This window comes from Oncorhynchus mykiss, chromosome 8 (genome assembly GCF_013265735.2).
Source record: "Oncorhynchus mykiss isolate Arlee chromosome 8, USDA_OmykA_1.1, whole genome shotgun sequence".
Taxonomy (NCBI): Eukaryota; Metazoa; Chordata; class Actinopteri; order Salmoniformes; family Salmonidae; genus Oncorhynchus; species Oncorhynchus mykiss.
In genome coordinates this window covers 55,706,820-55,777,506 of record NC_048572.1, presented here as the reverse complement: position 1 = coordinate 55,777,506, position 70,687 = coordinate 55,706,820, and the positions used below count along the sequence as shown (strand labels likewise).

Here is a 70,687-nt window from a genome sequence, read left to right as displayed (position 1 = left end):
TCTCACAGCCCTTACTTCTGTCAAGACGTGCTTTAAGTGGTCCGTTTCCGCCCAGGGAGCTTTTGATCTCCTCAAGAATCGTTTTACATCCGCTCCTATCCTTGTTACACCTGACGTCTCTAGACAGTTCGTTGTCGAGGTTGACGCGTCAGAGGTGGGAGTGGGAGCCATCCTTTCTCAGCGCTCCCTCTCTGACGACAAGGTCCACCCATGCGCGTATTTTTCTCATCGCCTGTCGCCGTCGGAACGTAACTATGATGTGGGTAACCGCGAACTGCTCGCCATCCGGTTAGCCCTAGGCGAATGGCGACAGTGGTTGGAGGGGGCGACCGTTCCTTTTGTCGTTTGGACTGACCATAGGAACCTTGAGTACATCCGTTCTGCCAAACGACTTAATGCGCGTCAGGCGCGTTGGGCGCTGTTTTTCGCTCGTTTCGAGTTCGTGATTTCTTATCGTCCGGGCTCTAAGAACACCAAGCCTGATGCTTTGTCTCGTCTCTTCAGTTCTTCAGTAGCCTCCACTGATCCCGAGGGGATTCTCCCTGAGGGGCGTGTTGTCGGGTTGACTGTCTGGGGAATTGAGAGGCAGGTAAAGCAAGCACTCACTCAAACTCCGTCGCCGCGCGCTTGTCCTAGGAACCTTCTTTTCGTTCCCGTTCCTACTCGTCTGGCCGTTCTTCAGTGGGCTCACTCTGCCAAGTTAGCCGGCCACCCTGGCGTTCGGGGTACGCTTGCTTCCATTCGCCAGCGTTTCTGGTGGCCCACCCGGGAGCATGACACGCGTCGTTTCGTGGCTGCTTGTTCGGTCTGCGCGCAGACTAAGTCCGGTAACTCTCCTCCTGCCGGCCGTCTCAGGCCGCTTCCTATTCCCTCTCGACCGTGGTCTCACATCGCCTTAGATTTTGTCACCGGACTGCCTTCGTCAGCGGGGAAGACTGTTATTCTTACGGTTGTCGATAGGTTCTCTAAGGCGGCTCATTTCATTCCCCTTGCTAAGCTTCCTTCTGCTAAAGAGACGGCACAAATCATCATCGAGAATGTTTTCAGAATTCATGGCCTTCCGTCAGACGTCGTTTCGGACAGAGGTCCGCAATTCACGTCTCAATTTTGGAGGGAGTTTTGCCGTTTGATTGGGGCTTCCGTCAGTCTCTCTTCCGGCTTTCACCCCCAGTCTAACGGTCAAGCAGAACGGGCCAATCAGACTATTGGTCGCATCTTACGCAGTCTTTCTTTTCGCAACCCTGCGTCTTGGTCAGAACAGCTCCCCTGGGCAGAATACGCCCACAACTCGCTTCCTTCGTCTGCGACCGGGCTATCTCCTTTTCAGAGTAGCCTCGGGTACCAGCCTCCGTTGTTCTCATCTCAGTTCGCCGAGTCCAGCGTCCCCTCCGCTCAGGCTTTTGTCCAACGTTGCGAGCGCACCTGGAAGAGGGTCAGGTCTGCACTTTGCCGTTATAGGGCGCAGACTGTGAGAGCTGCTAATAAGCGTAGAACGAAGAGCCCTAGATATTGTCGCGGTCAGAGAGTTTGGCTCTCCACTCAGAACCTTCCCCTTAAGACGGCTTCTCGCAAGTTGACCCCGCGGTTCATTGGTCCATTCCGTATCTCTCAGGTCATTAATCCTGTCGCAGTGCGACTTCTTCTTCCGCGATATCTTCGTCGCGTCCACCCGGTCTTCCATGTCTCCTGTGTTAAGCCCGCTCTTCGCGCCCCCGCTCGTCTTCCCCCCCCCCCCCCCCATCCTTGTCGAGGGCGCACCTATCTACAGGGTCCGTAAAATCTTGGACATGCGTCCTCGGGGCCGTGGTCATCAGTACCTAGTTGACTGGGAGGGGTACGGTCCTGAGGAGAGGAGTTGGGTTCCCTCTCGGGACGTGCTGGACCGTGCGCTGATTGATGATTTCCTCCGTTGCCGCCAGGTTTCCTCCTCGAGTGCGCCAGGAGGCGCTCGGTGAGTGGGGGGGTACTGTCATGTACTGTCATGTTATCTTGTCTCTGTCCTTTCCCTTCACCCTGTCTCCCTCTGCTGGTCGTTGTTATGTTACCTTTTCTCCCCCTCTTTTCCCCAGCTGTGCCCTGTCTCCTCCTAACTACCTCGTCACCCCGTTCCCCACCTGTTCCCTTTTTCCCTCTGATTAGGTCCCTATATCTGTCTCTGTTTCTGCTCCTGTCCTTGTCGGATTCTTGTTTGTTTGTTTGTGTGTCTCATGCCTGAACCAGACTATCATCGTGTGTGCTGCAACCTTGTCCTGTCCTGTCGGAATCTACCTGTCCATCTGAGCCCACGTATGTTCGTCATTAAAGTACTCTGTTTGTTAATTCGCTTTTGGGTCCTCATTCACGCACCATAACAATTATAGTACCAGCAGTCCAGTTGATAAGGGGATTGTGGCGCTGGAGCCAAGAAGATCCCAATAACCCCGATTGGACCAGAATAGACCAGAATAGACCTCCTCTCCTTCTTATGTTCCCGTAGTCGAGATCAGTAGGCAGTTCCCGTCCTTAACCACCTCCGATAATCCATGAAGGAATGTGTCAAACAGGGATTCCGTGTTCCAAGCACTCCCGTCAGCCACCGAAACCTTTTTTTTTTACCTCAGTCACAAACTCCTCCAGGCTGAAACACACAGCAGATTGTTGTTCCCACACTGCCATAGCCCAGGCGAGAACCCTCCTGGACGTTAGCGCTATGAGATATGCTATCTTCGAGCGGTCCGAGGGGAAGGACGAGGGCTGCATCTCGAAGATGAGGGAGCACTGGGAGAGAAACGCCCGACAGGTTCCTGACCCTCCAACGAAGCATTTTGGAGGATGTAAGCAGGGTTCTCGGGAAGCCGAGGTGGCGGGGCTTCTGACTTTGCAACTCGGCCAGATAGTGATGAACACGCACCCACCTGTTCCCGTTACAATACCATAACATACATTTGTAGTTTGATTTGCTAACTCACATTTCTACCAAAACATATTTTCCTCTATTACAAATAGTTTTTAGATGTATCATTAGACTGTGAGAATAACTGATAACCATTTTAGTTTAAATATTTTGCATTGTATAGACTACTCTTGCACAGCAGGTGGTGCTAGTAATGCCGATGATAACGCTGACTAGCATTTTTCCACTCATTAGATTTGTTACAGAACACTCTGAGGACTTTCAAAGTGATTTAGAAATTATATAAGTTAAGGGCTAAAAGTTAAAACAACCACTCAATGTAGTGTGACAACTGTGAAACTAATAACAGGAAGGAGGTCTCCCCACCCAGGGAGGGGTGAAACCCTTAGGCTTGTAGTAGATTAGGAAACATGTTGCAGAATATGATAAGCAATGACCATTTGGAGAAGACTTGTACATAGCATTTGTTTATTGAGTTAATGCCAAATAATAGAAGGGGACATTTAACATGTGTGTGTGTGTGTTTCAAAGTAGATTAGAGAAATATTGACAATTATAGAATGGAACATGTCTGTGTGGATTTGCAGGAAACAATTTGGTCTATTACTCCGACATTATAGACTAGACTGTGCTCTGAGAAGGAAAGTAAGTCAGGCACTGGGAAACCACAGAGGTGTGCTGTTTTGAGCTTGACTTGTCAGTTGCAGACATGTAGATAGAGGAACCCGGTTAGACAGAAGGAGCTATCGAAGTTGAACATTGTGACAGAGTTAGATGAGAGGAGGGGCATTTATAAAGTGTATGTCATAAACAAATGTGTCAGGTATAAAAGGCTATGTGCATTGTATGATACTCAGAGCTCTCGTGAATAAAGAATCTGACTCTTGAAAGCTTGGTCTCCGTCTGCTTCATTTAAACCAGAACCTTACAAACTCTGGGTTGCAGACTGAGTAGATTAATTAAAGTTCCGTTTAAGAACATTGAGAACATAATTCTCTTAACACATAGTCAGCTATCGACTGGACAGCCAGTTATCTAGACAGGCCTACATTTGAGCTGTTGAAGTGAGATAGGTACAATGGAGGACAGAAGCCTTCCTCGTGTTGTGGTCATTACACTGTCTGTGCTGATCTACATTTCTGCTTTGGCAATAAATGCCATGGCAGGAGCTGGAAAGGGTGAGTGAGTTTATCATGTAACTTTGAACTCAGTGTGTAATAAAGTGCTATCATATGCTGCAACTATCTATGTGATGGCTTCTTCTAGTAAATGTTTGGGCAAGAAACCAAAAATGTTGGGCAATGATACCAATGTCATTATTCTGTTAATATGGTAATATTAAGTTATTACTTTGGAAGTAGAGGCACAAATGTAAAAGCAGAAGTCCCCCCAGCATGACATAAACTTAGGGAGGAAGTCCTGTGCTTCAGAAAACATAACTTACTGACACAGAAACATCTACTGTAGTTTCGCATCTGTTACAATGCACTTGTTTTGCTACACTTTCTCTCGTAGGACCATTCCATTGGAGTACAGGGAACATCTCCAGGAAGTATGAGACTGACATAACTCCGTCCGGATGGACCTTCTCCATCTGGGGGCTTATCTACACCTGGCTGGCCCTCATGGTCATGTATATCATCTCCTTGATCTACAGAGGGTATGGACACACAACTATTGGCCTGCCTATATCAGATAATCCAACCATGCAGCCATCCATCTGCCTACTATTCTATTGTATTTTACTGTCATCTATTCTATTACATATTTTAGGCCACCATCCTACTGTAGCTTCAACATGTAGACAATGAAGTGCAGTAATTCATTTATTAGAAATGAACATTGTATTATTATGTAGGTATTGAAACAGTTTTGATATTGGTAGCTACAGTAGAATGTGTGTTCTTCTGACACCAATGTTTTTCTTCTTCTATTCCTCAGGAGCTGGACCCTCTCTGTGCTACTGTGCGGTTTCTACCTGTCCTGGATAGTTAACATGGCCCTCAACATGACCTGGCTGCTCCTATGGGATCAAGAGTGCATAACAGTCTTTTAACACCTTAAACCAATGAGATCCAATGTCGTTATCAGCCATGGGTGAATCGTGTGCTGTTCCTGTTTCCTGACTAGCCTGATTTAAATTGATGGGTGGTTGCAAAATGGCAGCATCTCTCCACTTACTGTAACCGTGCAACACCGCCCACACTGTGGGCCTCTGCCAGTCCGTATAGAACATTGAGACAAGTTGAACCACATAGGCCTAGCATTTCCCACAACTCCTTTGCTTTTCAATGTTGTTACCACATAAGGTACAACATAATACCCATTGATATTCATCATATTGCTCTGGGTCTCTATCATGCTATGACAAATACCAGGCATGTAGATTGGCAGCTCAAAACACAGAGGTAACTTGTTGATCAAATAGAGTGGTCTTTTTTTTTTTTTTTTTACTGTTCCTGACAGGCAGGTGACTGCTGCATTGATTGTAATGGCGACCATTGCTGTCACCTACTACTCCGTGGGCTTCTTCTCCTGCTATGGGCTGAGTGTTTACGGAGCCTGGCTCAGCCAGAACCACCCCTGGGACCTCTGGTGCATTCGTTTGCTGGTGAGTTTAATTTGAGGGTTAATCGAGTTAGTTGTTCGATAATCTCACGCCAGCATCATGATTGTAGCCTGGTCCCAGATCTGCTTAAGCCAACTCCAGTCAGCGTATTGTTTTTCATAGGATTCGTGCACGCCATTTAATTGAATGGCAAAATGTACTGTATATTGAGAGGAGTTGGCTAAAGCACATTCAGATCTGAGGCCTGGCCATCCTAGTGCTTTTTACTTTACTGTAATTATATTGTGCTGTGGTTTCCCTAGTTATTTTAGGTAATCCACTTTCAGTTCCTCTATCCTTCATTTGTCCTCTCATGAGGAATCCCACAATTCTACAGTCATACTACAGGTATCATTTTCTTAACTCTTAGGTGCAAAATAGCATTGCGCTGTACAGCACGTGGACAACTATCGCCACTTTGATCAACTTCACTCTGGTGTTGGACCTCTCTGGAGTGGCAAGGAGCACTGCAGCCACCGTGTCTCTCTGCATCCTACTGGTGGAGGTGATCGGATGGTGAGCTCAGTTTAACAAAGTCTGTCGTATGAGAATCAGGCTCATCACTTTTTATATTACAGTTTTGGGCATATGATCCAATCTCACTTACTTTAGGCATATCTTTCATTTGTTCATTATCTAGATGTTACTAAAATTGGACTTCTCAGCACATTTGTGCACACAGCCACATACTCTCAATGTAATTGTAATGTGTTTTCATTGTAGATTTGGTATTGAGAACTTCCTGCTGGATCAGCATGTGAGGTACATCCTGACTATTTACCCTGTGGTGATCATTGCTCTGGTTGGAAACGTGACCAAGCACTACGGCCCTGCAGCACCAAGCGCTAACGCTATCTTCATGGGTGAGTAGTCGTCATCTCTCAGACTAGAGATCTATTACCAAGTGCAAAGTCAACGACACCTGGTATACTCAGTGTAAATGTAAATGATGTCTAATAATTCACTCTGTGTCTTCTGTCACTTCCAGTTGTGCTCTTGGTGATTTCCTGTGTGCTCCTCCTGGTGGTGCGAGTCTCCCTGGTGATCAGGAGAACCAGGAACCAGACCCTTCACCCGGAGGCTCTGACCTCACCCAGCAGCCTGTCCAAGAAGCAGAGGAAGATTCTCATGTAGACAACTGGTACACACTTACTTACTTACTTACTGACTTTATTGTCCCCATGGGGACATTTTGTTGTAGTGTCATATACACGTTTAAAGTGGCATTTAAATACAAAACAAAATTGACAATACAACTTTCATAACAGTTACATACCAATAAAACATTAAAAAAATATAAATAATAAAGACAAGCCTGCTGGCCTTACTGAGTCGATAGGAACATTAGCCCGAGCTATTTAGGAGGGATATCACACCTGGCACAAATGATTGTCTGGTTCTGTTTTTCCTGCTGAGGGGTGCCCTATACCTACAGGGGGTGGCTTGTGTCTAAAATGATTTTGTGAGCCTTGCGGAGGCCACTGACCTTAAAGATCTCATCCATGCCTGTCTGTTTGACTCCAAGTACCTTGCTTGCTGTGGTGATAATCCTTCTCAGCATATTTCTCTGGCTGACAGTGGCATTGCCAAACCAACAAACAATACAAAAAGTTCAAATACTCTCAATGAAAGATTGGTAAAACAGAGTCAGTATAGTACAGTCTACACCCCACTGTGATCTGTCTTATCACTGAAATGCCAAAGCCCAATTGCCTATAACATACAGTACATAGCACATATCTGCCTATTTTACACCATACACATTCATAATTCAGTTTGGACAAGAAGCAGTGGAAGATATTCATGTAAAAGAATGGTAGCCTGTTTCACACACCGCAATATGATGTCTACCAAAGTGTCAAAGCCTATACTGCCTTTAAAATGTTTTCCCCTTTACACTTTACATTCAGTATTCAAATATCTGTATTTATCCAATCACAACACTTCGCTCAGCTGATATAATACATATAACCCATCTCTGTATGCTAATCAATGCACTGAATCATGATCATGATCATACGATTCCAGTGTAAATAACACTATATATTTTAACATGATTAATTCTTACTATTATGCATAGATCTTATAAATAAAAACACATATTTTGCCTATAGTTGTCACTCCCTGACCTTAGAGATCCTTTATTCTCTATTTTGGTTAGGTCAGGGTGTGACTAGGGTGGGTAGTCTAGTTTTTTAAATTTCTATGTTGGCCTGGTATGGTTCCCAATCAGAGACAGCTGTCTATCGTTGTCTCTGATTGGGGATCATACTTAGGCAGCCTTTTCCCACTGTTTTTTTGTAGGATCTTGTTTTTTGTGTAGCTGCCTGTGAGCAGCCCAGAACGTCACATTTCATTTTCTTCTATATTGTTTGTGGTGAGTTTCATATTTATTAAACATGTGGAACTCTAAGTACGCTGCACCTTGGTCCATTCATTCAGACGATTGTGACAGAAGATCCCACCACCCACAGACCAAGCAGCGTACCCAGGAGGAGCAGGGAGTCAATAGAACAGTGCGAGGAGGGATACCGGAGAATGGAGTTGGCGAGGAGTATGCGGCAACGCAGGCATTTGGAAGAGCGTGTCACCAGTCCGGTGCAAACTGTGCCGGTCCCACGCATCAGGCCTCCAGGGTTCACAGTCCAGAGCCTCCGGCGAGGGTTCCCAGTCCAGAGCCTCCGGCGAAGGTTCCCAGTCCAGAGCCTCCAGCGAGGGTTCCCAGTCCAGAGCCTCCAGCAAGGGTTCGCAGTCCAGAGCCTCTGGCGACGGTTCGCAGTCCAGAGCCTCCGGTGACGGTTCCCAGTCCAGAGCCTCTGGCAAAGGTCCGCAGCCCGGAACCTCCAGCAACGGTTCGCAGTCCGGAGCCTCCAATGAGGATCCATGGCCAGGAGCCTCCAATGAGGATCCATGGCCCGGAGCCTCCAGTGATGATCCATGGCCCGGAGCCTCCAGTGATGATCCATGGCCCGGAGCCTCCAGTGACGATCCAGGGCCCAGAGCCTCCAGTGACGATCCACATTCCGGTTCCTCCGGCGACAATCTACGGTCCGAAGTCCCCGACGACGATCCACGGTCCGGAGCTTTCGGCGACGATATACGGTCCGGAGTCCCCGGCGATGATCTACGGTCCGGAGTTCCCGGTGACAATCCACGGTCCGGTTCCTCCGGCGACAATCCACGGTCCGGTTCCTCCGGCGACGATCCACGGTCCGGAGCTTCCGACGACGATCCACGGTCCGGAGCTTCCGACGACGATCCACGGTCCAGAGCTTCCGACGACGATCCCCGCACCAGAGTCGCCACCTAAGCTGGCGGATCCGCAAGCGGAGCGGGGTTTACGTCCCGCACCGGAGCCGCCACCGAGGCTAGATGTCCACCCGGACCCTCCCCTATAGAGTCAGGTTTTGCGGCTGGAGTCCGCACCTTTGGGGGGAGTACTGACCTTAGAGAGCCTTTTATTCTCTATTTTGGTTAGGTTAGGGTGTGACTAAGGTGGGTAGTCTAGTTTTTTCATTTCTATGTTGGCCTGGTATGGTTCCCAATCAGAGACAGCTGTCTATCGTTGTCTCTGATTGGGGATCATATTTAGACAGCCTTTTTTATTAATCATGTGGAACTCTAAGTACGCTGCGTCTTGGTCCATTAATTCAGACGATTGTGACAACAGTCTACTGTGCTGTATTTATAATGACATGTTCACTTATGAAAATCTATTAGTCTAGACACTGATGATGTTATTTTATTTATTCAACCTGGTAAATTGACTGAGAACACATTCTAATTTACAGCAATGACCCTGGGAATAGTTAACAGAGAGAAGAATGAACTAATTGAAAGCTGGGGATGATTAAGTGTCCATCGGGGTATGAGGGTGTCACGTGTGATCCCTCTCCAGCCTCTAGGTCACCAGGCTGCTCATTATGGTGCACACCTGTCACCATCATAATGCGCACCTGAGTGTCATCAAACTCACCTGGACTCCATCACTTCCCTGATTACCTTCCCTATATATGTCACTCCCTTTGGTTCCTTCCCCAAGCGTTATTGTTTCTGTTTCTGTGTCATGTCTGTGCGTTGTTCGTGTGTTCTTGGTTTGTATTATGTTACATTTATTTATTAAAACACTCACTCCTTGAACTTGCTTCCCGACTCTCAGCGCACATCGTTACAGAATGATGCCTCACCCAAGGGAATCATCAGGGAGTGTTTTTATTTAAGTATTATATTTATTTAATTAATATAATAATATGTGTGTATTTATTTATTTTTTATTTTTTTGGTGGGAATGACGTCAGGTCCGTGAGCCCCTACAGCCTCTCATGCCTCAGACAGTTCGCCAGGCTCCCCTGCCTCCGCCGGCTCGTCGGGCTTTCATGCCTTCGCCAGATAGCTAGGCTCCCCTGCTTCCACCAGCTCATCAGGCTCTCATGCGTCAGCCGGATCGACAGGCTCCCCTGCCTCAGCTGGTCAGGATCCCACGCATCAGCAGGGGTGACCGGTTCGCTCCTGATCCTCAAGATCGTCCCTTTAGTTGGCGTCCTGCGGCTGGAGCCAACCGCGTCGGGGAGGGGGTACTGTCTCGTGTGCTCCTCTCTGGCCTCTAGGTCACCAGGCTGCTGGTTATGGCGCACACCTGTCACCAACGTTACGCAGACCTTGGTTCATTCCTCTCCCTGGTAAAACTCACCTGGACTCCATCACTTCCCTGATTACCTTCCCTATACAGCTTAAGTCGGAAGTTTTCATACACCTTAGCCAAATACATTTAAACTCAGTTTTTCACAATTCCTGACATTTAATCCGATTATAAATTCCCTGTCTTAGGTCAGTTAGGATCACCACTTTATTTTAAGAATGTGAAACGTCTGAATAATAGTAGAGTGATTTATTTCAGCTTTTATTTCTTTCATCACATTCTCAGTGGGTCAGAAGTTTACATACATTCAATTAGTATTTGGTAGCATTGCCTTTAAATTGTTTAACTTGGGTCAAACGTTTCGGTTAGCCTTGCACAAGTTTCCCACAATAAGTTGGGTGAATTTTGGCCCATTCCTCCTGACAGAGCTGGTGTATCTCAGTCAGGTTTGTAGGCTTCCTTGCTCACACACGCTTTTTCAGTTCTGCCCACACATTTTCTATAGGATTGAGGTCAGGCATTTGTGATGGCCAGTCCAATACCTTGACTTTGCGGTCCTTAAGCCATTTTGCCACAACTTTGGAAGTATGGTTGGGGCCATTGTCTACTTGGAAGACCCATTTGCGACCAAGCTTTAACTTCGTGACTGATGTCTTGAGATGTTGCTTCAATATATCCACATCATTTTCCTACATCATGATGCCATCTATTTTGTGAATTGCACCAGTCCCTCCTGCAGTAAAGCACCCCCACAACATGATGCTGCCACCCCCGTGCTTCACGGTTAGGATGGTGTTCTTTGGCTTGCAAGCCTCCCCCTTTTACCTCCAAACATAATTATGTTTGGTCAATATGGCCAAACAGTTCTATTTCTGTTTCATCAGGCCAGAGGACATTACTCCAAAAAGTACGATCTTTGTCCCCATGTGCAGTTGCAAACCATAGTCTGGCTTTTTAATGGCTGTTTTGGAGCAGTGGCTTCTTCTTTGCTGAGCGGCCTTTCAGGTTATGTCGATGTTTTACTGTGGATATAGATACTTTTGTACCTGTTTCCTCCAGCATCTTCACAAGGTCCGCTGCTGTTCTGTTATTGATTTGCACTTTTCGCACAAAAGTATGTTCATCTTTAGGGGACAGAACACATCTTCTTCCTGGGCGGTGTGACGGCTGCGTGGTCCCATGGTGTTTATACTTGCGTACTATTGTTTGTACAGATGAGCGTGGTACCTCCAGGCGTTTTGAAATTGCTCCCAAGGATGAACCAGACTTATGGAGGTTACAATTTTTTTTCTGAGGTCTTGGCTGATTTCTTTTGATTTTTCCCATGATGTCAAGCAAAGAGGCACTGAGTTTAAAGGTAGGCCTTGAAAGACATCGACAGGTACACCTCCAATTGATTTGTGTATGAAAACTTCTGACCCACTGGAATTGTGATATAGTGAATTATAAGTGAAATAATCTGTCTGTAAACAATTGTTGGCAAAATGACTTGTGTCATGCACAAAGTAGATGTCCTAACCGACTTGCCAAAACTATAGTTTGTTTACAAGAAATTTGTGGAGTGGTTGAAAACGAGTTTTACTGACTACAACCTAAGTGTATGTAAACTTCCGACTTCAACTATATATGTCACTCCCTTTGCTTCCTTCCCCAGGCGTTATTGTTTCTGTGTCTTGGCTGTGCGTTCGTATTTTCTTTTTTTATATTATGTTACGTTTATTTATTAAAACACTCACTCCCTGAACTTTCTTCCCAACTCTCAGTGCACATCGTTACAGAGGGCCAAATGTAGAATTTAGCCAGGATACCGGGGTTAACACCCCTACTCTTACAATAAGTGCCATGGGATCTTTAGTGACCACAGAGAGTCAGGACACCTGTTTAACATGCCATCTGAAAGACATGCCCTAAACAGGGCAATGTCCCCAGTCACTGCCCTGGGTGTTTGGGATTTTTCCTTTTCTTTTGACCAGAGGAAAGAGAGCCTCCTACTGGCCTTCCAACACCACTTCCATCAACTTCAGGTCTCCCATATAGAGACTGACCTGGACCAACCCTGCATAACTTCAGGGATAAGTCAGAAGTGGGATGCAGGGTGGCATGCTGCTGGGATGGGTATGAGTGGAAATGTGGAATGCTTGTATAGACTTCTCCTGCACTGACGGTGGCGCTAATGCCTATGATTGACAGTGAACATGCAGACAAGCATGCCCTGAAGAAGATTATATTTACACTCATTACATTGTTTACCAAGCAAACCACACCATACTGTGGGGCCTTTTATCAACTATCGACTGGGTTAGCCAGTTATCTGGATACATTGTAGCAGATGTAGTTAGATATAATGCACGTGAGAAGCCTTCCTCGTATTGTGGTCATTGTACTGTGTGCTGATCTACAGGAAACTGACAAAATAATGGAAACACCAACATAAAGTGTCTTAATAGGGCGTTGGGCCACCACGAGCTGCCAGAACAGCTTCAATGCACTTTAACATAGAATCTACAAGTGTCTGGAACCCTATTGGAGAGATGGGACACCATTCTTCCATGAAAAATTCCATGTTTATGGTGGTGGAAAATGAGAAATTCCAAATATCTGTATTTATCCAATCCTAACACTCAGCTCAGCTGATATACATAACACTATCAGTGTTTATAATACATATAATATATTATTTATATTTATGCACTGAATGATCGTAAGATCATAATCATACAATCCCAGTGTAAATATTACAAATTTACAAAAAACAAAACAACACTATAATTTACGTGATTGCAATGATTTTTTAAATAAAAAAACACATTTTGCATATAGCCTCATGTTAATTCAGTTCCTAAAATATATTAGTCTACCCCCGAGTACTGATTAGTTTTAGTAGAAAGGTGGAACGCTACAATAACATGGGATGTTAGTGTTTTATTGTATGGCTTACGTGGGGCAAAAACATTTTGTCCTATGATTACATACATCTTTATCAGTCTGTCAGGCAAAGTCAGCTCTAAGTCAAAATGGAAATGATCTTGTAGTATGAAAAGAGCTGCAGAAAATAGTACATATTTACTACGTGATTAAATAGACCGCACTATTGCGTAACACATGTCCCGTTCATGTAAAAGCAGCGCAGCTTTGTTTACGATTTTATCGTGTATCACTTCTTAGTTAGTGTTTTGCATTGCAACATTTGGTGATTAAGACGAATTGTGCTATGTAGTAACCCCAGATAAAGTTGCCAAACGGATAGAACTCGCACTGCATCTGTCTACAATAAATTATAATAATACAATCTTATATTCGTAAATGTACGGTAGTCGGGGTAAAGGTTCATGCAACATTGATACGTCCCCCTCAGATGCGAAGCCTCTTCTTCAAACTAGGTACAATTAAGCCTGTAAACTCTTATCTTTACAAGTGACACACAAGCGACTCTTCACGATGGTTTGAGTATTTGAAGTTGAATGTAAAAGATGCATAACGTTTGCTTTTTTGACAGTTTGTAAGCTAACCATAATGCTTCAACACTACTTGGTGTACTGTGTGCGCATCTTGCAGAGCCAGCTTGTTTTCGTCCCAGAACGACACATTGTTTACAAACGAAGCAAGTTGCCTGTTTGGTCCTTACATAAGGACAGACAGACTACACACGGTAGACCGAGCATTTAAAATAGTTCTGTTGGCCTTTTTAACCGACTAAATTCTCGACCTATGAGTTATGAGTTAAAGGGCAAGTCCACCACTTGTCAACCTCGTTTTCATCATCCCCACCACAATACCAGTGTCAGTATACGTGACAAAGGCGCATCTAACTTTTTGAGAAACAAATGAAAAGTTAAAAAGTTATACCTGATGACATGGTAGTTAATCTTTTTTTTTTTAAACAGTGACTTTTATACACTGAGATTCACAGTAACATAGGGAGCAAGAAAATACCGTTTGAAAATCAGTGTGTTACTTCTAATCCTACCCTGCAATGTCACAGAAAATATGTATTTTTACACAGATCATAGAAACGTGCTGGTTTCACATATGTAAACACTGGTTTGGTGCTGGACGTTATAAATATGATGTTGAAAAATGGCGGAATCTTAAATATGGACACATGCGCTGTGCAACATCAAGTAGGGAGGGGTATGTTGACAGTGTGTGTTGTATGCGAGAGAAGCCGTTGGATACTTGCAGTGAACTAAAATAACTTAACTTAATTCTTCCGAATTTAGTTGATATGGACCAAATTTAAACTGGATGTGGAAATACAGTACCAGTCAAATGTTTGGACACACCTACGTATTCAAGGGTTTTTCTTAGATTTTACTCTATTCTACATTGTAGAATAATAGTGAAAACATCAAAACTATGAAATAATACATATGGAATCATGTAGTAACCAAAAAAGTGTTAAACAAATCAAAACATATTTTATATTCTTCAAAGTAGCCACCCTTTGCCTTGATGAGAGCTTTGCACACTCTTGGCAATCTCTCAACCAGCTTCACCTGGAATTCCTACAGTCTTGAAGGAGACTGAGATATGCTGAGCACTTGCTGGCTGATTTTCTTTCACTCTGCAATCCAACTCATCCCAAACTATCTCAATTGGGTTGAGGTCGGGTGATTGTGGAGGCCAGGTCATCTGATGCAGCACTCCATCACTCTCCTTCTTGGTCAAATCGCTCTTACACAGACTGGAGGTGTGAATCGCTGCAGAATGCTGTGATAGCCATGTTGGTGTGTGCCAGCCAAGTGTGCCAGCCATCTTGTCTCACGGTGGGAACTACATATGCGGAGATCCTTTCACCTGCTCTGTGCTTCACAAAAACACAGTGGTTGGAACCAAAAATCTCAAATTTGGACTCATCAGACCAAAGGACAGATTTCCGTCTAATGTCCATTGTTCGTGTTTTTTGGCCCAAGCAAGTCTCTTCTTATTATTGGCATCCTTTAGTATTGGTTTCTTTGCAGCAATTCAACCATGAAGGCCTGATTCACGCAGTATCCTTTGAAAAGTTCATGTTGAGATGTGTTTGTTACTTGGAACTCTGTGAAGCATTTATTTGGGCTGCAATTTCTGAGGCTGGTAACTCTAATGAACTTATCCTCTGCAGCAGAGGTAACTCTGGGTCTTCTTTTCCTGTGGCGGTCCTCATGAGAGACAGTTTCATCATAGCACTTGGTTTTTGCAACTGCACTTTTTCCAGATTGACTGACCTTCATGTCTTAAAGTAATGATGGACTGTAATTTATCTTAGCTTATTTGAGCTGTTCTTGCCATATAACAGAATTGGTCTTTTACCAAATAGAGCTATCTTTTGTATACCAACCCTGCCTTGTCACAACACAACTGATTGGCTCAAACACATTTAGAAGGAAAGAAATTCCACAAATAAACTTTTAACAAGACACAGCTGCTAATTGAAATGCATTACCTCACGAGGCTGGTTGAGAGAATGCCAAGAGCTGTCATCAAAGCAAAGGGTGGCTACTTTGAAGAATCTCAAATATAAAATATATTTTGATTTGTTGAACACTTATTTTGGTTACTACATGATTCCATATGTGTTATTTCATAGGTTTGATGTATTTGCTATTATTCTACAATATAGAAAATTGTAAAACAATTTAAGAAACCCTTGAATGAGTAGATATGTCCAAACTTTTGACTGGTACTGTATGTTTTGATTTAGTTTGCACATGTTTTCCACTTTTGGATAAGGCTGACAGCTCCACTTCTAAGCACTTCACCTTTGTAGTGACTTTTTCAAATTACAAATGCATTGATCTTTAAGAACTTCATCCACTAGTCTAATTTGAACCACACCATGTGAGCTGTCACAATGTGTCAACAATATTGTGTTACAAACTGTAATGGGCTGCTGCTAAAATGTAACTATTTTTAGACAGCTGGAATAGAATTTATGATAATTGGTTCAATTTTCAACTGGTTGTGATGTAGTCATGCATATTCTGGGGAATAAGACTGGCCTCAAGACTGTACAACAGAAATTGAAAATGTTGAATGTTCAGAAATATATGTAGCTTATGTGGAGAGAGAAAGATGTGAGTCAAATGTCAATATGAATGTATTTGGAAACATGGGCTGATGGCTGGTGACACATGACTCTCTTTTTTTCCCCACAAGGGGGTCTCGAGAACTAAAATTCCAAAGCATCATCCCCTGTACAGTAAAGGGCGTCCTATATAGGGAAAGTCAAAATGTCCCTCCAGGCGAAACAAGTCAGAGTCCTGGTCCTCAGAGATATGGAACAGCTGGGAAGGACACTCTTCCGCCTGGACCAAGGTACCTGGACATTTTTCCCGTTTATGCATGGCTTAGGCTACCATGATATTGACTTATTGAGAATAAGAATAACGTGATATTTTAAGTGGTATTTAAATATGATACTGGTAGAAATATTTGCCAGTGTGCTATTTCTGTAGCTAGCCCATGGGCATTGGGGAGTGGTGTGGGTGCAGGCGGATATGTACACATGTCCTAGTCTTGTTGCGTTGCAGTTTTTTTTCTACGTTTTGTTGTTTTTGTGATGTGGGAGTTGTCTTTTAGTTTATTATAGTCCAAATTATGGCATGGATTCAGACACGTTTTAATCCTGTGTGATATCTGGTAACGTGAGACTATATTATGAGATATATCCAACATAGTTTGCTTCTTTAAGACAAGATTCTGATTTAGAGGATTTGAATAACCGCTTTCATTGTCGATTCTTTTCATAAACCACAGCTACAGATGCACAGCGAAAACTGGATTGAACAAGTAGAGATCCAGTATCACTCAGAATCTTCCAGTTGAGCAACTGTGCAGGCGCAACCACACTTGATAAGGCAGCTGCTGCTGAGCTTATTAGCAGTACCTATTTTCAGAGATCAGAAAGAATTTGTTTAGTTACATGCACACTATAATATGATTATTGTGAATAGTCAGATTAACATACAGTGAATTTCTGAAAGTATTCAGACCCCTTGACTTTTTCTACATTTTTGTTACATTACAACCATGTTCTAAAATGGATTACATTGTTTTTTTTCCCTCATCAATCTACACACAATACACCCATAATGACAAAGCAAAAAAAATTTTTTAGAAGTTTTTGCAAATGTATTAAAAACTGAAATATCACATTTACATAAGTATTCAGACCCTTTACTCAGTACTTTGTTGAAGCATATTTGGCAGAGATTACAGCCTCGAGTCTTCTTGGGTGTGACCCTACAAACTTGGCACATCTGCATTTGGGGAGTTTCCCCAGTCCTCTCTGCAGATACTCTCAAGCTCTGTCAGGTTGGATGGGGAGCGTCGCTGCACAGCTATTTTCCGGTCGTTCCAGAGATGTTCGATTGGGTTCAAGTCCGGGCTCTGGCTGGGCCGCTCAAGGACATTCAGAGACTTGTTCCGAAGCCACTCCTGCATTGTCTTGTCTGTGTGCTTAGGGTTGTTGTCCTGTTGGAAGGTGAACCTTTGCCCCAGTCTGATGTCCTGAGCGCTCTGGAGCAGGTTTTCATCAAGGATCTCTCTGTTCTTTGCTCCGTAAAGGCCGGATTGGTAGAGTGCTGCAGAGATGGTTGGCCTTCTGGAAGGTTCTCCTATCTCCATAGAGGAACTCTGGAGCTCTGTCAGAGTGACAATTGGGTTCTTTGTCACCTCCCTGACCAAGGCCCTTCTCCCCCAATATCTCAGTTTGGCCGGGCGGCCAGCTCTAGGATGAGTAATAGTTTGATTTAAATGTTTACATGCTTTGCAGAAATAACTATTTTCGTAATCATCCTTTTTTCATGGACACATCTGAAACCAGTCTACCTGTTTTGTTTCTTTAAACTTTTGGGGGAGGTAGATCAGCTTTAATATTGTAGATTGTGGCTTCCATCAATGTAATTGTCTGCATAATTTCCATTTTCCCATATTCTTTTAGTAAATATATACAGTACCAGTCAAAAGTTTAGACACACCTACTCATTCAAGGTTTTTCTTTATTTTTTTACTCTTTTCTACATCGTAAAATAATAGTGAAGACATCAAAACTATGAAATAACATATGGAATCATGTAGTAAACAAAGTGTTGAACACGTTTTTATATTTGAGATTCTTCAAAGTAGCCACCCTTTGCCTTGACAGCTTTGCACACTCTTGGCATTCTCTCAACCAACTTCACCTGGAATGTTTTTCCAATGTTTTTCCAAGTTTTTTTTTTTCTTAGTTAGTTTTTTTTCCCTTCACACTGTGGTCCTTCCCATCCCAAACGATCTCAATTGGGTTACGGTTGGGTTGTTGTGGAGGCCAGGTTATCTGATGCAGCACTCCATCACTCTCCTTCTTGGTCAAATAGCCCTTGCACAGACTGGAGGTGTGTTGAGTCATTGTCCTGTTGAAAAATGAAAGATAGTCCCACGAAGGGCAAACCAGATGGGATGGTGTATCGCTGCAGAATGCTGTGGTAGCCATGCTGGGTAAGTGTGCCTTGAATTCTAAATAAATCTCTGAGAGTATCACCAGCAAAGCACCCCCACACATTACACCTCCTCCTCCATGCTTCACGGTGGGAACCACACACGCGACTGCACTTGAAGAAACTTTCAAAGTTCTTGAAATGTTCTGGATTGACTGACCTTCATGTCTTAAATGAATGATGGAATGTGGTTTCTCTTTGCTTATTTGAGCTGTTCTTGCCATAATATGGACTTGGTCTTTTACCAAATAGGGATATCTTCTGTATTCTACCCCTACCTTGTCCCAACACATCTGATTGGCTCAAACGCATAAAGAAGGAAAGAAATTCCACAAATTAACTTTAACAAGGCACAGCTGTTAATTGAAATGCATGCCAGGTGACTCTCTCAACCAGATTCATGAGGTAATGCCAAGAGTGTGCAAAGCTGTCATTAAGGCAAAGGGTGGCTACTTTGAAGAATCTCAAAAATAAAATATATTTTGATTTGTTGAACACTTTTTTGTTACTGCATGATTCCATATGGGTTATTTCATAGTTTTGATGTCTTCACTATTATTCTACAATGTAGAATGGAGTCAAAATGATTTAAAAAACCTTGAATGAGTAGGTGTGTCCAAACTTTTGACTGGTATTGTATATAACATTCTATTGGTTGCAAGAATTTTATATAATAATTTAAATGGAAAAACTCTTAAGTTTTGAATCCAGAGCTGTTGTGTGTATCAGTTCATAAGCCATGTGCCATGGAATCGAAAATCTCTTCCCAACTGCAATCTAAGCTCAGCAATAAAAGAAACATCCATTTTTCAGGACCCTGTCTTTCGAAGATAATTATTAAAAATCCAAATAACTTCACAGATCTTCATTGTAAAGGGTTTCAACACTGTTTCCCATGCTTGTTCAATGAACCATAAACAATTAATGAACAAGCACCTGTGGAATGGTCGTTAAGACACTAACAGCTTACAGACGGTAGGCAATTAAGGTCACAGCTATGAAATCTTAGGACACTAAAGAAGCCTTTCTACTGACTCTGAAAAACACCAAAAGAATGATGCCCAAGGTCCCTGCTCATCTCCGTGAACGTGCCTTAGGCATGCTGCAAGGAGGTATGAGGACTACAGATGTGGACAGGGTAATAAATTGCAGTGTCCGTACTATGAGACGCCTAAGACAGCGCTACAGGGAGACAGGACAGACAGCTGATTGTCCTCGCAGTGGCAGACCACGTGTAACAACACCTGCAGGATCGGTACATCCGAACATCACACCTGCGGGACAGGTATAGGATGGCAACAACAACTGCCTGAGTTACACCAGGAATGTACAATTTCTCCATCAGTGCTCAGACTGTCCGCAATAGGCTGAGAGAGGCTGGACTGAGGGCTTGTAGGCCTGTTGTAAGGTAGGTCCTCACCAGACATCACCGACAACAACGTCGCCTATGGGCACAAACCCACCTTCGCTGGACCAGAGAGGACTGGCAAAAAGTGCTCTTCACTGACGAGTTTCGGTTTTGTCTCACCAGGGATGATGGTCGTATTCACGCTTATCGTCGAAGGAATGAGCGTTACACCGAGGCCTGTACTCTGGAGCGGGAATGATTTGGAGGTGGAAGGTCCGTCATGGTCTGGGGCGGTGTGTTACAGCATCATCAGACTGAGCTTGTTGTCATTGCAGGCAATCTCAACGCTGTGCGTTACAGGGAAGACATCCTCCTCCTTCATGTGGTACACTCCGTGCAGGTTCATCCTGACATGACCTTCCAGCATGACAATGCCACCAGCCATACTGCTCGTTTTGTGTGTGATTTCCTGCAAGACAGGAATGTCAGTGTTCTGCCATGGCCAGCAAAGAGCCCGGATCCCAATCCCTTTGAGCACGTCTGGGACCTGTTGGATCGGAGGGTGAGGACAAGGGCCATTCCCCCCAGAAATGTCCGGGAACTTGCAGGTGCCTTGGTGGAAGAGTGGGGTAACATCTCACAGCAAGAACTGACAAATCTGGTGCAGTCCACGAGGAGGAGATGCACTGCAGTACTTAATGCAGCTGGTGGCACACCAGATACTGACTGTTTATTTTGATTTTGACCCCCCTTTGTTAATGGACACATTATTCCAGTTCTGTTAGTCACATGTCTGTGGAACTTGTTCAGTTGATGTCTCAGTTGACGATCTTGTTATGTTCATACAAATATTTACACATGTTAAGTTTGAAAAATAAATGCAGTTGACAGTGAGAGGACATTTTTTTGCTGAGTTTATATGGCACAGCTGTCAATTTTTGGTCCTTAAATGAAACGTATATACTTTTTTATTAATCACAATTTTCTTTAGCCAGTTTTGGTCTTTAATGCAGGTCGGACAGACAAGTTCCTTACTTTCTCCCCCTTCCACTTGCCTCTTCTATTTTTGTGGTATTGCTGCAATTAGTTGGTTCTAATTCTGAGTAAAGCATTTCCATATATTTGTATTAGCTGCATGTGTGATATCACTCCACCAGTCCTATTTTATGATATAATTTACAAAGATCATACCTTTTTTATTTTTTATTCCCAAAATATAGTTTTTTTTTCATCAATTCGTATATTTGAGTTTAATCATAATATTTGTTGTAATATGTGTTCTGTCTTTTCTGATGGATTAAACTGAAATTGCAACCAACTTTATATGGCTTATTTTAAAAATAGCGATATTTTGGAGATTGTTTCCTTTTCAAATAACAAAGTGAGAGGTTGTAATCTGAATAAAGGGAAAAAGGCCAAGTATAACTTTTTGTATGACTGTGAGATGTTAAATGCTTTAATATTTAATAATATCTGCCCTCCAAAGTCGTGTTCATTATATAAATAGGCCCGTTTTATTTTATCTGGCTTGCCCTTCCAAATAAAATGACATATATTTTGCTCATAGAATTTACAAAACAAGCCATTTAGGTGTAAGCAAGCCCATAAGCATATAGGTAAACTGGGATATTGACTAAAGACTTAATGTAGTACGTAATATAGTAAGTAAACTTCTCATCATTTGGTTGTAATCCAGATAAGTTAGAAAAGTATCTAGATCCTCTATGAGGCTGTGGATGGATCCAAATTGTGGATTTAAAAGAAAACAGGAATCATCCGTGTACAATGACACCTTTTGTTTTTAAGCCACGGATTTCCAGGCCCTTGATATTGTTGTTGGATCTGATTTTAATGTAATCTGATTTAAGGTGTTGACGTGGCCTAATAATTTGAAAGTTTGCTCAGAAAACCATGTGTTTTAATCAACGTCTGTTTACTTCCGTTATGCCCGTACACACCGATTTAAGCTCAGCAGAGTAAGGTGTTTACATGACTAATGCCGTACTCGGCCTACTGCCACAATCAGTTTAATATAAAATGACTAGTGTGCATGTAAACGCACTAATTTGTTATCCCTATATCTAGCTGTTAGCTAATAACTAATAGTCTACATGGTATTTAGAAACCCTTTCTAACCCGTTCATAAAGAGTAGCAACATGGCAGGCTACCGTTGAATTCTCGCTAGCGGGCATCGTGTGACTACTAAAGACATTCTTCTATCCCCTTAACAGTGGCAACAGGGTTGGAGTGCTACGGTCTGGGTCAGGCATGGTGGCAACTAGACTTTAAGGGGTGGTGTCCACAGATTAGGCTAAATACGGGACTAAAAAGTCATCTCATTAGAGAGTCTCCATTGAAGATTCTTTTTTTTGTCCGGGACTAGGCTAAATATGTCTGGGGAAATTGGTCCCAAATTTGTTAGCTGGTTCATTAATAGCGATGTGCAAAATGTCCTGAATTAGTAAATAATTGTAAATTGGAAGGGATTGTATCAGTTAGTGGTGCATTCGAAAGCATGGGGGAAGGGGCGGCGTAACTCGATCCATGTGCCTTGTGCCATGCTTTTAGCTAGATCTGCCATTACAATCTGGGGATGTTACCTGAGTAATACCTGAGGACATATCTGTCGAGTTGTGTACTTGTATCATATGCTATGGAATGTATTGTATCCTCAGGCCTTGTTTGTACCATGTGTTTCTTCTAAGGCTTTGAGCTCCAGTTCCGTCTGGGCCCTACTCTCCAGGGGAAACATGTGCGCGTGCAGACTAACTACCCCGCCCCAGGGGAACACTTTGACCGTCACACCTTCCGGGCCCTGGACTGGCACAACCCCACGGGAAGAGAGGACGACTCTGACAAGTTCTGCTCCCTAGACCTACAGATCGCTGGATCGTACCAATACAACTTTGGTCACGGGTGAGACGCTATTGTGATACAGACGACATGTAGCATTCATATTCCATTTCTCTATGAGACACGGCATCACTAGGCAACTCATTGGAGCTTCATGTTTTAACTAAATATTCAACCCCCCCTAGCCACGAGGAGAAGTCAGGCGGTGGCTACGTGGTGGTGGACCCAGTGCTGCGTGCCGGAGCTGACAACCACCACGTCCATCTGGATTGTATCACCATCCAGACCTACCTGTCCAAATGCCTCGGGCACCTGGATGACTGGCCAGACAGACTGAGGGTGGCTAAGGAGTCTGGTGAGAGAGCAGGGGACAGGGGACAATCCTTATGCAAGCCTGCCTTTACCTGTTGTGTCCTTTTGAAGGCTGTCTAGTCTGTGTAGTGCTTTAATTGATCAACTAGTCGTCAACTAAATTAGGTGGGTCAGGTGTGTAATGCCTGCACACACGGCGGTCTTCCAGGATCATGAGCGAAGAATACTATTTTAGTGCATTGTCTCACCTGGAATTTTGAATCCCATGTAATCACAATGAACAGGGTTAGTCTAATTTCTTAGGTCACTTATGGACAACAGTGTAGTTCAAGGTCCCAAGCCAATGTTTACACTACATTTCACCTTGTCATTCTGCAATATCCCATTCTTGAAAGAGGGCTAGGTCAATCATTAACATGCTGACGGGTTACAAAATGCCTACATCTAGTAAGTGACAGAAGTAACATAAATGATGTCGTATGGTTGACAGTGTTCCCTGTGTCATTTGTATGGATCCAAACATGTATGTGAATAAAGAACATTCAGCTAATGTCTTCGAATATGTCTCAAAATATCTTGTAACATGTTATTTCTTATAGTACTCATTTATTACATTGTTGATTTTAAGATATTTTGTTTGTTTCCCAGGCTACAACATGATCCACTTTACGCCTCTGCAGACGCTCGGTAAATCCAGGTCCTGCTATTCTCTAGCTGACCAACTAAGCCTGAACCCAGAGTTTTCGCCACCGGGAAAGAACTACACCTGGACAGATGTGGGAGAGTTGGTGCAGAAACTGAAGAAAGAGTGGAACATGATCTGTATCACTGATGTGGTCTACAATCACACAGGTGTGTGTTTGCGGGAGAGCATGGACGTGTGTGTGTGTGTGGTGGTGGGATGGGGCGTGAACGTGGGTGTGCGTCTCCCTCTCCTTGGTTGAACGACTAGCTGCCCAGTAGATTACAGCAGTCTGTTACAATGAGGCCATAAGTAAAGAGCAGTTAGTTCAGGGGAAAAATAACCAGGGTTTGTCAGCGAGTCTCACAATTCACAGTTTAGTAGTCACCCCTAAGAGTCCTCTACATGTGTGGGGGGGGGGGGTTGTTATCTGTGTAGTGTCGTGTGTTGACTAAGTTGCCATAGCAGAACTCCTAATATCATAATATCACAATGCATACTGCATGCCTCTGACTGAATATAGACTAGGGAAAGGCCACTATTGAAAGGCCACAGTCGCAAAAAAAATGGTCCTAGGATCTAGTGCAAGCTTTAAGATGAGTGCCATGTTATAAATACCCTCCCTCGATAATTCTGCCATAACTTAGTTATGGGTGAACTTCAACCTAGCCACTGTGTGCAGCTCTGTAGTCAAGCTGTTTGCATAGCAGTTCAGGCAGACACTATGTGGAGTCTTTGTGACCAGCATGCTCAACTAAAAAGGGAGAATGAAATCATTGACTTATGCTCGAATTGATTAGATGTGTTTTGAATAGAACCTGCGTCAAAGGGACTCGTTGCCATTGGTTCAGAATTGGTTTCTTTTGTCCTAGTAGTTGAGTTGTTTTTCTATTGTCTACTTGTTCCTGTTTAGTGCAGTTACCCTTTTTGGTTTGCAAGTTTATCTAACGAGGGTCATTTATTATAGTGCAGTGTAGTTAGCCTGCTTCAAAAAAAACGAGATAAGGCTTAGAGAGTATAAAGGCTTGAAAACAGAATTCTCTGGCCCAGGCCCAGTATTGTAAAAGGTTGGATGGTCAGAGAAACCTTATCTCCATGGCAGCTTAAAGGCCATGTGCTAGCTGACACCCAACCTGGGCTGGCTACTGGTCTGCTCTGTGATCAGTGCAGCTCATGGTGAACCAATGGGTGTGCTCTGCTGTTCCCAGATGTAACATTACGAAATAGTTACCGTAGTTAGATTTCCCCTTTTCTGTCATATGTGCTCATATCATAAGCAGGCACACACTATGGTTAGAATGCTTTTCGTACTCACAACCCTGGCTCAAATCTTATCCAATGGTATTAACAGCTGTAATGGCTTCCAAAGGTGCTTCGAACAAGTATTAACTCTGGGGTGTGAAGACATACGCAATCAAGACAACTTTTACATTTTTAAAATTAATTTGGAAACATATCTATACTTTTTAACACTTTGGAAATGTGGAGTAGGTTGTGTACATTTGTAGAAAAAAAATGAAATGAATCCCCTTTTTTGAGGCTCCCGAGTGCCGCAGCGGTCTAAGGCATTGTATCTCAGTGCAAGATGCGCCACTACAGTTCCTGGTTCGAATCCAGGCTTGGGAGTCCCATAGGGTGGCGCACATTTGGCCCAGCGTCATCCGGGTTTGGCCGCGGTTGGCCGTCATTGTAAATAAGAATTTGTTCTTAACTGACTTGCCTAGTTTAATAAAGGTTAAATAATAAAAAAATATTTAATTTTAAGGCAGCAAAATGTGAAGACTGCATTTTAGTCATATGCCCAACGATTATCCTACCACTGACAGAAGGTTAGCTTTTACATCATCAGGGAGTGTCTGCGTAGGGAGAGTCCATTAACCTTCATTAACCTCTATATTAACCTCTTTAATATTCCTTGGCAAAAGGCCTCAATGTCCTCCATAACATTTAGGATGTCTGTGTGGTAACTCTTGCATTGTCCCCTTCCCCTTCCATGTGCAGCCACCAACAGCCCATGGATCAAGGAGCACCCTGAGTGTGGCTACAACCTGGTCAACTCCCCCCACCTGAGGCCAGCCTGGGTCCTGGACCGGGCCATATGGCACATGACCTGCAACATGGCTGATGCCAAGTACGCTGCTAACGGCCTTCCCGCCCAGGTCCAGAATGAGGGGCACCTCAATGTGAGTGTCTGAAGGTCACTTTCACAGCTAGGGTTGCAACATTCCCAGAAACTTCCTAAAATTCATTTTTTTTCTCCTGAAAATCCTCAAACCGGGAACTTACGGAAAGTTTATTGAGTTTTGTAACCCTCTGGGTCCAGAGTTTTTCCTGGTCATGCCATGATGTGGTCAGGAAAAACTCAAGGCCTTACACATATCACCTTATTGGCTTTGTCTCGATGAAATTGTGAGCTTCGTTTGTGAAGAGCTGAACCTTGAACCGTTTATATGTATATATTTCTCTCTCTCAGGCAATCCGCGATGTTCTGTGGGGGCAGGTCTTCCCCAAGATCAAGCTGTGGGAGTTCTTCCAGGTCAGAATCGAAAGCGCTGTGGAGGAGTTCAGGGACCTGCTTGCAGATGGTGAGAGCATTCAACTGAGCGCTGTATGTACTGTTCTGTCTTTCTGTTCATGACATCTGCTGTTCATTATAATAACTGGGATGTATTCAGAAAGAACCAAACAGATGCAAAGAGGCTGAAACAGGGAGGGACTTGTCCAATAAGAAACTCTCGCTTTCGTTGCAAAAAGTATTCCGCCGTGCACTAATGAATACACCTCTGTGTTATAAACCCCTAACGCCAGAGGGTTGTGCAAAAGAGTAACCGTCTCCCCTTCTCGTGAGCTCCACCTGTCCAAACAGTGACCGTGTATGGATTCACACGAGAAGTAGATCCAAGTCACAGTCAAACAGGCACCTTACCTCAATGAAAGTTTGTCCATGTCTGATGTGAAACAAAAGGAGTCAATAAAAAAGAAAAAACACATAAATGTTGTTGTTGAATTTATCGTTATCCAATTTTTATTTTAAGATGAATTTTGGCAGCTACAGTACATGCAACCTAATCCACCACCCTTGTCAATCAGAGAAATGATGTGTGTTGGTATTGATTCATTCATTGAATGGGTTGTGGTATTATGTGGTTGTAATCAGGAGAGAAACCAGACCAGAAGAAGACTGGGGGTAAACAGGGACTGAAGATCATTCAAGACCCCAAGTTCCGACGCTTCGGAAACGAAGTGGATATGGACTCTGCCCTGGAGACCTTTGTGCCTCACAGGTAAGTACATTGACATTCTAATTTCCTCAATGCTTTAGTTTGCAATTGACCCCAAACCTGGTGTGTGTTTGGTACTTTATAAAGCAGTGTCAAACCTATTTTACCACCTTGCCCCATGGGACCTCGTCTTCCACGAGGTAAGGAGTGACGGGCCGCACAATGTTTTTAAAACATTTCCTTGCCGGCAAAATGTGCAGAAAACAGTCCTCTACCTACAGTTTTGGGAATTTTCAATGCTCCCTGACTGTCTAGCTTTTGTTAGGGTGATTGTTAACAAGCTGGACAGAGTGAAGAGACTGTATAAATGTAGGTACGTTATCATGTCTACTCAGTTTCCATTTGATTTTAGTCATTTCAATTGAAAGAAGAAAAACAACAAAAATGGTTTTACTCAAACCACCGTGTTGATTAGGCTCGCAGGCCTTATGTTTGACACTTCAGACTGTAGTTACTTGGATTGACAACGTTGATGATCCTAACTTTACATCAGTTGATTGAGTGGATTCTGAATCAACCCCCAAATCTGAAGTCTCATTCTGCACCTGTCAATCCTTTTCCCTGTCCAGCCACAGTACACAAGCCATTCTGGAGGCCTGTAACAGGCTGTGGGGGAGACTTGAGGAGATCAATAAAGAGCAGTACCAACAGATGATACAGCACCAGGAGAAGGTAGGTACCAACCTTAGCCTAGTGGTTAGAGCATTGGACTAGTAACCGGAAGGTTGCAAGTTCAAACCCCCTAGCTGACAAGGTACAAATCTGTCGTTCTGCCCCTGAACAGGCAGTTAACCCACTAGGCCGTCATTGAAAATAAGAATTTGTTCTTAACTGACTTGCCTAGTTATATAAAGGTAAAATATATATATATATTTTTTTATCAGTAGCTTTGGTATGCTCCATATGCATGTTTGGATAATGTAGTCCATCCATTTGACAATTCTCTGTTCTGCTTATTTCTTTCTACCCAGGCCTCTAACTGCATTGTGGGAAATGTAGTTTATGAGCGCCTTGCTGACCATGGACCCAAACTGGGCCCCGTCACCAGGAAAGACCCTATTGTTCCCAGGTAGGCCAGTGGTCGGGTCGGGGGAACTGCAGTGGGGTCGTAAAAAAATATATATATATATATATATATAGCCAAATTCTGGCTGAAAATATGGGGTCCTCGCTGAAAAAGTTTGAATACCACTGAGGTAGGCTGTGTGCTGACTGTATGTAGATGTTAAAATGCTTCATGACCTAGTTTATTTCACTCACATTAATATAAACAACTGCTTTAGAAACAAGGTCGACAGTATTTTGACTGTAATGTTAGATTAACTTTATTGAAATCTCTGCAGTGAATAAAAACAGTTCCATCCTTGACATAAGAGATTGTATCATGCTAAACTTCTTTCTACAGGAGTTCCCTCCTCAGGGCCGAAGCAGTAATGCACATGCAAATCACGTTTCATTATGGTTCCAAGTCAATAAATGTGTGTGCGTTGACAGATACTTCACCTTTCCGTTCGAGGAGACGAGCCTGGAGGATGACCTGAAGATGACGGACCAGCCAGACAAGGCCTGTCACTTCCTGGCTCACAATGGCTGGGTGATGGGAGACGACCCTCTTAGAAACTTTGCCGAGCCTGGTTTGCACATTTTATTTGACTTTCATTCACTTCTCCCAAATTGTGCGCGGCTGGCACATAGGGCAGCAACAAAAGTCTTCTCAACTGTGCCCCAGCTCTGCGGATGTTGGTGCTTAGTAAAATGTTCTAAACATTATAATCATTTCAAAAGATGCTCTTATCCAGATCAACGTACAATATGTGCTTTCCGCTAAGGAAGATGATAATACCTTACACTCACTTATTTCATCAGGCCAAAGATCAGTGTCTCTCTATTGGGTCATTGGCACCCAAACAGTCTGGAGATGCATGATCCAGTCACTCTCAACTGCTATCTTACCATGTGTAGCCTAAGTGATATAGAATGCTTAGCTTAGACTTCAGAGAGTCACTCGGGGAGGCGCAGCGGTCTAAGGCACTGCATCTCAGTTCCTAGAGGCGTCACTACAGACCCTGGTTCGATCCTGGGCTGTATCACAACCGGCCGTGATTGGGTGTCCCATAATTGCTCACAATTGGCCCAGCGTGTTTAGGGTTTGGCCTGGGTAGGCCATTATTGTAAATAAGAATTTGTTATTAACTGACTTGCCTAGTTTAATAAAGTTTTTTTTTAATTATAATTTAAAGCTGGAAATAGCAATGCCATTCCAGTGGTAAGCTGATTATTCCACAAGGGGGAGCCAGTGTGATGTAAATATAATTCCCAGTGTTACTAAAGACCCAGTCCCTGAGAACGTCAAGAAACTAATGCCTCTTTCCAGGCTCCAACGTGTACATCAGGAGAGAGCTGATCTGCTGGGGCGACAGCGTCAAGCTTCGCTATGGCGACAAGCCCGACGACTGCCCCTACCTGTGGACCCACATGCAGAAGTACACAGAGATCACAGCCAAGCACTTCGCGGGAGTCCGCCTGGACAACTGTCACTCCACCCCCCTGCACGTGGCTGAGGTACATTCCATTTAGTCTGAGTCCTTTTAGTTTGTTATTACAATCCGTGTAGCCCATGCCATACCCCTCTCTATGAAATGCATAGCGTTACTGCGTCTAAGTATCTTCCAAGGTAACAATTGATACACTTGACGTATGAATAAAGTTAGGGATCATTTGCTGTAAAGGGACAAAACAATGTCATTACTGAAACCACTCTCCTTCCGTAGCACATGCTGTCAGCAGCCAGGGCGGTCAGGCCCAACCTGTATGTGATCGCGGAGCTCTTTACAGGCAGCGAGCTCATTGATAATGTGTTTGTTAACCGCCTGGGGATAACCAGTCTTGTCAGAGGTACCCGGATGTTAACATGTAGTAGACAAAGCACTGGAGTGGTGGGGGTGAAACCCTAGGTTACACTTTATTTGACATATCTGGTGTTTACTTACTAACATTGAAAATGTGTATTTAAAACCACGTCATAATTACATTTTGTATAATCTGTTACCTGTTTCTTCAATGTAAGTACCAGAAAGTATCGATGGTTACCACATCATTTTCGAGTAAACGCCAAGTACCATATTAGGAGTGTAAAATAAAGTGTTACCGAAAAATGTTTTGTTATGGCATGACACTAAATCTCTGTTTTTGTCTCTTTCTGCATGTCTCTCTCACTACATCTCTTACTCCCACTGATACTTCACATACTATTGCTCTGTCTGATTAACATTTTTGCATTAAACATATCACCTGTTGTTTACTTCCTGGTCTAAACACCTCATTGACCTTTTGACCTTTATAATGGGTTGTTTTCCTCACCCCTTTGTCGGTTCTCTTCTCATTTTCTGTCTCTTTGTTTGGTCTCTTTTTTGGGTTTTGGCATGTTTTCTTTTGCACTTTGACCCCCCCCCCCCCCCATCCATCACTCCTCCATACTAACCTCCTCTCCTGCTTAGCTTTGCCGCCTCCCTGCATTTCTACTTCGTCTTCCCTATCCCTCACCCATCCATTCTCTCTCTCCCTCCCTTCCTAAACCTACACCCCCTCCTTCCCCTCTTTCCACCCTCTCTCTGTGATTTAACCCCTTGTTGACTGGCCTGTGGATGTGGACATGTAGTACATGTTGGACGTGGCTCGTGTGGCAATGCCCAGTCTGTACGTGGTGGCTGAGCTGTTCACGGGCAGCGAGGACCTGGACAATGTCTTTGTAAATAAGCTAGGCATTACCTCACTCATCAGAGGTAGGACTACACACCACTAGTCTGGTCCCAGATCTGGTTTGGTCAGCCTTGCCAACTCCTTTGGTCGTTGTCATGAATGACCATAGGAGTTGGTGAGACACCACAAACAGATCTGAGACCAGGTTAGTGCATCACTGCATCTTTGAAGGAAAAATGGCATCAACGGGCATTCTCGAGTCCTGCATGTTGGCTTCGTATGTGATTGAAACGACGACAAAGTAATACAGTAGTATAACTGTACATCCCTTCTTCCCTCTCTTTCCCTCTACCTGGTCCCTCCAGAGGCAATGAGTGCAGGGGACAGTCATGAGGAGGGCAGGCTGGTGTACAGGTACGGAGGGGAGCCCGTCGGAGCCTTTGTCCAGCCCAGCCTCCGGCCCTTGGTGCCCAGCATCGCCCACGCCATGTTCCTGGATGTCACCCACGACAACGAGTGCCCCATCCAGGTACCTTTATTCTTAAGTGCCCTATTTAGGTAGCCTATTCTTGAGTTTCACTATTCGGGTACAGCACAGCATTATAGTGGCCATTGCTAGTTCATTGCTCTAAAACATATCTAGGCAATGTTTCAATATGCAGACTAGCTAGCATACTACTTAGAATGAAGCAAATACACTGGCCATGTATTCTAAGTGATATGCTAGTATGTACATTGAAACATATTGTTAAACGATATAGGGGCTTCACACTGTTCAGAACCTGGTTGATTTCAGTATGAACTTTGGGTTTAAATCCAGTGCTATATGAAACTCCAGTGAGTCTGTTCACTAAAATGGGAACATTGCCCCCCCAGTAAAAAAAAGTAAAAAAAGGAGAGCTCCACAAATCTGGTTGTGTCAATTCCTTTCGTTGTTGTCTATGTTCCAGCTCCGCTCTGCGTACGACTCGCTCCCCAGCTCTGCCATCGTCTCAATGGCCTGCTGTTGCTCTGGCAGCACCAGGGGATACGATGAGATGGTGCCTCACCAGGTAACACACAGACACACGCAAACACACATACACACTCACACCGTTTCTCTGTCATAACAGTATAATGACTTTTGTCTTGATATTTGCATATGTTAATTGCATATACACCACTATAGCATCACTATATATACAGTGCCTTGCGAAAGTATTCGGCCCCCTTGAACTTTGCGACCTTTTGCCACATTTCAGGCTTCAAACATAAAGATATAAAACTGTATTCTTTTGTGAAGAATCAACAACAAGTGGGACACAATCATGAAGTGGAACGACATTTATTGGATATTTCAAACTTTTTTAACAAATCAAAAACTGAAAAATTGGGCGTGCAAAATTATTCAGCCCCTTCAGTGTGGATCTCTGAATGATCCAATGTTGACCTAAATTACTAATAATGATAAATACAATCCACCTGTGTGTAATCAAGTCTCCGTATAAATGCACCTGCACTGTGATAGTCTCAGAGGTCCGTTAAAAGCTCAGAGAGCATCATGAAGAACAAGGAACACACCAGGCAGGTCCGAGATACTGTTGTGAAGTTTAAAGCCGGATTTGGATACAAAAAGATTTCCCAAGCTTTAAACATCCCAAGGAGCACTGTGCAAGCGATAATATTGAAATGGAAGGAGTATCAGACCACTGCAAATCTACCAAGACCTGGCCGTCCCTCTAAACTTTCAGCTCATACAAGGAGAAGACTGATCAGAGATGCAGCCAAGAGGCCCATGATCACTCTGGATGAACTGCAGAGATCTACAGCTGAGGTGGGAGACTCTGTCCATAGGACAACAATCAGTCGTATATTGCACAAATCTGGCCTTTATGGAAGAGTGGCAAGAAGAAAGCCATTTCTTAAAGATATCCATAAAAAGTGTCGTTTAAAGTTTGCCACAAGCCACCTGGGAGACACACCAAACATGTGGAAGAAGGTGCTCTGGTCAGATGAAACCAAAATTGAACTTTTTGGCAACAATGCAAAACGTTATGTTTGGCGTGAAAGCAACACCCTGAACACACCATCCCCACTGTCAAACATTGTGGTGGCAGCATCATGGTTTGGGCCTGCTTTTCTTCAGCAGGGACAGGGAAGATGGTTAAAATTGATGGGAAGATGGATGGAGCCAAATACAGGACCATTCTGGAAGAAAACCTGATGGAGTCTGCAAAAGACCTGAGACTGGGACGGAGATTTGTCTTCCAACAAGACAATGATCCAAAACATAAAGCAAAATCTACAATGGAATGGTTCAAAAATAAACATATCCAGGTGTTAGAATGGCCAAGTCAAAGTCCAGACCTGAATCCAATCGAGAATCTGTGGAAAGAACTGAAAACTGCTGTTCACAAATGCTCTCCATCCAACCTCACTGAGCTCGAGCTGTTTTGCAAGGAGGAATGGGGAAAAAATGTCAGTCTCTCGATGTGCAAAACTGATAGAGACATACCCCAAGCGACTTACAGCTGTAATCGCAGCAAAAGGTGGCGCTACAAAGTATTAACTTAAGGGGGCTGAATAATTTTGCACGCCCAATTTTTCAGTTTTTGATTTGTTAAAAAAGTTTGAAATATCCAATAAATGTTGTTCCACTTCATGATTGTGTCCCACTTGTTGTTGATTCTTCACAAAAAAATACAGTTTTATATCTTTATGTTTGAAGCCTGAAATGTGGCAAAAGGTCGCAAAGTTCAAGGGGGCCGAATACTTTCGCAAGGCACTGTATATATATAAAATCTCAAATCACTTTAAAGGGTCATTTAGAAAAATGTCATCTTCATATTCATCATCTCCAGTATGTGAAAATGGGGTGTTTCTATATTTTGTATGTATTTTGTGTTTCCAATGACATCGTCAACCAATTTTTAGACAATTATTAAGCAATACCTACTCACAATTTGTCGAAATCACACAATGCACACCGATGATGTCATTGGAAACACTTACCTTCCTCTATCTTTTTTACTACAAAACATAGAAACGCGCCATTTTCACATAATGTTGATGTTGGGGTGGTGCCGGAGATGAAAAATTGTGAAGTTTCCCTTTAAGTATAAAGCCAAAGGAATGTTTAGAATCATATTAGGTACTATAGTAGTATTGTACAGTAAATAGCCATGGAGAATGAATGACTAAGCTCTTCAGTAACCATCTATTCTGTGTGTCTGCCTGTAGATCTCAGTGGTGAAGGAGGAGCGTTTCTACCCCAAGTGGAACCCCGACGCCAAGGCCTCGTCCCCCGGCGAGGTCAACCTGAAGACGGGTATTATCGCCGGCAAGCTGGCCCTCAACAAAATGCACCAGGATCTGGCCTCCAAGGGCTTTAACCAGGTGGGTGTGTGGAGGAGTAAACGAAAACTGAAATGAAAACTAATCATGAAATAACGAGTTAGTAAACTGAAATTAAATCGAATGGGGTTTTCAAGCTTTTTTCCCCCTCTCTAATTGGGTTGTCAGGCTTCTGAATCTAGTGTGGTGACTCAGCGAGATGACATTGTCATGAACGGCACCGCAGATGCTGGTTGGTCGCGTTCCCCTGCTTAGACGTTGCATGCGTCAATAAATGGTTTCGTGCCACGTCATCGACTGTGCAGTCGGGCACCAGATTGCTGTAACATGTCAGTCGTGTTCCTCTGCTCAGACATTTGTAACGCATGCCAGATCTTACAACTCCTGGATAAGTATTTTACGTATCAGTTAACCACTTTATGTTATAGCAGTCTGGTATCCGACTGCACAGTCGATGACGTGGCCCGCAACCATTGGTTGATGCATGCAATGTCTGAGCAGGGTAACGCGACCATGATGTGGTTAAAAGGTACGTAAAAACACCCATCTAGGTGTTGTAAGATCTGGCAGGCGTCAGCAACGTCTGAGCAGAGAAACGCACCCATTGAGATGAGCGCGATGCAAGACTTTGCCTCTATGGCTACACTCGCAATGGCCACCAGTCCACCCATTATGCCTTCATTGACTTGAATGTATCAGGCTCCCGACTGGCACAGCGGTCTAAGGCACTGCATCTCAGTGCTAGAGGCGTCACAACAGACCCTTGTTCGATTCCATGCTATATCACAACCGGCCGTGATTGGTAGTCCCATAGGGCGGTGCACAATTGGCCCAGCGTCGTTAGGGTTTGGCCCGGGGTAGGCCGTCATTATAAATAAGAATTTGTTCTTAAACTGACTTGCCTAGTTAAATAACATCAAAATGGGGATGCTCGTTCTATTCATTATATTTCTATGGCAGCACATGCAGTCAGGAGTGAAGGAGAGGATAAAATGTGTGTCTTTTTTGCTTTTCGAACGGTTATTATATTGAGCTCGGCCATTTGGCTGGCCAATTACCATCATCCAAAATGCCATGACCGTCACAGCCCTACTTTAAACCTAACCTAACCAATCACATAACTCATCACCTTATGTATTAATGCCCCACAGTAGCTTGAAGTGACATCCCCAAAAACAGAAACTATACAACACATAAATGTCTGTTAGCCTCCCACGCACAGGTTACTTTTTGTCCCCAACACTGAAACTAAATAATATAAAAACAAAAGAGAAATGCCTCCCAAAAAGCACCTTATTTTATTTCCGTTTACTAAATAGTTTTTTCATGATTATTTTTAGTTTCCGTTTTCTATAATAACCTTGGTGAATGTATACATGTATTTGTATGATAAGAGTTATGTGTAACAGTGCTTGTTATTTCCTCTGTTCCCTTCCTAGGTGTACGTGGACCAGGTGGACGAGGACGTTGTGGCGGTGACGCGTCACTGTCCCAGCACACACCAGTCTGTGGTCGCCGTGTGTCGCACTGCCTTCCACAACCCCAAACACCACCAGTATAGGAAGGAGGTTCCCCCCATGTTCATCCCTGGTATGATGCTTCACTGTTACCACAAACAGGACACTGCCCTCAGAATGGACCATCCATAGAAATACAATAATACTAGAGTGGCCTATGTCATTCATCTTCATAACTTTAGAATGTGCTGATAATGGCAGACATCTTGGTCAGGGATTAGTTCCAAACCAGTATTGTTGGAACAAATGGCAAAAGAGGCACAGGAGATGACTTGGATGCAGGACCTACCATTTTAACACAATCAACTTAATCTCTCTCTGTCTTCCAGGTAAAATTGACGAGGTGGTTCTCGAGGCGCGTGTCATCGACAGGCAAGCCGGCACCTACAAGAAATGTGAGAAGTACATTAACGGCATGCCGGAGTACACTGTGGAGATTAAGGAGCACATCCAGGTAACGTGATGCCGGGGAACGTGGGTAATTACAGTTGTTTAGGCCCCCTGTCACAATGGGCTTGAGATATAAAGTCTTTCCTCTCAAACAAATCCATTGTCAGACTGGGTCTTGAAGAACAAGCTGCTTCAGAGGCATCCGGTTACATTTCACAAGCTGCTATTGTGTCTGTATTCTGTCTGGCTTGTTTGTGAGTTTCTATTGAATTCCATTTCGTTTACATAGCTATTTACTCAGTGTTATCTGCTTCGCTAAATGTACTTTTTGCATTTTAGTTAAAGTAAAACATTTGGTAATGATTAACGCCATGTTTTTGCAATGATTTACGCTAGATGACTAACAGGAGCCGCTTTTTTGAAGACACCCCACCACCATCTTGGTACTGCTCCTCCATTGTAAAAAAAATATATTGGAAGCTATAGAAATTGATTTTTTTATATTTTAACTAGACAAGCGAGTTAAGAACAAATTCTTATTTACAATGACAGCCTACTGGGGAACAGTGGGTTAACAGCCTTGTTCAGGGGTACATTTAGTTTTGCCATGTTTATTCTATTACAGACGCCTTAATGCATATTTTTGTATTAAATTATGTTAGCTAAACATTAACATGTCAAATGACAAGATATATACAAAAATGTACCTTAAAGCATCATTTTTTTGTTAAAAAAAAGTACAAGTTATAATTTTACTGTCCCCACTACTACAACATCAAAATACTTAAATGCATGTAATTTTGTCCTTAAAACATTTGATTTCAATGCTGTAGAATTCCATTCACTCCTATGGAGTTCTGCATCTTCTGGGGAGTGGCAATATCGCCAACCGGTGGCTTCAAAGCGTCTCACTGGTCAATACTTAGCAATCCAGTGTTTATATACATAATTGATATAGACCAGCAAAAGCCAATTCAGAATTGTCTTCAACTCTCCTCTCAATAACCCATTGTGGACCTTGATACTGTTTTGTGTGGCAGTGAAACTGTATTCACCCATGGTCTTATTCACCCCAGCTGAAGGACAGTGGCGTTGTGAAACATGCAGGGGTGACATCCAAGGGCAGCAGTGAGTTTGTCCAGGAGATCGTCTTCGAGCGCCTCACCCCCGGCAGCGTCATCGCCTTCAGGTTAGAGGTCATGATGAGTAGCCCAATATACCCAGACATTGAATAGAATTTAAAGGTCTACTGTAAAACGCACACATATGTTAGTGAGGGGTGGGGGTGTTCTTTGGCCAGTTTGGCCTCATATTGTCTACTCACAGCTCACAGGTAATACTGTTAACTCTTCAGCCCTTCGATAGCTCAGTTGGTAGAGCGTTGGACTGTAAAATAGCAGTGGTCTGTAGGTCGCTGGTTCAAATCCGTCTTGAAGGAAGAAACCTTTTGGCAGAGAAATCTCTTCAGCATTGCAGACTGTATGTCTCCTAGCCTGGTCCAATATCTGTTTATGCTGTCTTGACAACTTCTATGTTCATGTCAGGCCAATGGCACAAACAGATCTGGGACCAGGTGATATGTTTCCCTTTGAGATGTATCTGTGTTTCCCTCATCAGGGTGAGTCTGGACCCCAGGGCCCAAGAGCTGGTGGGAGTCATCAGACATCACCTGATCCAGTTCAGCCCCAAGTACAAGCTTGGCAGTCTGCCCGACCAGCACACACCAACCATACTGGAGACACCCCTGGCACAGTGAGTATACATCGCACAAAGACACACTTGCACACACACATACATACATACATACATGCACGCAAATGTACCGCTACACACACACACACACGCTGCTTTGCAAACACACCATTTTGCAAGCACACCATGTCTTTTGGAAAAGTGCTGAAAAGGTATAGTACAGATGTCGTATCTTAATTTGATCATCCTGTTGCAGGATAACTTTCCTACAATGCAGGGGATTAAAAACGTGTATTGAATTTGAAGTTTAAAAGGCCTTTTGAAGTTTGTAATTTCCACTTTCCACTTGATTTTCCCTCACGAAAAATGTATCAAACCGTACAAAAAATGTCCGTTAATTATAATCTGCGTAATAATTGACATGTCCTGTTGCTGCTGGATTATTTTCCTGCTGTAGCAAACTTGCTCAAATTAAAATCCTACATCTGTATGTTTTTTTTAATGATGGTCATATATTTGTATAGTGAGGAATTGATCAACACACTGATCAACATACTGATCAGTGGAACTCTGTAGTCTCCAGTTGTGCCCAGTAAGGTGAGTGTGTGTTGTAATGTTACGTGACACTATCCTCTATCCCCATGCAGGATCATGTCTAAGCTGACCCTGGCCGACATGAACATGCTGCTGTTCCGCTGTGACTCTGAGGAGCAGGAGGAAGGAGGAGGCTGCTACAACATCCCCTCCTGGACTAGCTTCAAGTACGGTGGCCTGCAAGGTACAGTACAGTTCACACAGAGGAGGGGGTCCAGTCAGCACCATGGTTGGGGTCAATTTCCCATTTTAACTCAGTCAATTCAGTGGAAATTGAAATAGAAAGGGGAATTTTGCAGTTTACTTCCTGAATTGACTGATTTTGGAAGTGAATTGATCCCAACCCTGGTCAGCGCACATTGTGTTTGTTGCCCCTAACCACTGATACTTTGTCAGATATTTTTCCACCTCTCCATAGTTAAGGTTAGGATTTGGGTTGGTAAGCTGGTCCTAGATCTGTGCCTACGAACATCTGTACACATGAGAATATTGTTGAATGAAACTGGACATAGACATTAAACATCTGATTCATTGTTTTGATACAGCTTTGATGTCAGTGATGGCAGACATTCGTCCCAAGAACGACCTGGGCCACCCGGTGTGTGACAACCTGAGACAGGGTGACTGGATGATTGACTACGTCAGCAACAGGCTGGTATCCCGTGGTGGCGCTCTAGGAGAGGTGAGCACGGTTTGAGTGACAGTAATTCAAACCGAATGAATCCCTCTTGATTTTCTATAAGGCCTTATGACAAAGTAGACTGCCAAGACGGTCTGATGAACTTGACAATGATGATGCTAAATAGAAGGGAATCCATCCTACAACTCAGCCCATCTAAGACCTGAGTTTTAAATCTACCAGTGTGGCAGCAGTAAGATGAGGATTCACTCGCTGTCACCATTTTCCACAGTCGTCATTTCCAAGGTTGGTGTTTTCCATATAGCATGTGTGTTGTCCGAAACGTTTCCAGGTGGGGAAGTGGCTGGAAGGGATGTTCCACTATCTGAAGCACATCCCTCGCTACCTCATCCCCTGCTACTTTGACGCCATCCTCGTGGGAGCCTACACCACAGCTCTGGACATCACCTTCAACAAGATGTCCTGGTATGTCCCCACAGAAACAGCCCTGTAAATGTTTCTCACACACTCAACATACAGTCAGAAAATGATGCAATAGAACAATTGAAGAGACTTCAATTAGATTTTGTATTTGGTGTTAAAAAGGCCCTGCACCTTTAACTTTAAGGGTGTGCCGAAAATCTTATTTACATTTGATGTGTTTTTCTGCACAGCAGTTTTCATGTAAAACCATGTTTTTCTCTGTGTTTCTCTCTTGTTCAGTTTTGTCCAGAACGGCTCCACCTTCGTCAAACTGCTGGCTCTGGGCTCGGTCCAGATGTGTGGTGTTGGCAGTTTCCCGGCTCTGCCCCCCTTGTCCCTGGCGCTACCCGACGTCCCCTACCGCCTCGACAAGGACACCGGCAAGAAGGAGCAATGCTGCGTCTCCCTGGCTGCAGGTCTGCCTAGCAACAACTCATGTCTATTCTACTACTGTAAACAGTGGTGGGACGCCACCCAAATAACTCATCATACTTTTTCTGTTGATATTCTGGAAACGAATGATAATAATCCTCATGCTGGACGACATTGAGTAGCCAAATAACTGGTGTTTTAGAAGTCTCCTGGTAGTCATCAAAACAACCTATCATTGTCGCTTGGTATTTTACTGAAACGATGCCGTAAGCTTCAGTTCATGACCAGTTCGGTAGCTGATAAAGTCCTATTTGTATCTCGATACCACTTGAGAATTGGTGTTTGAATTTGTTCGAACATCTGCTTCCTTTATTCATCTCTACCTTCCTGTTTCACAGGTCTGCCTCACTTCTCCTCTGGAATCTTCCGCTGCTGGGGCCGAGACACCTTTATCGCTCTGCGTGGACTCATGCTGGTCACTGGTCGTCACCTGGAGGCTAGGTGACTGTTCCCTGCACTGCACTAGTATCCAAATGGGACTTCTTAGGTATCATTTGATACAATTGTATATGTTAATTCAATGTTTATTTTCATGAACAGAAACATCATCCTGGCGTTTGCAGGCACCCTGAGACACGGTCTTATCCCCAACCTGTTGGGCGAGGGCATCAGTGCACGCTATAACTGCCGTGACGCAGTGTGGTGGTGGCTGCAGTGCATCCAAGACTACTGTACCCTGGTGCCCGAGGGCACTGCCGTCCTCCACTGCCCTGTGGTCAGGATGTATCCCCATGACGACTCCGAGCCCCACGCCCCTGGCACTCCGGTAGGTCACAGCAATGCACATACCGTACACACACATTTTCTTAATCTCTCTCTCTCTCACTCACTCACTCACTCACTCACTCACTCACTCACTCACTCACTCACTCACTCACTCACTCACTCACTCACTCTCTCACACACACACACACACACATGTAGACACCCACAATCAAACACATAAATGCACACACAGACACACACTCTTAATCTTTCTCTCTCTCTCACACACACACTCCCACATGTACACACATGTACACATGTATACAGTATATACACCCACACACATATGGAAAAGCACAATCTACACACACACGTACATTGTAATATTTTTGTATGCTGGTATTGTAAGTTCTGTATTGTAGATATGTAGTGGTGTAATAATGTTATATGATGTACTGTTTTATCTTTTGTTTTATGTGTAATGTAAGTACCTTAATGTGTTTGGACCCCAGGAAGAGGGAGAGCTAATGGGGATCCCTAATAAATACATTCACTCACACACTCTCCCATCGCTCTCTCTCTCACACACACACTCTCACATGCGCACATATTACCCGCACACATTGTGCATAAATCCACACATGTCCACACAAACACGTACTGGACCTCAAGCAGGGGTACAGTCTAACGTCATCCTCGTGTGTTTCAGTTCTCGTTCACACAGCCCCTTTGTGATGTCATCCATGAGGCCATGACTCGTCACATGCAGGGCATCGACTTCAGAGAGCGCAACGCCGGGCCAAATATCGACATGCACATGAAGGACGAGGGTGAGTCTGCCACGGTCACCTCCGGTCACGGTCACCTCCGGTCACACTTTGAGATAATAAGTAGGACCAGTAGTTTTTCCTGGTTACGTTACCTTCTGGGCCCCGGTTATTCCCTAAATGGTTATTATGTTTGTTCTTATGGTGAACATTGTCATGGGGTCTTGCTTCAGCAAACCAGGTGTATTGTTGTTCTCCTTGCTCCCAGGCTTCAATGTTGTGGCCAAAGTGAATCGTTATACTGGTTTTGTGTACGGCGGCAACCGTTTCAACTGCGGAACGTGGATGGACAAAATGGGAGAGAGTGACAAAGCTCGCAACAAGGGCATGCCCGCCACACCCAGGTAAGACCTTTGTCATCATAGACCACCAATATAATAGAATACAAAACCATACATTACAACACAATGTTAACCAAACTGTGAGGCAATCGTATTATTCTTCAAATATTAAGCTGTTGTAAATGCACAATGAATTCACGTTTCGTTTGATCTGATTTGTCTCATGTCCCTGGTGGTGTGTGTCTCCAGAGATGGGTCAGCGGTGGAGATGGTGGGTCTCTGTAAGTCTGCGGTGCGCTGGCTGGTGGAGCTCCATAAGAAGGGCCTTTTCCCCCACAGCTCCATGAAAATACACCGGGACGGTGAGTGCTGCCTGGGCACAAGCACATACACACATACATTCTATTGTATGCAAACACACACACACACGTACCCGACTTCCCTTTCTTTAATAAGACATAATGAAAACATTGTTATTCTATGATTATTTTCCCTGGCAGGTAAGGAGTTGAAGGTGTCCTATGAGGATTGGAACCATAAGATCCAAGTCAACTTTGAGAAGAACTTCTATGTGTCCCATGACGAGAAGGACCCCGACGAGAAGCACCCCGACCTGGTCCACAAGAGAGGCATTTACAAGGACAGCCACGGAGCCTCCAGCCCCTGGTGTGACTACCAGCTCAGGCCCAACTTTTGCATCGCCATGGTGGTGGTGAGTTGCTATCAGTGGCGTCAGCTCATGCCCGGTTTCCTGTTTTTTTTTCTCATTGTAATTTTAGTTTACTTGCATGATCGACTGATTGAAATGGAATTGACCCCAAGACTGGTCCTTAGCCCTTTTCTTGCAATGATCTACAGCAGTGGTTCCCAAATTTTTTATAGTCCCGTACGCCTTCGAACATTCAACCTCCAGCTGTGAACATTCAACCCCAACCCCAGGGTCAGGGTGAGTTTTTGTCATAATCCTGCTCGTGGGAAGTGACAAAGAGCTCTTATAGGACCAGGGCACAAATAATAATATAATAATCAATCATTTTGCTCTTTATTTAACCATCTTACATATAAAAACGTATTTGTTCGTCGAACATTGTTAATAACTCACCACAGGTTAATGAGAAGGGTGTGCTTGAAAGGATGCACATAACTCTGCAATGTTGGGTTTCATTGGAGAGAGTCTGTCTTTAATCATTTTCCACACACAGTCTGTGCCTGTATTTAGTTTTCATGCTAGTGAGGGCCAAGAATCCGCTCTCACATAAGTAAGTGGTTGCAAAGGGCATCAGTGTTTTAACAGCGCGATTTGCCAAAGCAGGATACTCTGAGCGCAGCCCAATCCAGAAATATGATTAAATAAAATGTTCACAGAACCGCTTGTTTCAATTTCGATGAGGCTCTCTTGTTCAGATATCGGTAAGTGGACTGGAGGCAGGGCATGAAAGCCATAACGAATCCAGTTGTTTGTGTCATCCTTTTGTATCAACTCTTCAACTGCTTCGCTGTATCACATTGGAAAGACCTGTTTGTTGTCCTTTAAAATTGCAGATAGAGAAGAGCTCCAATTTCTTAATCATAGCCTCAATTGTTTCACACACATTGAATATAGTTGTGGAGGCTCCCTGTAATCCTAGATCCAGATCATTCAGGCGAGAAAAAACATCATCCAGATAACCAGCACACGTCTGTATATTGTAAAAGCATTACATGGTCGCTGCCCATATCTTTACAGAGTGCAGAAAATACACGAGTTCAGGGGCCTTGCTTTAACAAAGTTAACTATTTTCACTGTACTGTCCAAAACGTCTTTCAACCTGTCAGACATTCCCTTGGCAGCTAGAGCCTCTCTGTGGATGCTGCAGTGTCCCCGAGTGGCATCGGGAGCAACTGCTTGCATGTGCATTACCACTCCACTATGTCTCCCTGTCATGGCTTTTGCGCCATCAGTACAGATACCAACACATCTTGACCACCAAAGTCCATTTGGTGAAGCTGTCCAGTACTTTAAAAAAATTCTCTCCTGTTGTCCTGGTTTCTAGTGGTTTGCAGAAGAGGATGTCTTCCTTAAGTGACCCCCCATAATAAATGTAACAGATATATACCAGGAGCTGTGCCAGTCTGTTGACTCATCCAGCTGTAGCGCATAGAATTCACTAGCTTGGATGCGAAGCAGTAAATGTTTCAAAACATCTGACATGTCACTGATCCGTCGTGAAACAGTGTTGTTTGATGAAGACATTGTCTGTATAGTTTTTTGGGGCCTTTCCCCCCAGAATTGTTCCAGCCATATCTGCGGCAGCAGGAAGAATTAAGTCCTCCACAATAGTATGAGACTTGCCTGTCCTAGCCACTCGGTAGCTCACCATATAAGACGCTTCTAGCCCCTTCTTATTAATGGTATCTGTTACTTTTATACATGTCTTACTACTCGAAAGTCATCTTAATTCTCGCTCAAAAAAACTCCTGTGGCTTATTTTTCAAATTGGCATTTTTTGTTTCTAAATGTCTGAATGTTTCATTGAGTTGTGAGAAAGTACTTTTGCACATATAACACACTGTGGCTGAGGAAAGGCACTACTCCCAATATAAGTGAATCCCAAATCAATGTAGTTCTCATCATATTTGCGCCTCTTTGATGGTCCAACATCCCTGTCTGTTGTTCGGTGCTTTCCCGGGAAAAAGGGCAGTAGCTCTTTCGGCTGCATCAGATTCACAACTGTCAGTGTCCATGCTAGCTGGGCTAACAACAAGTGTATAATTAATTACTGATGCTAGCATTGGATGTGCTCGTGGCAGCAGAACAACTTGTGTCGTCAACAGGTACAGGTGTAGTACTGCTGGTAGTAGCAGTACTACCAGTAGAGCTGGTATGTGTCTCTATGGATACGGGCCTTCATTTTTGGCTACATTCGGACCATTAATGGAATTCCCGCGAGAGAGTAACAGTTAATATGATTGGATGTTAATTATTTGACTAGGCTACCTGTATTTGACATTGTGTTGTTATTTTACTGAACAGTAGATGGTTTAATTTTATTTTTGCCAGTAAAATGAGGCTACTCAGGCAAGAAAAAAACCTTACCCAAATGTGTAGCCCCGTTGGAAAATATAAATGGACTGTTTGAAAATTATACATATATATTTTTTAAAATGTGGATCACATTTTTATTTGGCGTACCCCCGACGACATTGTACCACAGTTTGGGAATACCTGGTTTAGACCGTTTGTACGTTTTGACAGACTAGGAGTGAGGTTCTCTTCTTCTCCCACTTTGACCATGCAGTGCGGGAATCTTAGCTCTATTCCGTTTAGTTTTATCCTAAACAAAACTCCCTAGTCCTTGCCAATGTCAAGCATGCCAATAACATGATGCTGCCATCACCATGCTTGAAAATATGAAGTGGTACTCAAAAATGATTTAATATTTTTATTTAATTTTTAGTTTATGTGAATCACATTTTTATTTGGCCTACCCCCGACAGCATTGCTTACCCCTGGGGTTAAAACTAATTTTTTAAATCATATTTTAATGGAAATGTTTTTATATATCTTATATATCTTTAGCTCACATAATATAATTTAAAAGTATTCATTAAGGTGTCTGTAATAGAATATATGTGTCAAAACAAATGTAGACATGAATAAATGCATTTCTATAGCTTCCAATATGTTTTTTACAATGGTGGGGGAGTGCCAAGATGGCGCGGTGGCTTCAATACAGCGCCCCCTGTAATTTATCTAGTGTATATATAAATCATTGTTTTCTTGACTACCCCTTGGGTGTAAATATATCTAAAGAACTGGGGTGGAGTTTGTGAGGTATTAATGAGTTTAATATTTTCTCTATTTTGTCCCTGAGGCTCCTGAGTTGTTCACGGTGGAGAGAGCCTGGAAGGCCCTGGAGGTCGCTGAGAAGAAGCTGCTAGGACCTCTGGGAATGAAGACCTTGGATCCAGAGTAAGATACCTACAGCTATTAGTCATTATTATTAGTAGGTCCAAGTTTTTCCTATTCAGGTCATATTGTTAGGAAAAGCTCCTGGAGCCCTCTTCATTTACTGATTCATTTTCTATATATATTTTCTTGGCTTGTATACTACTGACATCACGTTTATTTCTCCCCCAGTGATATGGTGTACTGTGGTGTCTATGACAACGCCCTGGATAACGACAACTACAACGTGGCCAGAGGCTTCAACTACCACCAAGGACCGGTGAGTGTGCTTCACTCAGGATTGGAGTTGTAACACACCTTAAATGAGGAGTTATTGTTCACCTTCTTATGGCAATGCTCCTGGATAAATAAAGTTGTATTGAGTTGATCTGTTGGGTTTAATGACTTGTTTTTTTTTTTAGGAGTGGCTGTGGCCAATTGGGTACTTCCTTCGAGCAAAGCTCTATTTTGCCAAGAAGCTTGGGAAGGAGACCTATGACCAGACAGTGTACCTGGTGAAGAGCATACTCTCTCAGCATTATGTCCACCTGGAGAGGTAAATGCACACAGACGCACACACACACATTTACGCACACTATTTGAACACCCATTCATGTCTCTTCTAACCCCCCAGGTCTAGTTGGAAGGGTTTGCCAGAGCTGACCAATGAAAACGGACAGAATTGCCCCTTCAGCTGCGAATCCCAGGCCTGGTCCATCTCCACGGTGCTGGAAGTCCTCCACGACATGTGACAACACCTCAATTCCTGTGGAAGGAGACCCGCCCTATGATCTCACTTCCTGTGGGTGGAGACTCGTCCCCTCTTGTAGTCCGGCATTGTTTAATTTCACCTTCGTAGTGTGGTCTTTGTTGTCTTGTTTTGGACCTCATGTACACCCCATGGACTAACCATACTGGGATCTCAAGTATACAGCAGGCTAATGCCTAGTGAACATGTGAACACCAGCACTTGCAGTTTGTTGTGGAGGGCGTTGGGAAATTGTAGTTCACAGCCTCATTTAACACCTGACTTAGTGTTGTCAAGGTATCTGTTACAGTAGATATGAGCTAATGTTATCGCACTTAAAGATGAGGTGATGTATTCTAAGGTTGGAAGACCGACTGTTTTTAAAACCAGATTACCTCCTAGGTAGATAAACTTTCATCTTGTCGCCTTAGCTGCTAACCTGTCTCTTTTAAAGACTGTATCAAAGTGTACTGTACTATGAAATTTGTCAATTGGTGATCCATTGTCGTGTGCTACCATGCCTTTTACTGGAGTTTAGATCCCTAAATAGAAACCTCTGTGGAAACGTGTCACTGTGACTGAAACCTTGTAGAGTTGCTCTTCTATCTATGACCCTCTAAATGTGATGCATCTCTCCTTGTGAATCTGATGCCTCATTTTATTGGTCAACATGCATCTAGCTTATAGTGTGTTTAGTGTGTCTAGTCTACATAGTGTTGTCATGGTATATAAACAGTCTGCAACCTGAACTATTCTGTGTCTTTGTCTTCATGTCTGTGTTGAGGTGAAGAAAAACAATAGTTTGACTGACTGAGTAGCCTGTACACTAGCTCCCAGTTAGCTCTCTGGGTTGTGTTAGACACAGCATACAGTAAAACCTTTATTTATTGAAACTGAATCTAGTTATTTTTTTTAAATACAATTTTCAAGAGAAACCTGGTCAAAGACCACAGTAGATTTGACAATATCTACAATTATAAACCTATGTCATGAAGAACGTTTTTTTTTACAGTATAATAACTGTCTCTAGTCCTGTTCTTTAGGATCAATTGAAGACAGAGGGATATCATGGGGATCCCGAACACTGACAAGACACAGGCAGAGAGCACCTGAAAAGAGAAAAAGAAACACTAAAAATGACATATCTACACAACGCACTCCACATTTTCAAAGTGAAGTCATTTTGGGGGGAGTTGTTGAATATCTCTTAAGGACTGACACTGGACCATTCAGGATCAATTAACACCTATTGCCATTATAGTGTCTTTGGCATTAAAACGTGTGTAATTGTACTGCTGAAAAATAAAACTGTATCCCAGGGTTGGGTATTCAGAAGACTGAGGCAGGGTTTAATCTAACTTTTTAGCTGGGCTTTGCTCTTTTCATATTTATTTTGATCCTGACAAACTTCCCAGTCGCTCCCAGTGACAAGCATACCCATACAATTATGCTGCCACCACAATATTTGAAAATACAGAGGATCAACAACATTGCATTCACTAATTACTGGCCTGTTTGACAAAGTCGTTTAAAAAAATCCACTTCAAATCATCCATTCTGTTTGCAACAAGGCTGGTAAGTAATACTGCAAGATAACATGACAAAGAAATACATTTTTCAGCATAAATGTACAACTACAGTGCATTTGGACCACTTCCCAGTTTCCATATTTTGTTACATTACAGCCTTATTTTAAAATGGATTTAAAAAAATGTATCCTAAACAATCTACAAACAATATCCCATAATGACAAAATGAAAACATGTTTTTAGAAATGTTTGTAAATGTATATATTTTTTAAAACAGAAATACCTTATTTACATAAGTATTCAGACCCTTTGCTAGGAGACTCTAAATTGAGCTCAGGCGCATCCTGTTTCCATTGATAACCCTTGATGTTTCTACAACTTGGAGTCCACCTCTGGTAAATTCAATTGATTGGACATGATTTGGAAAAGCACACAACTATTTATTTAAGTTCCCACAGTTGACAGTGCATGACAGCAAAAACCAAGCAATGAGGTCAAAGGAATTGTCCGTAGAGCTCCAAGACAGGATTGTGTCGTGGCACAGATCTGGGGAAGGATACCAAATTATTTCTACAGCTTTAAAGGTCCCCAAGAGCTTCTCTGTGGAGATGGGAGAACCTTCCAGAACCATCTCTGCAGCAATCTACCAATCAGGCCTTTATACTAGAGTGACCAGACAGAAGCCACTCCTCAGTAAAAGGCACATGACAGCACGCTTGGAGTTTGCCAAAAGGCACCTAATGACTCTCAGGCCATGAGAAACAAGATTCTGTTGTCTTATGAAACCAAGATTGAACTCTTTAGCCTGAATGCCAAGCGTCGCGTCTGGAGGCACCATCCTACGGTGAAGCATGGTGGTGGCAGCATCATTATGTGGGGATGTTTTTCAGCAGCAGGGACTGGGAGACTAGCCAGGATAGAGGGAAAGATGAACGGAGCAAAGTACAGAGAGATCCTTGATGAAAACCTGCTCCAGAGCTCTCAGGACCTCAGACTGGGGCAAAGGTTCTCCTTCCAATAGGACAGTGACATTAAGCACACAGCCAAGACAACGCAGGAATGGCTTCGGGACAAGTCTCTGAATGTCCTTGAGTGGCCCAGCGAGAGCCCGGACTTGAACCTGATCGAACATCTCTGAAGAGACGGGAAAATAGCTGTCCAACCTGACAGAGTTTGAGAGGATCTGCAGAGAAGAATGTGAGAAACTCCCCAAATACAGGTGAACCAAGCTTGTAGCGTCATACCCAAGAAGACTCTAGGCTGTAATTGCTGCCAAACGTGCTTCAACAAAGTACTGAGTAAAGGGTCTGAATACTTATGTAAATGTGATATTTCCGTTTGTTTTTTTATGTTTGCAAACATTTCTAAAAAACTGTTTTTGATTTGTAATTATGGGGTATTGTGTGTAGATTGATGAGGGGGGAAAACAATTTAATACATTTTAGTATAAGGCTGTAGAGTTACAAAATGTGGAAAAAGTTAAGGGGTCTGAATACTTTGAATGCACTGTATATAGGGCAGGGTTGAGTTGGTAGCAGGCTAGTGATGGCCTTGAGACGGAAGCTGTTTTTCAGTCTCCTGGTCCCAGGTTTGATGCACCTGTACTGACCTCGGCTCCTGGATGATAGCGGGGTGAACAGGCCGTGGCTCGGTTGGTTGATGTCCTTGATAATCTTTTAGTTCTTCCTGTGACATTGGGTGCTGTAGGTGTCCTGGAGGGCAGGCAGTGTGCCCCCGGTGTTTTGTTGGGCAGACCGCACCACCCTCTGGAAAGCCCTGCGGTTGCGGGCTTGTGCAGTTGCCGTACCAGGCAGTAGTAAATACATCCCTGATCACCCGCACACAGTTCACTTTCATAGCAGCTACATACAGCATCAACTCTTTGTTCATTCTCGTATAATTCCATCTACGCGCTCTCAACTGTTGAATTGTCTTTCTTTCTGAGTGAACAACTCACCACACTTTATGCACTGCAGTGCAAGCTATCTATCTGTAGCTTATGCTTTCAGTACTAGATTCATTCTCTGATCCTTTGATTGGATGGACAAGATGTTAGTTCGTACTCCAAGAGCTCTGATTGGAGGACGTCCTTCGGAAGTCATAAATAAATACTGTGTAAGTATATGGACGGGGGTGAGAACCATGAGACCCCTAGGATTTGTATTGAAGTCAAGAAGAGAATGGAAAATAGCTGTCCTCCGGCTACACCATGGTGCTCAAGTGGTGGCTCCACAGGGGAGGAAGGGGAGGTCCATCCTCCTCAGTGAATTTCATAAAAATTAAAATGGTAAAACATAATAAAATGTATCCTTAAAAGATAAAACGATACTAAATATAATCACATCACCAAATATCTGATTAAAACACACTATTTTGCAAAGAAGGTCAGTACAGTAGCCTCAACAGCACTCTGTAGGGTAGCACCATGGTGTAACCTGAGGACAGCTAGCTTTCGTCCTCCTCTGGATACATTGACTTTAATACAAAACCTAGAAGGCTCATGGTTTTTACGAAAGCATAAGCTACAGCTAGCTAACACTGCAGTGTATAATTTGTGGTGAGTAAATTATGGTGAGTAGTTTTTAACAAATGTATTTCTTCAAAAATGAAGGAGAAGCAAGAGACAAATGGAGAGAGAGTGTCATTTTTTTCACTTTCAGTTTCCCTTTCTTAACTAGCAAATGCAGCTAACTAGTTTAGCCTACTGAAACACCCTGCTCAGAGAGAGCGATGCTATGTTAGCTAGCTGGCTGTGACTTTCCAACACAACACTGGAACTCTTCCAAGTCAAGGTAAGATTTTGGTGTCACTCAATTATTGCCCCCGGGGCCCACCGGTGTAACTGCTTACATACACTGTAACGTTACTGCATGATGGTAGCGGGTTTACAAACATGTTAGTTCTATTAGCTATGCTGACTATGACGTTACTTTAGGTTTAGCTAATATGATGACAACGATGTAGGCTGTGTGTAGCGGTTTGGCTTGGAACTATTTTTTGCCTGGTCACATACAGCTGATGTGTTGTGCATTAAAGTTCACAAGCGAAGGGAAGAGGTGAGAGGAGGAGAGCGCATGGATGCGAGAAGGAATACAACGTGGCTTCTATGAAATTGAACTGTGTTTACGTGTGATCAGGGGTGTATTCATTCTGCCGATTTCGTTGAAAAACGATTCTTAAACGGAAGCAAAAGGAACAAAACCGGGATAAACCTACCTGAATTTGTCCAATAGAAACTCTAGTTTACAACAATTGGACTAGTGATTACACCTTATATCAGCTAGTTGCAGGCAAGAGTGTGCAAGGCGGCATTGAGTGTCACTGTCTGTCCATGTGTCACCTCAAATTTGTCTCTCAACCTGTGTGCACCTACGTTATAAACTTGTATTCATAGGCTAGGTTGTAGCAACCTCATGATGGGTATAGGAAAAATGTTGTATCGTGTAGTAGTCTAAATTTATCGCTATTACATTGAACTGGGTGAATGGAAAATTAATGAGAGTCATCCAATATGCTGTAGTAGAAATAAGGCCATGCTCGTTAAAAATAAATCGTCCTCTCTCATCTGGATGCTACCCTAGAGGGTGCTGTTTTAATCAGTTATTTGGTGACATGAATAAATTCATTATAGTTTTATCTAAAAATTATAACTTTGTTCATTTTTCACTATTTTTATTTGTATGAAATTCAGAGTAGGATGGTCCTCACCGTCCTCCTCTGAGGAGCCTCCACTGGTTGACGTTGTTGCGCCCCAATGTGACTAGTCCTCCCATCTCCCAGGCCTGTAAACAGGAAACCCTGGAATTCCCAACAGTCTCCATAGTAACTGTGGGGAAAAGGTGAGGAGTGGAGCGGTGAACTGGGCAGTCTCAAACGGCAGTCACGCCCAATCCTAAACACTTGGCCTTTGACCATAGAGAATGGCGAGAGTACGAGTGAGAGAAAGACAAAGCATGCAAATTGAAATCGACTCTTTCAACCAAGATGAACAAGCTATCAACATGATGTACTTTTTCTAAGACAAATCTTCCATGACCAGTAACACAATAGTAATTGCTATGTAACTATCAACTGCACACGGCCATGCACTAGCTTACTACGTGGTTTAGCTCCACTTTCTCCGAGGTTGAACTATATTTTCCAAACTGATGATAGGCTGCATATGATAACCCAAGCGTTATGAGGACTAGAGTCACCTTTCTCCTCCGTCCATTGACGGTAAAATAATAACCCAATTTTCCATTCCCTCTGACCAGGCCCTTGGGCTGTAGGAGGCGCTGCTGGTTAAAACTGTACAGGGGGGGGACCACAGAGCCATTTGGGGAATGACAGGGCTCCCTCCATGAAGGCAGATGTCAAGATAATGGGTAGAACGTGTGGATGCATCTAAAAAAAACTGCTATCAAAAGGAGACTATCACGGAAATACAACAGACAATTGGCAGTATTTCTCATGTACAAAATACAGTGAAAATTGTTGATTTACCATACATAAAGCAAATAAGGTGTAACCAAACCATTACGAAATGCGAAACAAGACTACTGCAAATGACATACCGCTGACATACGATAAGACGCAATTCAGAAAGAACTGTTCTGTAATTGGCCCTAATTTATCATTATGTCAATATTCTTCGGAGTTTTGGCTATAGCCAAATTCACTCTCAGTAACCTGCCAAGATAATTCCAGACAATTTAAATAGACTAATTGAACAGAAAAAGAACCGACAGAAACCCCCAGTCATACAGCGGGTGCTGTATCCAAGTGCTATACCGAAACTGTTGAGTGAGTTTCAATGACGATGGTAGTAAAAGAGCGAGGGGGGAGACTTTAGCCATCCGAGTATTACCTCTTACCTCTTTTCAAGTCAAATGATGAAATTCAGGTGGCGGCATTAAGAAAAAGGAAGTGAAGGGGTTAACTTCACACTGAATGTACAAAAACAGGCCATTGCTAAACTCTTGCCCCCCACTTGCTAACAACGTCAAAATGGGGTTGAAATGCGCTCAGATTACGCATGACATCATGAAACACTAATCCCGTCTATTTGCCAAAGCGAGTGGTCACCCTTGTTTTATTTTTTTTTATGTTTCCCGTCATCTCCAACTCAACCGTCAAGAAAAAAAGGACAGGGTTGTCTAAATTGTAAAGCCTAACATTTCAGTCTGTGCTTGAAAGCCTGAACGATGCAATCATCTGAAGCCATTATTTCATGAACGTCTTTCCAGATACCATAGTTCTTCTGTGGCCACCAACGTTTATTGTATTACCTCTAACCATTATGTTCTCTTACTATGCTCTATAAGTGTTGTGGAAAAGTCCAAGGGAATGTACTATAGTAGCCTGGTAAAGCGGTGTAAACTCAAAAAAACAACAACCGTGGAACTTCCAAAACAGCTTGGCTTTTATTTTCGATCTTCCTAAAACAGCTGGAGACATACAGTACACATTTAGAACAATTACAGCAGAAGAGGTGGAGAGACCGTGCACTGAGTGGTCGAGCCACGGTTGGACGGTCGGACCGGTTGGTCTCTCCTGACCGTGGAGCTGTGGATCCAGCTCGATATACAGTCACGTAACAGGAGCTGCCTTTGGGGGAGTTGTAGTGTTACTGAGCGGTTACTGAGCGGTTTGCGCCCGACGCCCAGGGTATTATAGCACCTTTGGTGGGAGTTGGTCTGGCTCCCAGGGTTTTGGGCTTGGGGCAAAAGGGGGTAGAGAGGTGGAAGGTCTTGGGTTAGGGGAGAAGATAGGCATGAGGTTCTGGAGGTGGTTAGGGAGGAAGGAGAGATTGGGGGACAATTCTAGCCTGGTCTCATCTGTATGTGCTTTAGGGAACCCCTCTCTGCAACGTTAGTTTCTTATCATTCCAAACGTGTACAGGTAACTGCCAAAATAACGGAAACACTTGAGTAAATGAGGGTTCTGGCGGCTCCGTTGTGGTGTGGGGTACATTTTCCTGGCATGGTTTATGTCCACTCAACCCCTTAGAGGGCAAGGTAAACGCCCACCTATGGTGATAACCTTCAACCTATGGTGAATAATTTCTACCCAGATGGGAGTGGATGACAATGCCCCCATCCACAGGGCACAAGTGGTCACTGAATGGTTTGATGAGCATGAAAACGATGTAAAAACATACGCCATGGCCGTCTCAGTCACCAGATCTCAACCCATTTGAACACTTATGGGAGATTCTTGAGCGCCGCCTGAGACAGCGTTTCCCACCACCATCAACAAAACACCAAATGATGGAATTTCTCATGGAAGAATGGTGTCACATCCCTCTAATAGAGTTCCAGACACTTGTATAATCTATGCTAAGGTGCATTGAAGCTGTTCTGGCAGCTCGTGGTGGCCCAACGCCCTATTAAGACACTTTATGTTGGCGTTTCCATTATTTTGGCAGTTACCCGTAGCTTTGGCATGAAAACAAGTCCGAGTTGGCTACAGGCCATATAACTTCTGGAACCAGGCTATAGGACAAGTCTACAATCTAAAGGAAAAGAGTCCAGGGCACAGTGCAAGGTGTCCTGTATGGGGACTGTCTTCACATTCTGTGGGGGGCCATTGTGAGTGCGGGCCCCTGGCCCTTACGGGGCCTTGCCCTTACAGGACTGGCAGCAGGCCTTCCTGTAGTACCAGTGTGTACACAGCTTCACCTTCAGCACCAGGGCACAGTTGGCCGTAGCCTTGTCCTGACACACCTCTTCAACTGGGGGGAGAAGAGGGGGGACAATATTACAGTGGCCATTTTGACAGACAGACAGTTAGGCAGACAGACAGCGTTCTTCCTACCTGGGGCCTCTGTGGGACAGGCCTGCACCTCACACGTCTGCCCGGCCTCAGGTTTGAGGGCAGAATCACAGCTGTGGCCTAGCTCCTCCCCCTGGTAACACTTCACCTCCCGAACGTGCACCCCGCTGCCACACGTCTTACTGCACTGTGATGGGAGGAGAAGAAAGGCAATGACATTACTCATACACAGGAACAAAAAGAGACAAGCGTCCACATTTTGTGTTGTGCTTGAGAAGGGAGAGAGTGAGAGAATCACACAAACCCTACAGTGATTCTTTCACATCCACTACTAAACTATACTGATAGAATTATCTAAATAACAGTGGAATGAGCTAGAGGAGACTGCCCTAGACAGAGTGCGATGGAGAGGAGTCATTGATGGTCCTAAAGTAAGTGAGTAACAGTGACAGTGGTTGGATTGCTCTAATGACATGTACCTGAGACCAGGAAGTGGTGAACCACTTGGAGCAGGGCCTCTCGAAGCAGGCGGAGCTCTCCTCGGGTTTGAGGGCGGAGTCACACGTCTGTCCGTGGAACTCCTTGAACACGCCCTCCTCCAGGCCGGAACACACCACCTGCCGCGTTTTCACCCCCCGCCCACAGGTGGTGTTACACTGGTGGTACAGAGGGAGAGAGGAGAAGAAGATTGTCACAGCCACAGCTTCTCTGTCATCTTTACATGTAGTTCCTTTGTGGATCACGCATTTCAGACAGTGGTACATGCAGGTAAGAAAGGAAGACTGTTACGCCCAAAACCAGTCATCCCGCATGCATTTTTTTCATGTCTTTTTTTTTACATTACGTTTTGTCCTTGCTTGTAAGGCCTGGACTTGTTTGTTGCGTTATTACCATGACAATGTTTGTTTAACGCGGCTACGACAATGTTCGTCAAGCGTATTGAATGAAACGGAATGGAAATAGAAGCGGCTGAAGCTGAACTTGCGGTGAACTCTCAAATGAAAGATCTGACTTGCACTGGGAGGCTGTTGTGTGTTGCCTGCTAGGCAAGTCTTCCTTCCCCATAAAGCTACAGCACACACTTGCCTGTTCCCACTCCTGTTCTACCCAGTGCGCGGGGCAGTTCTTGTCCCCACAGGGGTACACGGCCAGGGGCTTGAGGTCCAGGTCGCACTGGCCGTCAGAGATCACGTTGCCGTTGCTGTTCTTGCACGCCACGTAGCGCGTCATCCTGCCCTCGCCACAGGCCCCTGAACACTTAGAGAGTACACAGACAGCCAGGGGGGGGGGGGGAGAGTGTGAGGGAGGGAGGGACAGTAAGGAAGAGTAAGAAGACGTATGAGAGAGACGATACGTGATGACAGGGAAATAGAGGGAGGGATACAAAGGGACAAGGAGGGAGAGCGTATTCAAGATCAAGAGGAGCTGTGTTGATTTCCTATCAATGATATATCATCAAAGTACAATATCAAGATTCTTTATCGGCCCATATTGTTGCTGCCAAGGCGCAAGAACATGACGATCTGAGAGTAGTTGATGAACCTGTACAGGTAAAGGAGTTTCTTCCTGACCACGTGAATATCCCTGGGGGAAAACCCCTGGGTGTTAGCTGTGCCTAGGCTAAGACCTTCGTGCAGCTGAGGGTGTTTAACTCACAGGGCCCCAGTCCGAAACGGTCCACCTGCGGTCACAGGGCGGTCCCTCGCACTCCTTCTCACTGAGTGGCCGCGAGGATTCGTTACACAGGCGCGTCTCCATGGAGCAGCGCACCTCCCGACTCCTCAAACCACGTCCCCCACAACGAGCGGAACACTGGAAAAGAGGAAACGACCACACCGCCCTCCATCAATGCTCAGAGAACACTCACTATTATGATCCTTCACTCCGGAGTGATTTTTATATAACTAGGGCAAGTCAGTTAAAAACTAATTCTTACTTACAATGACAGCCTAGGAACAGTGGGTTAACTGCCTTGTTCAGGGGCAGAACGACAGATTTTCACCTCGTCAGCTTGGGGATTTGATCTTGCAACCTTTCGGTTACTGGCCAAACGCGCTAACCGCTAGGCTAACTGCCGCCCCTCTAACCACTAGGCTACCTGCCGCCCCTCTAACCACCCGTGATCCAGCGCTGAAGTATGATAGCTAACATTATACAACTTCATATAGTTCCTACTGTTACCCAGAACACATATTTGAAGATCTATTTCTATCTTAAAGATTCCTTGTCAGATACACAATAAAAAAAAAAAAACACACACACACACCTCAGACCAGTCAGAGACTTCCCACTGTGGGCCACAGCCTTTGCTCTTGCAGGCCTTGCGTGCCATTGGTTTCTGCAGCTCTGCAGCCACACACAGCTCGTCATACACGGAGCTGTCGAAGCCTGGCGCCATCATCTTCCAGCAGCGCACCGTACGGAACTGGTAACCCTCGCCGCACGTCCTCGAACACTCACTCCACCGACTGGTCTCCCACCTAGGGTGAAGACCCAGTCAGCCCAAGAACAAACCGTTAGTATAAGGCTTTAGCTCCGCCGGCTAACGCAATCTTATGGCCTGCAAGGCAACCAGGTTCGAACTCCAGTCGGTCGCAATTGTACTGGAGAAAAGTTTCTTATTTGTGTGAAGGGAATGGCAGACTGAATGCCAACAGGCACATTGATTCAAAGGAGCTGCAAAACCCAGTCATTATTCTGAAACCATCAGGTCCTAGCCAACGGAAGACCATGCAGAATGCTATTTCCTGGTCCACGAGGACCCCAACCTGATGTGGCAGTGGAACTGATCATATGGGATATCTAACCTTGGTGGACACTCCTTCCCGGTGCAGAACTCGTGTGTGGGTTCAGGTCTGGTCACAGCGTCACAGTAAGTCTCGTCCACCTCAGAGCCGTCATACCGGACACACAGGGCGTAGGACGTACTGATACCTGGGCAAGGAAACGTAGACTACCATGACCAATATAATACCGACACTCACACCGCTGTTGAACAGTCAGGGTTAAACAAAACATCCCAGTGAACATGTATCCTTTACGTTAAGTTGGTTAATGAGACTAAAGTATATTTAGTGAGAGGTATGATCAACGTGGAGAGAAGAGACACTAAGTGATTTGCCAGTACCGGTGCGTGTCTATGTTTGTGTAACATGTGTGAGAATATGTGTATACAGTGTGTGTACAATGTGGGGGGTGTATGTATGTGTGTGTGTCTGTGTACACTGTGTGTGTGGTGTGGCTGGTAGCTGCACCTGTGGTACATGTTGAACTGCAGGGTGCATACGCAGATACCTTCCATCTGTACATGTCAGCAAGGCTGATGTCACGGTCAAGCAATCCCACCTCAAACTCATTGCTGCTGGAACGCATTGGGAGAGAGGGAGGAAGAAGGACAAAACCCGGAGAACGGGAGGAAGAGATCGAGGGAGAGGGAGAAAGGTGATTGAATGTCTGAATTGAACCAAATTGAACCTAGCAATGTATCTACTTAATATAAAGGCAGGTACCATCGAGGGGAAAGCATGTCATGGTTATTCAATATGACAAAGGCAAAGGGTCAACACATAACATCAAACTAAAGTGCATATAATGCGGCAGACCCTCCTCACCCCCCCACCCCTCCACTAAGGCAGCTCACCTCTCTGTGTCGGGGGCCTGTACCGGCTCTACCTGGTGGAGGTTGACGAGGTTGGAACTCTCTGTCCCGTTGGGCTCTGGTTCGAAAAGGAGTCCATAGGGGGCGTTGTCCTCAGCTGTGGCCTCGTGGAGTTTGAGGCTGCCTGGGTAGATCTCCAGCTGGGCCAGGCTGTTGTCCAGGGAGGAGCTGGTGTTGAGTTCCAGGAGAGGGCAGATGTTGGAGCCATCCTGGCAGGGTTGTCTGAGGCCTCCTGGCTCAGAGACCAGGTCCAGGAACAGGCCCCTGTGGAGGAGCTTGGATGGTCGGTGGGTGCCGTTGGGACCAGGAGAGTCGCCATCGATCAAGTTTGAGTCTGTCCCTTGTAAAATATAGTAAAATACATTGAAATTATTTCAAATCTCATTAAAAATTCTACAGAACATTCCCATCACAAAAGGGCATCAAAACTGTTTGCTGATATCCCGCAATTATATACTTTATATACTAAAAGTGACAGATTACTGGCCAATGTCGTTACAGTTGTTCATTACAGATACAACAATGTATGTACATTTGGAAGTCAAAACTCTCTGTAAAATAGTCAAGTGGATACACAGCCCAGATATCAACTTCATACTCAACACTCACTGTAGTTAGCAGGTGCAGGATGTCCCTGGTCTCCTAGCTTATTCTCCAGGTTGTTGTGGTGGATCTCACTGGCCGGTCTGAACACCAGCATGGCTGGTGGTTGACTGAGGTTGAGAGGAGCCTGTAGTTCCCACACAAGACCTTCATGGTCATGATCCAGGTCATGGTCGACCTCCGGGGGGTTGTCCGGGACCCGAACACCACTGTGGTTTCCCAGCTTCCCATAGTCCTCGCTGGCCTCAATCTCATTGTCATTCAAGGAGAGTTCAGTGGCAGTGGCGTTGGCCATTGTTTCTTGGGCCACCGGGGGCCATGATTCTGGGGCCGCAGGTTCGACAACGGACAGTGCTCGTATCTGGACCTCCTCTGGAGGCGAGGCTACTGGGGTTGTTGCGCGGGCTTCTGGGGTGCGAGGTACGGTGTACTCGTATGTGATGTGGGGCATCTTTCCGTTCAGGTTGTAGTACTTGTATAAAAAATGTAAGAGGCCTTTCAATCACACTACAATAAAGCCAACATGTCAATTGTCTATTTGAGGAATCACTGGAAAACATGCCCTAGTTACCTACAGACAGTACATACCTAAATACCTACCATGACGTTTAGCCCCTGGTCAGTGGGTCCTTGGGCGATGATGTACTCAAATCCATCTGATAAGAGGTTAGCGGGTCTCCTGTACTTGAAGACTGTGCCAGCAACACGGAAGTTACGGGGATTGTCGATAATTGTGTTCCCATTGAAAAAGAAGTGTCCTGCTTCATCGGATAGGGCTGGAGGAAAGCAATATGATCTTATGGACAACAGCTGTAACAACTTTCTCGCTAAATTAATTTTGTTTTAGATTTATTCCACGAACCCAGACACAAGTTTTGATTGGATAGGGCCTATGGTAATCACACGGAAATCAACAACAGCTCATATTTCTTAATTCTAGTAACTATGAAGGTTGTTCTGCTCCAAAACATGTTCCGCTTGTTAAGTTTCACAATTTCTAGTTACTGTATCCCAATAAAATTCAATACAACATGATCTGAATCTTACCCAGTATATTTTCGGTTTTCCGTCTCTCAATGATCTGGATGTCGGTGGCACCAACAGGAATGTTGGTGATAAACACATAACCTGATTCAAAGGGGGGAAAAAACCAAGATCACCCACTTTAGTTGTGCCTTTATTTCCAGGCACACAGTGACATGGAGGTTAAGGCTCTTTGATTTTATAGATGTTTAGAAGGGCACTTAAAAAGGTAGGATATGCTGTATAACCTCTTGGCACTACTTAAGATATACCTAACTGTGTGCTCCCTTTCCGGTGAGATCCAGACACTCTGTAGCAGGAGCTGCCATTCCCGCCACACACACCGCACGTATCTACCGTTTTACTGGAGTAAAGCTTCCCGTCACAACCCACCGTCTGTAGTACAGGGCAGCCAGGGGAGAGGAGAGAAGAAAGTCCTTATGAGTTTGGGATCCTTTTCCTAACTCTGTGACCTGACCAGGAAAAACTAGGTATATTGTTTGGCAGATGCTTTGAACCAAACGAGACTCAAGTGGCTAATCAGGTTAAAAAAAATCTCCTGGCAACAACTCATTACAGACCTAGGTCCAAAGGGCATTGATTGACATTGCTTGGCAGATGCTTTGAACCAAAAGAGACTCAAGAGGTTGATCAAGGGAAAAAAGTGTACGGTCCTAATAGCGATCCCTGTGGCACACCTGACACTGTCCCTCGATGCAGACGCCCTGGTAGATGCCGTCCCGGCAGTAGGTTCCGTCGTGGGCCGGGACCAGCAGCTGCCTCTCCCCTGTGGTGCTGGTGCACTGTAGGTCACACGGCTTGTTGGAGATACTGATGTAGTCATCTGAGACAGGAAGTGACCGAGAACAACTTAAAGAAATGTTCAGATACTCTTAAGTTCGTTAAGGCTGTTTTGACGCTAGCTACAAAAGCCAGTCCCCGAGGTTATCGTCTAGAACGGAGATTTGATTAGAAAGGGATTGAGAAATTCACTCAAATGCGATTAGATATGAGTGAGAATGTTTTTAATTTGTCATGTCTATATGTCATTTACCTAGAAACCGAGACATAATAGTCTGAGTTTAAAGATGACATAAGCCTTGGACTGGGGCCTTAAAGCATGATGCAAGACGTTCTATGGAAAGGTACTCGTTTCCTGATTCTGGCAGGCAACCGCCAAGTGAGGCAGACAAAAGAATTAAAGACAAAGAGACAAATGAAGGAGTAAATAGAAGGAGAGCGAGAGGGGGAGAAATAGAAGGTGCATCCCAGTAACAGCTTTTATCTCCTGAAGTATGCACATGTTCATTACTTCCCACAAATCTAAAAGCATAGGATTGGTGGAGGCATGGGCTAGTGGGAGTCTTCACCATATTTCTTATACCAGTCATTTCCTTTTCGAATCAGTGAAGGTGAACAACCGCACACTTCTATAGGAAGGAGAGATAATTGGGACTGAGCAAAATAGCGTTTTAGAGAACGAAAACCACCTATGACTAATTCATTGCTTACCTGGATAGAGGGGCACCCACTCGTAGTGTCTCCTGCCGAAGGCTTTGGCGTTGAACTGGGAGCACTGCTGCTGCTTGAAGCTAACACTGGTACTGACACAGGGCTGGGGAGAAAGACGAGAACAGCAGGATGAGACAAGAGTAAACCAAGTCTCAGAAACGAATGGAAGTAGAGTAGGCAAGGCATGTTTTTTGGACCGTGACACTGAAACATCTTTAGTCTAAAGGGTCATATTCCCCATTAACAGGGCAGTCCGCAGTTGAAAACAATTACAACGGGTCACCCTGCCTCTGTTTAGGTAAAAAGCTGAGGGATGGGCCTGGAGAAATGTAAACAATCTTAAATGCATACAGTAGACTGAGCTATTGATGCAAGGACTGACCATCCAAGATATCAAAATGACAGTTTTGAGCATATTTGGAGGCTATAGAGAGTTTGTTTACATGTATAATGTTTCCAAACATTGGAGTAAAACAAGCACATATTTTGGGTTCCGATAGGTTACGACAGTTAAACTTAGCTCATCTGGAAGTTATAAGCTACCTGTATATTCTTCAGGAATCTATTAGTATATATCCTTCATTTATAAGTCCAAAAGGTTTGTAGCAACTGCAGATTGCCCCTTTCAAAAGGGTGCTGAATCAATGTAAACGTAATCCATTAGAAATTGGTTCGGGCAATGGTGCATAAGCTAATAGATGCCTAGCAAAAACTGTTGTTGGTTTTGGTGTAAAAGCATACCTGAAATGGACATAGCTGATACTGCTTCGGAGAGCCGACACAGAAGGAGCTGTTGATGTTCTGTGTGGCAGTGAGTCTGGAGAGAAAGGGTTTTAAACATACTTATCTGGCATGAGCAGACACAATGTGATATTACAATAAAGATACCTTAGTTTGAACCTTGTTATTAAAGGTCTTACAGTGTACTCCTTAAGATTTGTAAAGTGGAAGTGGCCTCAAAGGTTCACGATAAGCTCAGGTTATACATTAGGTACTTGGAAGAAAAAGGTGAGTTACTCTAGTATCTCCACTGTGGTAATCTCTTTAAGGAGTCAGCCCTTCATGTTTAGCCTACTTTTCTAACATGAGATAGACACATCTAGCTCTCACAGTCTGAGCCCCACCTAGACTCCAGATGTTGAACGTTCCCAAGCTTTTTCAGAGCTTTCCCCAACACTCCTTCCACTCCTCCCCTCCAGATGTGGGTCTCCTCTTCTCTCTCTCTCTCTCTCTCATTCTCTCTCTCTAACACACCCTTTCCATCTCCCCTCTTTCGTTCCCTTGTTCTCTTTCCCTCTCTCCCTGTCTCTCTCTTTGTCTTCATTCACCCACCCACCCCCCACCCTCTCTCTCTCTCTTTACTCACATCTCCCTCTTTCTCTCTCTCTCCCCACCCCCCTTCACCCTCCCCAAACCCCCACACCACACAGGGGGAGTGTTAATGGGCGCCAGGTGGAACAGCTCAAAGTCAAACCCTGGTGCTTATCTGGGGAGGAATCTCCCCCTAAATGGCCCAGCGCCTGACTAAAAGCCCTTTTATAAATATGGCTGTCACTCCGGCCAGACTGGCCCGTGTCATGTGGAACCGCTGACCGGCGGGATTGATGTTCATTCCACAGGACATTCCTCAGACCGCAAGAGGGTGCCCCGGAGGTTATTTGTCAGGGGGGGGGGCACGTCTCTTTTTCACGCTCTCGCTCTCTGTCTCTTTATTTCGTTCCCTCTCTCTTTCTCTCTCTCTTTCTCGACCTCCTATTCTTTCAAAAGAAAACTGGTGGGGTCAAAACCTATACTTACATCTAAGCCATATGGAAATATGACGTTTTGTATTTGTCTCCCTAGAAACTGCTAATCCACATAACTGTCAAGTTAATGAAAACCCCAATCCACCTTCCATTAAACAAGCCCAGTTCTCAAACAAATCCATCAGCATTATTGCTTGATCACTCCACAAACAAAACAGATATACATGTTATATGTTATAGTACATGTTATGTCACACACACACCAACAGCAGGGGCAGTCAGGCAGGATTGAACATAGACACTTCAGACCGGAGGTCATTGAGCCCCCAATTACCAGCCGTTTAAATGAACTCTGGAGTCAAACCCGCTGATGAGGACTGACACCCCCCAGTATGAGAAGTGGGTTCAGTTCAGGGTCAAACTGTGTGTGTGTGTCTGTGTGTGTGTGTGTGTGTTTGTGTGTTAGCAGCACTGCAGCCTGTCAGTCCTGGTCAGACCACTGCTGGGAGACATTTCCGGAACACTTGGAAGTAAGTGTGTGTTGTAATGCCTACATTAGGCTGTCATAAGTGTAATGGTGTAAAGAGTGTCATAACAGTTTGTGACAGCAGGAAACAGGAAGCGTTTTATAAGTCTTGATTGGTTGACTTTAGAGTATGGTAGAATTGAGTTGGAGTTAATTTTGGTAGCTGTCATCATAGCTAGCATGTTGTGGGAAATATTGTCACTCTTACAGAAATCTCATACAGTGTGTTATAACTCAAAAACAAATGTAAGTGTTGGGTCTAATTTTCCTCCAGGAGAGTATTCCACAAACAACATTAATGAGTTGGCACGCTAACTTTTCTAAACTTTTTTTCAACCAATTTGAGTAGCCATAATGATTAGCAGCCTGACTCCTTGGTCCCACTGGCCTAGTTAATTCTAGCATTGGGTTGGCTCTCTACTGCCTAAAGACCATAGCAGGCAGTGGCAGCTTCAGAGAAGTGCTGGCCTTTATTTTCTGACCAGGAAAAACTGGTTGTAGAGATAATGTACGGCCCCGCACACACGATTGCTCCGGCACATACCTTTTTGTTAGGCAACGTTTCAACCAAAGAGTGGATCTTCGTCAGGTCAGTGATGGTGTATCTTTACCTCTGCTGCAGACAGTGTCGTTCCTGAGAGCGCACCCCTCCTCCACAGGTCCTGGAGCAGGTGGACCAGCTGCTCCACTCTCCCCACCACTGGGCCACCTCGTCGGGCTGCTGTCCTCGGATCTGGTACCTCTGGCTGTGCCGGCTCTGCCGCTGGACCTCCTCCCTCCCGTCACTACTGTCCTGGCAGAGACAGAGTATTTTACATGTGTATTACACTGTGTGTACATTATGCACATGTGTGTGCGTGCGTGTGCGCGAGCGAGTGCTTGCTGCGTGTGTATGTCCGTCTCGATGTGGTTTAGGTTGTCCAGAACCGTTTTGTCTCTTCTTCTATCTCCCCATAAGGAAGGCATAAGGGACAGTTGTGTTGTTTCCTATATGTGTCGGGAAAAGCCCTGTAGCTCTAACAGTAGGGTTGCTGTGCAGACTGCAGTTGGCAGCAGCAGCTGGCCGGACTGTTCCATTAAACCCCGAGCGGGTACGGAAAACGAAAAGACCGAAAATCACTTTAGGTGGCCTTCGCACAAGATTCCCATTGTAAGTGTTCCGTCTGTGTGTAGGAGTAAGGGCAGCAAGCAACGCAGTAACATGGTTGACTTTGCTATGCTTCTTTCTGTTCCTGAAGTGTGTCCTCCCTGCATGAAGAAGCACACACTGGGGAGTGTTTCCCTAAACCATTCGGTGAACACATTGCGACCACTTATGGTGCTCTGGTACACTTTCCACCGGACAAACCTGTTAACACGTGCTTGGATACACTGACTGGAGCAGAGTCCAAAAAGGGCTGCCGCTACCTCCTGGGGTATGCATTAAAACCTATAGACATTCAGAGTTTATTCCAAGTGGTGAAAGATGCAGGGGTAATACAGTTTACTTCTGTGACTTAAAGGAAAGCAGAAACCTAACCAAAACCTGTAATCCATTTAGGAGGGAGAGAGAGGGGGAAGGAGAGAGAGGGGGGGGGGGGGGGGGGGGGAGAGAGAGAAAGAGCCTAAAATTCAAAACAGAGCTGGTGGTTGGCTATGAATATCTTTTCTTTACAGAGGTAGAGACAGGCCAAGACTTTTAAGAGCATTACTGTGCTTTTGATGAGTTAGAGAGGTGGATGAGGGACTGGAGGGAGGAGGAGGAAGAGAAGGAAGGAGGGAGGGGGAATGGAGACAGAAGGAGGATTGAGGGCTGCTAAAAACGAGTGCTAGATGAAAGGGCCTGTGACTGTCTGTGAGTAACTGAAGCTGACTCCTGTTGTCTAGACTTCAGGTTAATCGTAGCCCTCTAAACCTGACCATTAGAGTGCATTAACAGCACACAGACATTGCCATGGCTGGCCACACTGTTCTAGGGCCTAGGATTTCTTCCCAATGATTAGTGTTTCACACTCAATAGCTCTCAAGAGTAGAAACTCTGTTTATAGAACCTATATTCATCTGCACATTTTGAATGATTTGCAGACATTTTTTGTATGTATTTTTAGTTTGCCTTGTAATTTTAGTTTTATAATTTTGGGAAGACTTGTGTTTGCATATTTTGCTGGTCTATAGTCTATATGACAGTCATATAGATTTCACAACACGCTCATTTTACATAACCACAAATTTGAATTCAAGAACTGGTAATGGCAACAAACAAAAAAGTTTTTTTTTGCTCAAATCACAAACATGAGCAAAAATCCGAAAAGACTGATAGTTCTGTAACTCAACTAGGGGGGCTAGATGCTTGTCCAAACAAGAATGTGCAAGCCCCATATGTTTTTCTGAATGCCCTCTGGATATCTAGGAATCTAAATAGACTATTTACTTTTTTTAAACGTTTTAATGCTCCAGGCTCTCAAACAATGGACCTCCCGGGAAGTACAAATTAGTATACTTTTGGAGGCTGCGGCGGTGGGGGGGTTGGGTAATTGTGCATGGGACAGTTGTATTACAATGTTACTGGAGTTAAGCGGGTCAACTCCTGCCGCGACCGGGCACCGGTCAGGTGGATGCCATGTGGAAGGTTCAATAGCCTGAGTTGTTACGCATACATCAATAACGGACATGAACCCTTGGAAATGGAAAACCATATCGTTGAAAAATGCTGTTTTCACGTATGTAGACGGTTTGAAGCTTGTCTGTAAAATGTTCCCATAACTTTTTTTTCATAAACTGTATTATAACATAGTTCCCTGATGTTGGTTAGTGGTAAACGAGCCGCGGCTACTTTGTTAGCCCATGGGATCCTCTTGTAATATCCCATGTCTCCAGATTACCTCCCTTCAATTTGAACTGAAGTACAATCCAGTACCGTATCCTTCCTCGTCTTCCGTCCCTGCCTCATTAGTTTTAGTCCAGTGGACCACGAAGCTCTCTAATAATGTGCAGCTACTTCAACAGCGTCGGGAAATGCCAGGCAGGCAGAAATAAAGGCTCCAGCTGGGGCTTTGATCTTAAAGCATGAAGAGTCTAGAAAAGGAGTTCGGCATGAAACGGATAGCGGAAAAGAAGGCGCAAAACCTAGACTTCACTAATAGTACCGAATGGACTGAAATTGTTGCAGGCAAGCATGGGTTAGAAGGCTATTCCAGAAAACAGCGTAATCTCTTGCCATTTGAATGCTTTCACACAAATACCGGCATACACGAGCAGACATTTGCGTTGAGAACAATGATGTTTGAAGCGCACGGCTTTATGGATAATAATTAATTTTTTTTAAACAATTTTTGAATTAAAGTATGCGATTTACCTTAATGTTGCTGGTGGATGCTCTCTCAAAAGTTTCGAATAGGAAGACAGCGCTGTGAATAAGAATAATACCGAATCTTGCGCTCCAAAAACAGTACATGGTTCATTTAGGAACAAGGAGACCTCGCCCCCCCAACCTTAACCACAGCTTGAAAGGGAGGCTCGCACTAAGAGGTCTATTGGGAAGAAAATCCTTGATGCTTTCTTTAATGGCTTTACAACCTGCTGGCCCGAAGGGAAAAGGGGGTTGGTCAAGCCGGCTTTGATTGACGTTGTAGACTTGCAGAACCTTGTACCCTAAATCTGAAACCCACTTCTGGCTCTTTCAATAGTGACTACCTCCACCAGGGGTAGTGGGATAGTTCTCCTGTGTGTGTGTGTGTGTGTGTGTGTGTCTGTGCGTGCGTGAAAGAGCCAGAGAGAGAGAGAGTTTTGGGACCATAAACAAGAGAGAGTGTTTTGGCACCATAAACAAGAGAGAACATTTTCACATCGATTTGCCTATATTTATAGGGTGTAGAGAAACAACTATTGATAGTATAAAAAGGGGAAAGACCTATGGTGTTATGATGTAACAGAATGGGGAGGTAGTAGGGTAGTTGAACTCACATCTCATGTCCCCTTATGCATAAGGGAGTGATCGAAATTTACACAATTGTTACCCGGAGGAAAATGGAGGAGGGTCATGATTTTTCAATTTCAGTCAGGGAGAGGTTTTAGTATTTTAAAATGTAGTCCAGGGGAGGGTCATGTAATTTGTAATTGATTAACAAATCTAACGCAATGGTAAATCTATGCGCTGGCGGTAGGTAGCGGGGGGGGGGGGGGGCGACAAATATGTTTGCTATTTTCACAACCAACAATTATCGGTGGGGTGCTGGTGGCACAAATGGGCTGGTGGCACAAAAGGGCTGGGTTTTGATGAATTAACCAATTGTGGGTGTGTCAGGCTTGGCCCCTCACTGGCCAATCAGAACGTTTTCCAGGGCTAAATATGTGGTTGCTTCAAGTTGTGTATTTAATGTCTTTTATGTATATGCTTTTGAATCAACTCCAATTCCAATGTTAGTCCATTATACATTGTTTAACCGCTTACAGAAATGAAATGACAAAATCTAGACCTTTCCCATCTTTGCTAAATATCTTAACTTGAACCTGTTTGCAGTCCACATTGTTCTAAGTAATTGAATGGCTTCAATGTTGAAATATATACATAGGATTCACGCTGATATAGGGGCTAGGCCTACTGTAAATGACATTATGGATGAGCATGGACAAACGTTGTCAATTAGCAAGATACAATTCATAATTGATAAAGGCCTAAAAAAGGAAGCAAATAATTCAAATAAAATTGGAAACAAATCAACAACTTGTTGTAAATAGCCTATGTCTAAATACACTTACAGGCACAATAATTACTCCTTGCGGGCATATAATAGAGTATTACAACAATGCAGACTATGGAGGGTTTTAAGCACATCCAAACTTTTCACAGTAGCTGAACAAAGATCCAATATAAAGAAAAAGGGGAGAATGTCCACTCACCTTTAGAGTGCTCCTAAATATCATGTTTTGTATACATATTGGAACCATCATACAGAACGCATTTACACTTCTCCAGAAGCTGAATTGCATGCGCATCATGGACGTTTTCACCACATAACCAGGACAGTGTGACTTATTCTAAGTTTGGTTTGAATAAAAATGGAACGAAAAACAAGCAATCTGTTCGTTTTTTTCTTCCAACAACAACAATAAATTAATATAAAATGTAATGATGTCATACAATCATCAGGATTTTTAAAAAAAACTAAGCATTGCTGTTGAACCAGCCTTCATTATAGTAGGCCTAGGGTAGGGGTAGCCTACAGAAGGATTTGGGTTTCACAGATGTGAAACGGGAAACGAGCAATTGTTACAGGAAAATAACTTCCAAATACAAAGTTTACCGGTATTCACCGAAGTTCTCGTCTCTCGTTTCATGATGGGCATGGACACACGTAACCTACATCCAGGCTGTATCACATCCGGTCGTGATTGGGAGTCCCATAGGGCGGCGCACAACTGGCCCAGCGTCATCCAGGTTTGGCCGGGGTAGGCCGTCATTGTAAATAATTATTTGTTCTTAACTGACTTGCCTAGTTAAATAAAGGTTAAATAATTACTTCTTTTTTTTAACATCATGGAGGGGACTGATGTCCTGTTTAGTTTGAGAGGGAGAGCACGAAGATGAGAAGGAGGACCGGAGGTAAGCTTGCTACTGCTATAATATATTTTAATAAAAAACATATGTTTAGTTGCCCTTAATGAAGCTATTTATCAGAGTTATTGACCTCACAATAAGACATATTCGAGTAATTTACATAACTTTACATTAATATGAAGCAACAGCAGGAGATGGACAGTGCATGGGTGCTGAAAGTTGGCTAATTTGAGAAGTCCTAATTCATTTAAACAGTCTTCAATTTAATGTGACTTTAGGCTATTCATAACAAGAGGGCTTTATGTTGGAGCCTATTTCTTCCTATTCAAGAAATAAGAGGTTGGTCTGCCTGTTTGACAGACTCAATTATAGTCTAGTATCCATAGATTTTGTCAACCAATTCCGTCAGTCACCATGCACTCCTCAAATATCTTAGTGTCAGTGAGTGAAGGGCTTAAAACCAGGGCTCAAAATGAGGAGTATGTGAGGGTATTGTGGCTTTTCACTTTGTTCTCAGATCAGCTGTTATTTGGAGCCATGGAGTCTGCTAGCTCAGTGCTAGGGATACTTAGCAAGGCTCCGGCCCCAGTAAATCCATGTCCATACAGGGCAACCATATCCGTAAAGGACACGCACCCACTGTGTGTCGTCTGCCCGAGTCTCGAACACATGGAAGCAGCATTCAACGACCCCCGGTCATGCATCCATTGTAAAGATTTTGCTGCTAACACCATCCATCGGAGTGTGCACAGAGCAGCCCAATGTGGTTCGTCTCACACACTGCCTTCGAGCGGGGAGACTACCTCACAGACCAAGCCCTCATGGGTCGACAACATGGATGGCTATCCCAAGCACCTCCACCCACTTTTCCAGGGCTTGGCCCTGGAGGAGGGGGAAGGGGACTTCGTCATCAGCGGAGGAAGAAGAGGACAAGGAAGTGCAAGTCGTTACCTCTAGGCCCTCTTCTGCCCTTAGCGGGGTATCGGTAGAGGATGACAGATATTTGGTCAGTGATGTCTTCAAACGGGCAGCGACCACACTCAGCATTGAGTGGCCTGAACCCAGAGAGGAACTGGTAAGACAGAAGGAAACTCCCCTCTCTCCCCGTCCCAGGCATGCATCTCCGCCCAGCGATCCCAGCTTGCGTGGTGGAAGCCAAGCGCAATTGGGACAAACCCTTGACCGGCAAGGTCCACACCAGACTTATTGCAAGCTTGAATGTCAAGGACATTGAGGAGCTGGGCCTCAGCAAGCCACCGGTTGTCAAGCCGTCACTGGCTAACCACCCAGTTCCAGTTGCGTCACTAACAGGCACTTCTCCCTGGTAAAGATAGACAATTTCTTCACATCCATCTACCAAAAGGTCTGTGTGTCTTCTGCATGTTCTGTACGGGTGTTGAAAGTTATGTCCCTACTGTTGTCATACCAGGCCAATTTGATGCTAGAGATGCATAATAATTGAAAGAAGGAAAGGG

At 44.1% G+C, this 70,687-nt stretch overlaps 3 protein-coding genes across 8 annotated transcripts; 2 read left to right on the top strand and 1 right to left on the bottom strand.

Moving 5' to 3' along the window:
• The first annotated feature begins 3,333 nt into the window (after positions 1-3,333).
• Positions 3,334-8,081, top strand: LOC110530175. 2 transcript variants are annotated; one of them, XM_021613040.2, is made up of 8 exons: positions 3,334-4,071; positions 4,409-4,553; positions 4,835-4,930; positions 5,360-5,504; positions 5,872-6,017; positions 6,225-6,364; positions 6,490-6,642; positions 7,944-8,081. In XM_021613040.2, coding segments are annotated over exons 1-6 (633 nt in total). In that variant the 5' UTR covers positions 3,334-3,971; the 3' UTR covers positions 6,226-6,364; positions 6,490-6,642; positions 7,944-8,081. The 2 variants fall into 2 exon arrangements, with proteins under 2 accessions (XP_021468715.2, XP_021468714.2); XM_021613039.2 differs by lacking the exon at positions 7,944-8,081 and having other exon boundaries at positions 6,490-7,159.
• A 5,372-nt stretch (positions 8,082-13,453) lies between these two features.
• LOC110530174 (glycogen debranching enzyme) lies at positions 13,454-47,073 on the top strand. 3 transcript variants are annotated; one of them, XM_021613037.2, is made up of 34 exons: positions 13,454-13,520; positions 16,279-16,437; positions 22,654-22,864; positions 22,987-23,156; positions 23,762-23,965; positions 25,797-25,978; positions 26,269-26,380; positions 26,953-27,079; positions 27,646-27,748; positions 28,048-28,145; positions 28,571-28,710; positions 29,451-29,638; positions 30,735-30,858; positions 31,141-31,304; positions 31,726-31,827; positions 33,995-34,150; positions 35,548-35,698; positions 35,955-36,079; positions 37,092-37,204; positions 37,633-37,767; positions 38,355-38,485; positions 38,847-38,983; positions 39,273-39,406; positions 39,644-39,819; positions 40,174-40,276; positions 40,376-40,601; positions 41,250-41,370; positions 41,576-41,711; positions 41,898-42,010; positions 42,149-42,360; positions 45,503-45,600; positions 45,769-45,856; positions 45,999-46,132; positions 46,211-47,073. In XM_021613037.2, exons 2-34 carry the CDS (start codon positions 16,353-16,355, stop codon positions 46,326-46,328), a joined length of 4,617 nt encoding a protein of 1,538 aa, XP_021468712.2. In that variant the 5' UTR covers positions 13,454-13,520; positions 16,279-16,352; the 3' UTR covers positions 46,329-47,073. The 3 variants fall into 3 exon arrangements, with proteins under 3 accessions (XP_021468712.2, XP_021468711.2, XP_036841633.1); XM_021613036.2 differs by lacking the exon at positions 30,735-30,858 and adding an exon at positions 29,848-29,971; XM_036985738.1 differs by lacking the exons at positions 13,454-13,520; positions 30,735-30,858 and adding exons at positions 13,586-13,603; positions 29,848-29,971.
• Positions 47,074-53,235: 6,162 nt separating this feature from the next.
• si:ch211-267e7.3 (ADAMTS-like protein 2) lies at positions 53,236-67,351 on the bottom strand. Of its 3 annotated transcripts, none has more exons than XM_036985735.1 (18): positions 67,011-67,345; positions 64,288-64,469; positions 62,147-62,222; positions 61,406-61,508; positions 60,592-60,737; positions 60,166-60,289; positions 59,918-59,998; positions 59,471-59,646; positions 58,877-59,342; positions 58,250-58,607; positions 57,864-57,970; positions 57,417-57,543; positions 56,876-57,089; positions 56,266-56,421; positions 55,696-55,866; positions 55,089-55,265; positions 54,652-54,796; positions 53,236-54,568 (listed from the first exon to the last, which is right to left on the bottom strand). In XM_036985735.1, exons 1-18 carry the CDS (start codon positions 67,107-67,109, stop codon positions 54,447-54,449), a joined length of 3,030 nt encoding a protein of 1,009 aa, XP_036841630.1. In that variant the 5' UTR covers positions 67,110-67,345; the 3' UTR covers positions 53,236-54,446. The 3 variants fall into 3 exon arrangements, with proteins under 3 accessions (XP_036841630.1, XP_036841631.1, XP_036841632.1); XM_036985736.1 differs by having other exon boundaries at positions 57,864-57,967; XM_036985737.1 differs by lacking the exons at positions 53,236-54,568; positions 54,652-54,796; positions 55,089-55,265 and having other exon boundaries at positions 55,702-55,859; positions 67,011-67,351.
• Positions 67,352-70,687: the final 3,336 nt, after the last annotated feature.

Excerpts from the sequence above, each read along its gene's own strand:
- LOC110530175 (XM_021613040.2), top strand. The coding sequence starts at position 3,972 with ATGGAGGACAGAAGCCTTCCTCGTGTTGTGGTCATTACACTGTCTGTG. Across the intron at positions 4,931-5,359 it reads CTGCTCCTATGGGATCAAGA|GCAGGTGACTGCTGCATTGA; the intron begins GTGCATAACAGT and ends TGTTCCTGACAG. Across the intron at positions 5,505-5,871 it reads TCTGGTGCATTCGTTTGCTG|GTGCAAAATAGCATTGCGCT; the intron begins GTGAGTTTAATT and ends CTTAACTCTTAG.
- LOC110530174 (XM_021613037.2), top strand. The coding sequence starts at position 16,353 with ATGTCCCTCCAGGCGAAACAAGTCAGAGTCCTGGTCCTCAGAGATATG. Across the intron at positions 22,865-22,986 it reads CAATACAACTTTGGTCACGG|CCACGAGGAGAAGTCAGGCG; the intron begins GTGAGACGCTAT and ends AACCCCCCCTAG. Across the intron at positions 35,699-35,954 it reads TCCCCCCATGTTCATCCCTG|GTAAAATTGACGAGGTGGTT; the intron begins GTATGATGCTTC and ends TCTGTCTTCCAG.
- si:ch211-267e7.3 (XM_036985735.1), bottom strand. The coding sequence starts at position 67,109 with ATGTACTGTTTTTGGAGCGCAAGATTCGGTATTATTCTTATTCACAGC. Across the intron at positions 59,647-59,917 it reads GAAAACCGAAAATATACTGG|CCCTATCCGATGAAGCAGGA; the intron begins GTAAGATTCAGA and ends GCTTTCCTCCAG. Across the intron at positions 57,971-58,249 it reads CAGGCCCCCGACACAGAGAG|CAGCAATGAGTTTGAGGTGG; the intron begins GTGAGCTGCCTT and ends AATGCGTTCCAG.